At 34.9% G+C, this 60,948-nt stretch overlaps 9 protein-coding genes across 16 annotated transcripts in view; 7 read left to right on the plus strand and 2 right to left on the minus strand.

Moving 5' to 3' along the window:
* LOC104894209 (alpha-mannosidase I MNS5) overlaps positions 1 to 2,004 on the plus strand; it is a 5,975-nt gene extending 3,971 nt beyond the window's left edge. For 7 of the 8 annotated variants that reach the window (XM_010680389.3, XM_048644155.1, XM_048644159.2 and 4 more), the window contains 3 exons: positions 829 to 970; positions 1,069 to 1,219; positions 1,538 to 2,004. In XM_010680389.3, the coding sequence (XP_010678691.2) occupies positions 829 to 970; positions 1,069 to 1,219; positions 1,538 to 1,753 (509 nt within the window). In that variant the 3' untranslated portion in view covers positions 1,754 to 2,004. Of the gene's footprint in view, positions 1 to 828; positions 971 to 1,068; positions 1,220 to 1,421 lie in introns of all 8 variants that reach the window. The other variant, XM_048644154.2, reaches the window with a different exon arrangement.
* Positions 2,005 to 10,226: 8,222 nt separating this feature from the next.
* LOC125497986 (uncharacterized) lies at positions 10,227 to 13,306 on the plus strand. The gene is made up of 2 exons (XM_048645722.1): positions 10,227 to 11,753; positions 12,083 to 13,306. The coding sequence occupies exons 1-2, from the start codon at positions 10,613 to 10,615 to the stop codon at positions 12,094 to 12,096; spliced, it is 1,155 nt and encodes a 384-aa protein (XP_048501679.1). The 5' UTR covers positions 10,227 to 10,612; the 3' UTR covers positions 12,097 to 13,306.
* Positions 13,307 to 18,946: 5,640 nt separating this feature from the next.
* On the plus strand, positions 18,947 to 24,569 carry LOC104894210 (hypothetical protein). Its single transcript, XM_010680395.4, has 7 exons — positions 18,947 to 19,580; positions 20,346 to 20,412; positions 21,184 to 21,236; positions 21,351 to 21,841; positions 22,477 to 22,637; positions 23,077 to 23,283; positions 23,428 to 24,569. The coding sequence occupies exons 1-7, from the start codon at positions 19,465 to 19,467 to the stop codon at positions 24,013 to 24,015; spliced, it is 1,683 nt and encodes a 560-aa protein (XP_010678697.2). The 5' UTR covers positions 18,947 to 19,464; the 3' UTR covers positions 24,016 to 24,569.
* A 782-nt stretch (positions 24,570 to 25,351) lies between these two features.
* Positions 25,352 to 28,415, plus strand: LOC104894392 (UDP-glycosyltransferase 74B1). Its single transcript, XM_048644153.2, has 2 exons — positions 25,352 to 26,243; positions 27,521 to 28,415. The coding sequence occupies exons 1-2, from the start codon at positions 25,599 to 25,601 to the stop codon at positions 28,235 to 28,237; spliced, it is 1,362 nt and encodes a 453-aa protein (XP_048500110.1). The 5' UTR covers positions 25,352 to 25,598; the 3' UTR covers positions 28,238 to 28,415.
* LOC104894211 (hypothetical protein) lies at positions 28,235 to 30,596 on the minus strand. The gene is made up of 8 exons (XM_010680396.4): positions 30,355 to 30,596; positions 30,090 to 30,238; positions 29,866 to 29,973; positions 29,348 to 29,404; positions 29,121 to 29,186; positions 28,975 to 29,035; positions 28,768 to 28,814; positions 28,235 to 28,508 (listed from the first exon to the last, which is right to left on the minus strand). The coding sequence occupies exons 1-8, from the start codon at positions 30,491 to 30,493 to the stop codon at positions 28,470 to 28,472; spliced, it is 666 nt and encodes a 221-aa protein (XP_010678698.2). The 5' UTR covers positions 30,494 to 30,596; the 3' UTR covers positions 28,235 to 28,469.
* Positions 30,597 to 35,827: 5,231 nt separating this feature from the next.
* On the plus strand, positions 35,828 to 38,972 carry LOC104894212 (hypothetical protein). Its single transcript, XM_010680397.4, has 4 exons — positions 35,828 to 36,047; positions 36,153 to 36,221; positions 37,875 to 37,977; positions 38,646 to 38,972. The coding sequence occupies exons 1-4, from the start codon at positions 35,994 to 35,996 to the stop codon at positions 38,705 to 38,707; spliced, it is 288 nt and encodes a 95-aa protein (XP_010678699.2). The 5' UTR covers positions 35,828 to 35,993; the 3' UTR covers positions 38,708 to 38,972.
* Positions 38,973 to 49,812: 10,840 nt separating this feature from the next.
* LOC104894213 (LIM domain-containing protein WLIM1) lies at positions 49,813 to 52,645 on the plus strand. The gene is made up of 5 exons (XM_010680398.4): positions 49,813 to 50,193; positions 50,704 to 50,800; positions 50,888 to 50,925; positions 51,931 to 52,020; positions 52,147 to 52,645. Exons 1-5 carry the CDS (start codon positions 50,056 to 50,058, stop codon positions 52,465 to 52,467), a joined length of 684 nt encoding a protein of 227 aa, XP_010678700.2. The 5' UTR covers positions 49,813 to 50,055; the 3' UTR covers positions 52,468 to 52,645.
* Positions 52,646 to 53,676: 1,031 nt separating this feature from the next.
* LOC104894214 (uncharacterized) lies at positions 53,677 to 54,822 on the plus strand. Its single transcript, XM_010680399.4, has one exon. It carries the CDS (start codon positions 53,853 to 53,855, stop codon positions 54,654 to 54,656), a length of 804 nt encoding a protein of 267 aa, XP_010678701.2. The 5' UTR covers positions 53,677 to 53,852; the 3' UTR covers positions 54,657 to 54,822.
* A 222-nt stretch (positions 54,823 to 55,044) lies between these two features.
* Positions 55,045 to 60,522, minus strand: LOC104894216 (uncharacterized). Its single transcript, XM_010680400.4, has 8 exons — positions 60,285 to 60,522; positions 58,373 to 58,866; positions 57,438 to 57,603; positions 57,305 to 57,355; positions 57,007 to 57,189; positions 56,759 to 56,858; positions 55,881 to 56,563; positions 55,045 to 55,625 (listed from the first exon to the last, which is right to left on the minus strand). Exons 2-8 carry the CDS (start codon positions 58,834 to 58,836, stop codon positions 55,278 to 55,280), a joined length of 1,995 nt encoding a protein of 664 aa, XP_010678702.2. The 5' UTR covers positions 58,837 to 58,866; positions 60,285 to 60,522; the 3' UTR covers positions 55,045 to 55,277.
* Between the last annotated feature and the right edge of the window lie 426 nt (positions 60,523 to 60,948).

The raw sequence follows: 60,948 nt of genomic DNA on the forward strand, positions 1-60,948 counted from the left end.
AAAAACCATAACAATAATTTAAAAAATTTAATGTCAATTGGCTCATACATCGTCCAAAAATATTGTCTGTCGGAGGAATAAGAACCTCTTGGTGGTTTTTGTCCTACATTCTCATCTCAAGCCTCAAACCATCTAAGCTGCCTTCGAATTTGTTTCTTCTATCACCGACAGTCTAATTTTTCCTTTTTGTTTTTTTTTTTTGGTTTTTTTGGGGGGGTGTTGGTGTTGGTAGTGGAGGAGAGGTACCCACCTCCTCCTTATAATGTGAACTCCAGAGCCCAGACTTTGCCGATTGGTCCGTATTAGCCTTTGATTGGTTTGAGCCTTGAGGTATCTTTGATTTCATTGGACTTTGAGGTGCTTTGGAGTTTGGACAAAGATTACCTTTAACCTAAACCTAGGTTATTTTAGTCATGGAGTGATGGTTATGAGTACATATCTAAGTGTCAAGACGCATTAAGGCTGACATTGTCCCTAAATTGGATACTTGTGTTGCATGATTGTTATTCTGGATTCTAGGAGACTTTTGTTTGTGAGTTCATGTTACATATACATATGAACCACATTTCGAGCTGACTTGTTTGCTAGATAGTGCTATTTTTGTAATCACAAGCTCATTTGTGAGCATATTTTGTATAGATTTCTCTTCTCTATCTCTGTTGTATTAATTTTATCGGTTGAGGATTCTATACCCTCTTTGGAGTGTTTGAGTCTCCAACTGAGGTTTGTAAGAGTTAATGATAAAACGAGGAGTCAAAGTAACATAGATCTAAACAAATAGTGATATATATTTGTTTGATTCCATTCTCAATTTGCTCATGTTATCAGATCCATGGTACTTGGAAGTTGGTGAATCAATTACAGACTCCCTGAATTTGTACACCAAAGTTGATGGTGGTTTTGCAAGCGTACGAGATGTCTCGACTATGGTGTTGGAAGACCATCAGCACAGTTTCTTTCTTTCTGAAACGTATGCTTCCACTCTCTCGCATCTGTTCAACATCGAAGAGATTTTATTGATTCAAACAAAACAAATCCCTGATGAATTTTTTCCTCACTTGTATGCAGATGCAAATACCTGTATCTTCTTTACGATGACTCATTTTTAGTTGACCAGAACTACGTCTTCACAACTGAAGGTCACCCTCTTCCTGTGCTTTCTGCCTGGCAAGATAGACTTCCAGAAGTGTATACCTCTGCAAATTATACTTTCATCCAGGTACTTGGTGTTTCCTGTTGAAACTCGTTCTCTGTTTTGTCAATATTAAAATAGATATTCATGGAAGAAACTAAGAAAGTGGTAGGAGATAGATAAGCTAGCTAACATACAGTTTCATACGCTACAAAGCTGTTTAAGGATTATTCAATGCTTGAATTCTTTTTTCAACTTGGTTTCTCAAAAGTAAGTCATTGCTTTGCAGGCCATTGCTCTGCTTTCATTTCAAATTTTTATTTTTGGGTAGTCGTATTTAGTTCCTTTTGGCCATAAACAAGTTGAGTATACTGAAGTGGATGCACATACATTTATTATTGACAGAGACGTGCAAGTGCGATGTCGCTGCAAATATGTCCTGCAATGACTTCAAGCACTAGTAGAGAAGTCGACGAGAAACATGAAAGCGCGTGCCACATCTGTGATACTCGTAGGGATCATAGATGTTTGACTGACGAAGATTGTGGAGTTGATGCAACCACTTGTAGGAGGAGATCATGCAGCATTGCTGGCTTCTGTGGGCTGTGGTTATATCTATGATATTCCAGATTATACCGATTCATTTTTTCTTTCTCCAAGTCTTGTAGCCTAGTCTGGAACGAAGTTAATCCAGTATCAGTTCAGTCTAGAAGTTAGATGCAGTAAAGAGATGAATCTCAGTTGAAATTATGTAAATCGTTGTTGATATATTGCCAACCAAACAAACCTTAAAGGTTGGGTGACAATGATCAAACATATACCTTGTCAAAGCATATATGATTACTACTATACGCATATTTATCTATGTATCATCCATTCTTGCACCCGCTCATTCTCTCCATATCCTTCCCTTAGAACCGCTGGAGATTATAGGGAGTAGGGAACTAGGGACCCAAGGCTTAGAAGGATTTGTTTTCGTTGTCCTTTTAATAAGCCAAGCCCTTTCATTATTGGAAAGATGAAGAAAAGTGAAATGGCACCAGTCGGGTTGGGTCGAATTCAGGTCGATCTGTTTACATAAACGGGTCAGCGTTCTCAAAACTGAATCTGACCTGTGTAACTTGATTTTTGAAAATTTATTCCGAGGTCCAAGAATACGTGGGCAAGTTTTGTAGTGAGAATTATGTAAGAAAAAAAGTATAATTAATTTCGGAGCATTAAGCTCCAATAACTTTTATCAATAATTTACTGAGTGTATGAGTAATTTTGTATAGGCTATATACATCTTCTTCTATTTCTTTAGTACTTGAAGCTGCAACAATGGCTTCCATTTTCAATTATATGAATTTGGCTAATTTATGAGTTTCTCCTTTCCCTTTCTTTCACTTACTCACTCTCTCTCTCTCCGCGAGTTTGGCTTTACAAGACCAAGATGACTGGTTTTGTATTGATTTGGTTTTTTATTGATGAGAAATGAGAGATCACAACTGCGAGAAGAGTTGAATAAATATAATGGAGAGGGAAAGATACAAAGAGGTGAGGGTTGACCAACAACTGGGTAATAAACAAAACAATCATTTTTACGGACTTTCATTTCACGGGTTAGGTTGGGGTCGAATTCTCGGATTGAGTTAACCTTTGCCAGCCCGAGATATAATGTTGTGTTTAGATATTTTTCTCAAATCACTCGTGTTTGCACTCCTTTAGATATAGCCTCCAACTTGTACATTGTCATAAAACTTGCAATTTTGAAATGATATTACTAAATATATAGTCTTATTCTTATATAGGTATCCTGCATACCTCATATTGCCTTTTAAAATTGGGCTTTTGGGGATGTGGTCCTAACTCTTAAGAAAGAGCGGTCCAAAAGGAATTTATATATCTTAAGAAAAGAAATTATTCTTTTTCTTTTTTTTAAAAGTAAAAAGAGGGAGAGGACTAGGAGGCAAGAGTGAGCAACCTACGCATTACCAAACAACATACATCAGTTGATGCATGAATAATGCAAGTTTGAAGATAAAACATTCTATCTCTATGGGTTGAAACTTGAAACCATAGGTACGACCAAATATGTACGGAATATTAAATGGTTAAATCGCAAATGCTCCCATCTTTGTTGTTTTTAAGAGCTTGAACCATATTTAAAGATAAGTCCAATAAGAAAATGCTCGGAACATTCCCGCGCAGGCGCGCACACTGACAGGAATACATGATAATTGATATAGAGACTATTCATAAATTGGAAGATGGTGATATAGCCAAAATTGATTCAAATTTTCAGGTTTCGAGATATCATTAGTTTTTAGGCCCGGACTATGTCTCGGGTAAGGAAAAAAATTTCATTTATTAGTATAATACTTTATGATAATAATACCAAATACAACTTAGCCTGGTGGTTAAAACTTTAGTATATGTACTTGAAGTCTTGGGATCAAACCCTATACTATGCAATTTTTTTATTTTTTTATTGTACATGGATTACATGAACTAAAACTCTCTAGGAAGAGCGCCACGTCGCACATTTCCTTGTTTTCGCACGACTTTTAATATATTTACTAGTTATTAGGCCCGGGCTATGCCTCGGGTAAGAAAATTTTCATTTATTAATAGTGTACTTTGATATGATAGCACTAAATACTACTTGGTCTAGTGGTTAAAACTTTAGTACATGAATTTGAGGTCACGGGATCAAAACCTATACTATGCAATTTCACGTGGCACCGTTCCTGGTTTACGCACGCCTTTTAATATATTAGTATAGATATAGATATAGATATAGATTTCAAATAAAAGTTACCTATTATTATGGGTATATGATAGTAATTGGTTTTAAATTTTGATGTGACTTTTTTAATAATTTTTTTTTTTTAGTTAACCATTTAAAAAAGTGTCTAGTGAATGAGTTTTTTAATAGCTCAAAAGCTTATGAGCAAAAAATGAAACATTGTTTAACAAAAAACAAGCTTTTGGTTTTTTCTTTGATTTTGTATTAAACAAGTGAACAACCAACATTAACAATTGGTTTTACCAAATACATTTCTAAACAACTAATAGTGAAATAGCCAATATAAACCGTCAATATAAATAACTGATCAAACAAGTTAGGTAGAACAAACAGTAAATAAAAGACAACAACTGATTATCACGCTCCGTTCCTACTAATCAATCAACATATAGCTAAAAGAAAATATTGTAGTAAATTTTGGTAAGAATATATTTAGAAGTATTTGATTCGATTTTCATGATCATCATATCATTTTGCAAATATTGTGTTACAATATATACTTACAGGTGTAATTTTTCAATTTTGTATTTTTTCTCACATGCAAATTTTATATATTATCATTTGTTGGTTTACTCCTTTATGATTAAGGAATATAACCAAGCATACTTGGTTGAGGTGGTAGGGAACTCACCTTGTGACTTTGAGATCACAAGTTCAGACCCAGTATCTATTTGTGCTTGGGAATAGCAATTCCCTTATATCTCCCCTTACTCTCACGAGAGGTGCTGGTTTAGTAAGATCCTTCTTTTTACTAAAAGTTTCCAAGTGGGGGACAAAAAAAGGAATATACTATTAAGATCCTCAAATCATTGAACAACACATATTAATTTTTTTTAATAATATATACTTCCTTTGTTGCACAATACTTGCATCCATTTGACTTTTATACTTGTTAGCACATCTTTGATCATTAATATATAAAAACTCTGAAGATGATATTTGGAAAATACATATTGGATTAATCTAACAACGTCTTAGTTAATAGCATTTCTAAGTTAGTATGGCGTATAAGAGTTATAGTCGAAGTTAATATACATATTTAGTTTAATAGTATAAAAGTCAAATGTTTGTAAGTATTAAAAAATGGAGGAAATTTGGAATAGCAATTCGTCCTAAGAATACTCATTAGCATACCTTGTTTAAAAACTCAAAAGACACATATGGCCTTGTTGGATTACAAGGTGACACTAAAAAAAAGGGGGGTTGAATTAAGTGACAAAATCTACTTGATTTCCGCAGAAATAAAACTATAACACCGTGCCTCACACAGTGTTAAATAATTGCATATTCGTTTTTAATGTTTTTTCTCAAATGAAGTCGTATAGAAACTAAAAGCAAGGAAATAAAAGAATGAGACACGGGATTTTAAAATGGTTCAATCTCACCTCTGAAATCTACATCCACCCAACCTATTCTTTTATTAATAGAATCTCAAATTATCACTCTCTTGATACAATATGATTCCCCCACTACTAACTCTAGTAGTGTTCCTCAACACCTAACTCTAAGTGTTGCTACTCTCTATAATATTAGAATTGCATAAAGATTTAGTCTTCACAAGTGTGCTTCTTAGATAATCAAATTGAGAAATATTACAATGTTATAAAGTACTTTCAGCTTACTGGAACTCTATGTTATGCTATGTGCTATGGGGATACGTTTTCAGCTCTCACAAAAACTCACAAATTTCTTTCTAGTAAACATCTTTGGCACAACTGTTTGTTATCTTATAAAGATTTAATTTTGATAAAAGATTACCCTAAAAGATATGATAATCCTTATGAATAACCTTGTTCCTAAAGCTAAGGGATAAAATCTTTTTTTGAAATAAACCGAAAACATGTTTTGTAGAGAAAACCGATTTTTGATCTTTCAAAAACAAAGATTTCCTCTTTATCTTTTTCCAACCAAATTATAATCTTTTTCACTAAATCTTTCCAAAAATCTTTTTACCAAGAACTTCTCTTTTCAAAATGATTCTCAAAATTGTTTTTTTTTTAATAAAAACTCTCCTTTCCATTCTTCAAGTACAAAAACATGAAATTAACATAATTATTTAATTTCGTAACTCTAAGATAATAGTTCATCATCCTAATTTCACATTTTAGCCTTAGCACAAAATCACAACAAGTTGATTACATTTCATCAACATGACTAAAGAACATAACTAAAGCTATTACAACGAAACATGAAACATAAAGCAAACAAACATTACTATGAGCTTCACTAGTTCTTACATATCCTATTAAGAAAATCCAATCCAAATGAAAATTATCTTAGGCAATTTTTGGTGGGTTTGGGTAAAATTTCTTGTCGAAACATACCTAATATAATGAGAGAGAGAGTATGTTGATGTACCGAGCTCCGACGATCTTCAGGAATATACTGGTGCATCTAATCTTATTGAACCCTTTAATTCACAAGATGATAAATCCCAAGGTCCTTGAATAGAAAATTCTTCCTGGAATTCTCTTATGGAACTATCCTGCTGTGAGGGTACCTAGAGTTTTGCCTCATAGAGCTGAAACTCAAAATACGTTGAGTCGAAACTTGCCCCAAATCAAATTAGAGGCCTTCCAATATGCATTTTTTTTATGTGTAATGACAATTTTCAAACGAACTTGGGACGAATTAGCTTGATTGAATTCGTCCATGCTTCGGATTCGAATTCGACCCTACAATCCCGAAACTAGAAGATCGAGCCAAAAAAGACATAATTCCTATTCTGAAATGAGAATTGCCTCTCATATTACCCAACAGTTTGACTCCTAAAGCTGCTTAAACCGAGTAAATGTCAACTCCAAAAGCAACTGCACTATATCTGATTTCCTAGATCCCTCGTCATATGAAACCAAGATCCTTTTATTTCCCACCTAGTGATACTACAAACCACCCTAGCACAACCATAACCGAAATGTAAGGATCATTGGATCTGGATATGACTAAACTAAGACTAAACCATAAAACATAACCTAAACAAACTGAAGGATTGATCACCATAACCTTAAATTAAGAAAGTTCACTCGATGAACATGTGACAAATGAAGAGCGAAGAAAAAAAATCCACAAACCAAGAACTCACACACCAAACAAGGATCGGGGAAGGGGAAAGGAAGACACAACGCACCTAATAGGGAAGACTGGGGAAGGGGAAGGGAAGACTCAAAAGACCAAAGATAGGGACGAATAGGGAAGGGAAAACACGAAAAAACCGACACAAGGACGAAAGGGGAAGGGGATGGGGAGACGAGAACAAACTGAAACAGGGAAGAACGGGGAGGGGGAAGGGGAGACACACACAACCGACCAAACTGGGACAAACGGGGAAGGGGAGACACAAACAGGGGAGCGGGAAGAAGGTCAATAAGCAGGCCTGGAAGATATGAGGGAGGGAGAGGCGACAGAAAGACACGTAGGAGGGAGACACGGGGGAGGGGAGGGGGAGGGAGAGACACAAGAGGGAGGAGACGACGGACTGACCCAAAACGGGGGACGAGGAGGGGAACCTAAGAGCATGTACAATGGTTTGATTGGTCTTTGTTAGTCTTTAATTTTTTGCCATTCTCTCTCCTTCTTACACCTCAAATCCCACTAAACTCCCACCAACTCAACTTTTTTTTCTCACAATGATTTAGTTGGTCTTACTTGGTTTTTCTATTTCTTTCTCATACTTTTACTATACCCAACCATATACTCTCTCTCCTACCCATTGTTTATTTTTATATGAAATAGATGATTTAAATTAAATTACGTTAAATTAATTATGATAAATTAAATTACGTTAAAAGGTAATTAGCTAATTAGCTTACGTTAAAATGAATTATCGTTAACTTGAGATTATAATAACTATGTGCTATTTCAGGGATTTTGTGGGTGATTTGGGTTATTTTGGAAGTAATTATGATTATTTGAATTCACAATATTGACTTAGTTTAAGTAATATTAGGTAAGAGAGAGTAATTAGAAAATATAGATTGAAAAAAAGTGTAGTAAAATATATGAAATTTAGGTTCAATTTATAGACAAAATTATTTTATAGCCAATAATGTAATTTATTTTTTTTAATTATTAGCAGATTTTTTTAAACCTTACTAGTTTTTGTAACATTTTAAAATTAACATTACAAACATCAAAGCAAACAAATGGAAGAGTGCAGCACGTGGACCGCTACCATTTGTTAGCAGTAGCTTTTAGGCCCAGCTATTTGCACGCTGACTGAAGTTCTGCATTTCCTTCCGTCTCTCTTTCTCCTCTTCCTTCAATGTGTTGCTTTTCATTTAGGCCAAGCATCAATTTTTCGCCAATTTCTTTGCCACGCGGATGCTACTCATTCGTCTTGTGCACTCCATCCAAGATACATATGGTCTGGAAATCCAGACCAACCAACTCCAAGAGCTAAATCCATCCCCCAATAACAAAACTAAGTAAAACTAGTTTTACTATTTGCTAGACCAACCTAAAACAACCCATTGTAAATGCTCCAAGCTTAGAAACTACCTAAACTGATGACGTGCAGGCTCACTAGCGACCAAAGAGCGGCGCGACGCTGAGGCCGTCCACCAGCAAGCTTGTGCGGGGAGGCTGAACACAACAAGAATATCACCCTTTTCCGTCCGCCAAAATCGGACGCTAAAAACGCGGGATCGGACGCTAGGGTTAGGGAGAGTGTGGAGAGAGATAGTTGATTTGTCAGACCCATAAATTGATCATCAATACAACGCATTTCACAAAAAAAAAATCATCAATACGAACATTAAGATGTAGCAACTTTTCTAGCTTGTAACTCATCATAAATAATATAAAGTAACGACACTTTGTTAATGAAAACCTTGCAAATTTTGGTTAGTAGGTTTGCAAGTATGAGAAACGACTTTGGAATATAGTGACAAATTAATCAATTCTTCCCAAAGAAGTTGTATTATTGCATCATAATAGACAACAACATATCTTGACCTTTTCATACTGCATATACTGACATTTTCACACTACATTCTTTAATTTATTTATGAGTTTATGAACTTAATCCTCAATGTGTTTGACACTTAGATATATACTTTGTAGCCGACACTCACATCCATATCCAACTATTATAGGTTCAGGTCAAAGATAATCTTTATTTTACACAAGTGATTGCCCATAAACTTCTTTATACAAACAATTGTGGATTGACCATAGATTTCCTTATATAACAAATCACTCTAATTAAACTAATTAAAGTTACACTAGATAAGAAGCTAACTATATATTAAACACCTGAAATATGTTTCTAAAAATTCCAAATATGAAGCAATCATGCATATACATATTAGCATAGTTGAGGGAATCTTCATTTCATTCCGGTTATATAATTATTGTGTTCATCATTGCATGCATGAATAAAATTGTTCCTTCCACGAACCTACCTACGTGCAAATGCCCAAAATCTTCAAATTTGCATGCATGGCTAATGAGAATCATAACGAGCACAACCCTGTACATGGTCCCTCTTGCTACATATTGCATTATTAACTACTATTGTTAAATCCCAAAACATTACATATAATGTCAAAAAACCAATGAATTGAACTAACGAAGCATGTTATTGCCTCATTGGGGAATTTCATATTTTGGCATTTACCTTGAATTCAAGTTTATTTTGACTACGTATGCTGTGTAAAAGTACAGGACATAGTGATAATTGTCAGATCTTCTGATGACAATAAGCTTTTTAGTTTTTCCTGGAAGTACTAGACTACTAGCTATATATAATGGTCTCATATCAACCTTTTATTTTTTGGGTGTTAAAAGAAGGAAGCTTCCCAAACAGATAACGTTCATATTTACCTGTCTATTTATACTTTGTCAAGTCATCATCGCTGTCCATAAACACTTGCAGTATGATAGCTCAACCTCTCAAGTCTCATCGTTTTATATGCTGCTATATATCGTTATCACTTCATGCTCAAGTTTCGTCATTTGTTCCTCAATCACTTCTATATTTTACCGTTAATGCATATTGCATAGTGCATCCAATAATGTGGTAACAGTACACATATTGTTATAGGATACATCTAATTTAAATATACTTCATCTATGCCTTGATAGATTTTGTATTTCTTTATCCAAAGTCAAGTTTTGTGAACTTAATTAGATTATAAATTCCCATTAATAATATGTAATATTCCCTCTGTCTTTTTCAAAATGGACATTTGACCTTTCATATTTTCAATTCCTTACTAATAAAAACTATATGATGTCTAGTAGGGGACATATGGAATAATTAAAAATCTACTATCATATGTATTGAATATATACATGTATAAAGTTTTTTGTAAGGAACAATAATCCTCCATGTTCCAAAATATCTTTTTTGTCTTTTTACCCCTTGTCCTTTTTGGACCTGATCCCTATTGGATCTTAGCCGTTTTCTTGTTTTTTATTGCTGTTGTCTTTTTGTACAGCTCACTCCTTTTGTCCTAGGTTTCTAGCTAGTTCCTTGTATATATATAGAGATAGAAAGGTTAGTGAGCCGTAGGCTTTTGTAAAAACTTTGATATCAAAAGCTTCCTGGTTGTGAGCTTTGTGAATATACAAAACTGGAAACTGATTTCCAGATTAAAATCATTTTGAGTGTCTGATTCTTTTCATGGTATCAGAGCTTTGGTTATCACTTTTCCTTTAAAAGTTTCAGAGGCTCAACTTTCTTTTAAGAGATGGCTAAAGACAAAGGTGAGCAAACTGGTAATGAAAATACCAATGCAAACCCTTACAAAGATCCTTTATTCATAGCTGTGAATGATAATGGGTCTACACCATTAGGAAGCATCATCTTTGATGGAACAAACTTCATGAACTGGAGTAAGAGTATCAGGATAGCCTTAGGAGCTAAAAATAAGCTAGGCTTTCTTGGAGGAAAACACCCTAAACCCACTACTGGAGAAGAAGAAGTCCAAAAATGGGAAAGATGCGATTATATGGTTAGGTCATGGCTGCTGGCAACCATGAAACCAGATGTGGCAGGAAGCTTGGTGAATATGCAGTCAACCAAGCAACTTTGGGAAGAAATTCTTGAGAGATATGCTCAGACAAATGCTCCACAACTCTTTGCACTCAAGAAAGACTTGTGGGAGTTACAGCAAAACAACCTTAGTATAAGTGAGTATTACTGCAGGCTGAAGAGTATTTGGGACCAGATTGGAGATTTGGAAGGTATGCCAGACTGCACATGTGGTGCAATGTCAAAGTGTAGCTGTGATCTTGCAAAAAGGGTGATGGATTTACAAGCCACTGAGAAGTTGATAAAATTTGTGATGGGACTCAATACTGGATATGACCAGATGAAATCAAATCTCTTAAGCACTGACCCCTTGGTCACTGTGAACAAGGCCTACAATTTGGTGCTTCAAATAGAAAGGCAAAAACAAATTACAGGAGAAATGACAGCAGCTCTGGAAGCTAGTGCTTTAGCTGTGAACAGGCAAGTTCAAAGCAGAAATTTGGGGCTGTTAAAAAATTTCCAGAAGAAAGATTATTACAAACAGTTCAAAATAGAGAAGATGACAAGGTTTTGTGAGCATTGTGGTAAGAAGGGGCACAATAAAGAGGAATGCTTCCAGATTGTGCGTTACCCAGAGTGGTACAAGAAGGGACCTGAACAATTCAAGAGTGCTGCAAACATGGTGAAGGATACAAGAAATCCTATTCAAGACAACCCTCTGGATTATGCAGCTCAGGATCAAGAAGCAAGTGGAATGAAGCAAGACAACAAATTCATGAACACTCTTGTTCAAGAAGTCATCAAGGCTATTGCAGAGAAGCAAGGAGAAGCTAGCAGCAGTCAGGCAAATTTTGCAGGTAAGCTTAGCATTTCAAATAACGTTATGAACAAGATTAATACTCAATCTGGATGCTGGCTCATTGACTCTGGAGCTAGTGACCATATGACAGGTAATAGGGATTTGTTATCAAACAGAAAGGTTTTAAAAGGAAAAATAAAAGTGGGGCTTCCAGATGGAAGTGTGAAAAATGTGTGTGAGATAGGTGATGTTATGATAAATCATGATGTGACTCTAAAAAATGTTCTTTACATCCCTGATTTTCACCATAACTTGATGTCTGTTGCTAAGCTTTTACAAGAAAAAAGGTTTCAGATGATTTTTAACAAACATGGTTGCATATTACAGGACCTTTCCATTAGAAGAAATGTGTTTCTTGGAAAGCAGGAAAGTGACCTCTATAAGCTACAAAGTGACACTGAGGATATGAAGAAGAATGTTGAAGTTTTACTAAATTTTGCTAATGATGAAACAATGACAAACTGTAATAATGTAGCTAACTTGAATCTTCTTCATGCTAGACTAGGGCATGTTTCTTTGTCAAAGATGCAACATATAACTCTATGCAAGTGTAAGAATCTTAAAGAGTTTTTTTGTGACACTTGTTCTCTTGCTAAGCATCACAAATTGCCTTTCACTCTTAGTAAATCTATTGCTTCGCATGTGTTTGAATTGATACATGTGGATCTATGGGGTCCCTACAGGACAAAGTCCTTAACAGGTGCAAGTTATTTTCTTACTATTGTGGATGACCACAGTAGGGTTACTTGGACTCAATTGTTGTCTAACAAAGAGCAGGTGAAAGGCACCTTACTTAACTTCTTTGTTCATGTTGAAAATCACTTTGATACTAAAGTGAAGACACTTAGAAGTGACAATGGAACAGAGATATTTCAAGAAGAATGCAGACAGATGTTTCATGAAAGAGGCATCACACATCAAAGAAGTGTGGCAGGAGTCCCTCAACAAAATGCCAGAGTAGAGAGAAAGCACAGGTTCTTACTTGAAACAGCTAGGGCTTTGAAATTGCATGCAGGAATGCCCAATTACTTGTGGGGAGAATGCATTCTTGCAGCCACACATTTAATAAATCTCCTACCTAGCTCTGTTATCAACTGGGATACACCCTACAAAAGGTTGACTAAGAAGGAACCAAACTATGAGCATCTCAAAATGGTTGGTTGCCTATGCTATGCTAGTCCTCATAAGAGGCCAAGTGATAAATTTGCCCCAAGGGCAATTAGATGTATTATGTTGGGATACCCATATTGTCAAAAGGGGTACAAAGTCATGGATTTGGCAACTAAACAGATTTTTGTAAGCAGAGATGTTGTTTTTAAAGAAAACATTTTCCCTTTCTTATTAAATCAAACAGCACCTGGTTCTTTTAGCCTAGATACTGCAGCAACAACTGATGATAACACTAATTTTTGTTATGATGAGCCAACTAACACCCTTCATCCAGTAGATGATGAGGGAACAACTGAGCATGTTTTTACAGATGCTGAACAGGTGGAGCATGAACTGCTTGATACAGCTCCTCAGATCACTTCAGACAACCATGAGGAGGTCCCTCTTACTAGGAAATCTACAAGACACACAGAGGTTCCTTTCAAATATCAAGATTATGTTTATGACATCCCAGGGAAGAACACTATTGTTCCTAGTAAGACTTCCTCCTGTAGCATTGTTGAACAAATCAGGCAGACAAAGGACTTTGATGAAGGCTATTTGAGCTACTTGAACAATGTGCTCAGAGTGAGGGAACCACTTCATTACACAGAGGCAGCAAGAGATGAAGGGTGGGTTCAGGCTATGCAAGAAGAGCTTCATGCTCTTGATACTAACAATACATGGGAGCTCACTTTCTTACCTGAAGGCAAGAAGGCAATTGATAGCAAATGGGTTTATAAGATTAAGTTCAAGCCCAATGGTGATATTGATAGATTAAAAGCAAGACTTGTAGCCAGGGGAGATAAGCAGATAGAAGGCAAAGACTACAAACACACATTTTCTCCTGTTGCAAAGTTCACATCTGTGAGAACTTTAATTGGTCTTGCCACCATCCAAGGATGGACCTTACATCATCTAGATATCAACAATGCATTCTTGCATGGATATCTAGATGAAGAAGTTTACATGAAGCCACCAAAAGGCTATGTTCAAGCTACAGAAGGGCAGGTTTGCAAGCTTAAAAAAAGTCTATATGGATTAAAGCAAGCTTCAAGGCAGTGGAACCTTGAGCTCACAAAATTCTTACTTCAACATGGCTACACTCAGTCTAAAAGTGACTATTCCTTGTTTTCTAAAGCTGTCAAAGGGCAGTTGATTTTTATACTGGTGTATGTTGATGATCTCTTGATCACAGGCAATGCTAAGGATGAGATTCAGGTCATCAAAGAAGCCCTGGATGATGCTTTCACCATCAAAGATCTAGGGGTCATGAAGTATTTTCTTGGGATTGAAGTGGCCAGAAATGCCAAGGGGCTCATGTTGCATCAAAGGAAGTTCATTTTAGATATCCTAAAGAGTACAGGAACTGCTACCTGCAAACCTGTGAAATGTCCTTTTCCCAAGGGCATCAAGTTGTCCACTGATGAAGGAGACATCCTAGAAGATCCAGAATTCTACAGAAGCATAATAGGGAAACTTCTCTACTTAAATCTAACCAGGCCAGACATCTCATATTCAGTTCAACAACTTAGTCAATTTATGACTGTTCCTCGCAAACCACATCTACAGGCTGCTATTCATGTCATTAAATACCTCTCAGGAACCATCAATCAAGGGTTGTTCTACTCTGCTGATTCTGACCTCAAATTGACTGGCTTTTGTGACTCTGATTGGGGTAACTGTGCTTTTAGTGCTCGATCTTTAACAGGATATTGTGTGTTTCTAGGCAATTCTCTCATATCCTGGAAAACAAAAAAACAAAAGACAGTTTCTAAGTCTTCTACTGAGGCTGAGTATAGATGTATGTCTCAAACCACTAGTGAATTGGTATGGATAGCAGGGCTCCTCACTGATCTTGGTTTTAATGTCCCTCAACCTATTGATCTATTTTGTGACAACAAATCTGCCATCTATCTTGCTCACAATCCTATCTTCCATGAAAGGACTAAGCATCTCAAGGTCGATTGCCACTATGTCAGGGAACATCTCTCTGCTGGGTTCATCAATGTTTTACATGTGAAGTCCTTCCTTCAGTTGGCAGATATCATGACTAAATGTCTAAGTGAGCAACAGCACAAGCATCTTAGTTTCAAGTTGGGACTGATTACCACCAGTCCAACTTGAGGGGGGTATATTGAATATATACATGTATAAAGTTTTTTGTAAGGAACAATAATCCTCCATGTTCCAAAATATCTTTTTTGTCTTTTTACCCCTTGTCCTTTTTGGACCTGATCCCTATTGGATCTTAGCCGTTTTCTTGTTTTTTATTGCTGTTGTCTTTTTGTACAGCTCACTCCTTTTGTCCTAGGTTTCTAGCTAGTTCCTTGTATATATATAGAGATAGAAAGGTTAGTGAGCCGTAGGCTTTTGTAAAAACTTTGATATCAAAAGCTTCCTGGTTGTGAGCTTTGTGAATATACAAAACTGGAAACTGATTTCCAGATTAAAATCATTTTGAGTGTCTGATTCTTTTCAATATGACCTAGAGCTGATCATTTTGGCCCGCCCTGACCCTATTTTGAGCCGGGTTTTGGGCAGAATTTTTCAGCCCGCGGTCAGTCCTACCCAGAATTTTGTTGGCTTGCCGTTTTTTAGTCTATTTTTTGACCGGTCCAATTTTGGCTGAAAAGCCCGCTAATTTTTGCCCGAAATAGCTGGTTTTGGGCACAAAAATTTAACCCGGCCCGACTAATGAGCAATTTTTTTTTACTACGGCCCGGCCCTGCCCAACCCATGATCACCTCTAATATGACCCATGCTATATCCATATCATGCCATACATGTGTTACCTTCCTATTCGAAGATATAAGAATCTTGTGTTATCATACACACACATAAATATATATATATATATATATATATATATATATTTCCTCGTAAAAAAAACTAAGGAGATGTAAACATTAAAGCTCGAACGCACAGTGTGACGTACAATAAGGTAGCACATTTACCACAATAACCATTCCAATAACACAACTAATGTTATCAAAGAAACAAATTTAAAAAAGTCATTTTCTTTTTTAAATTTTCATTACTCATTTTTTCTTTTGAAATTAGTTAAATTTCTTAGATTAAAATTATACCTCAACTTTCTTTATTTGCTTATCCATAAAGCTTCGTAGTTAAGAAAGATTTCGTGTAAATCTTTTTTTTTATAAATTCATATGAATCACGAAGGCGGTACAAAATACAAAGAAGGAGAGGGGGGATTCGAACCTGTGACCTATCGTTCACAACACCTCAATCTTAACCACTAGGCCAAGACATCCTTGGTGTTCCGTGTAATTATGTTGATGTTAAGGCTCCGTTTGGTAGGGTGTAAAACGTTTTTCCCGAAAACTGTTTTCCTCTATTTTCAGTTTTACATTGTTTGGTTGGTAAAAGAGTGTAAAACTATTTTTCCTTGGGGTAAAAATTACTCTCCCAATGATGGAAAACCATTTTCCTTTCAAAAATGAAGGGAAAACTGTTTTCTTTATCTCTCTTGTACACTTTTCTCACTACCTCCTTATTTCCCCTTTCATTTTCCTTTCTTTTCATCATTTTCCTTACATGAAACCAAACAACGGAAAACTAATTTTGGAATTGTGCTTTTCATTGTAAATTGTTTTCCATGAAAATCATTTTACACTGAAAATATTTTACGCTGTACCAAACGGAGCCTAAGTGTTTCAATGATGTAGTTAAACTATATATTGTATGGGAGGGTTGGTTGTGGCCTTGTGGGGCTTATGGGGCATGTGGGGAGTGATCTTGTGTGAAGGCAGTGCAAAGAAAATTCTTCTTATCACGAGGTTTTTGAAAAGAGTCTAAAAAAAATGGATAAATTCTATCAAAAATCTACTATCATATAATCCCCTGTTATTATTTACTCTTTGGGTGGAGGGATAAAAAAACTTAGAATGATTGATTTAATAAAATTCCACTTTCCTTTCTTCCTAAAAGCAGGGGAATTTGGAAGGAAAGAGAAAATTTATACCAAGCATGAGAAATTAAGGTTTTTGTCCTTTCTCTTCCATTCTTTTCTTTTCTCTTCCCTTCCTTTCTCTTCCCTTTCTTTCCTTTACTAAAAATGAACCAAACACACTGTAAAGGATGTGAAAGAAGTATGCAATTCTGTCAATAAATTGATTATATAATACATCACATCAGTTGTTATTGTAAAAATCTTATATGGATTTGGTTCATACTAAATCAGTGTAAACCTAATGCTAATTCATGTGATTTATGAAAAAAAAGGTCACTATATAAAAATAAATAAATATAAAATATGCGTAAATATAGATTGTGAAGTTTGACTATGTGAAAAAAAATTATTACTATGTCACAAAGTGAAAACTTTATCATGATAAACTAATGTGAGAAAAAGTGACTATATTAAAAAAAAAAAAAAACAGTCACTATGGTAAATAGTAACTATATAGTATAACTATATAAGGTTAGTATATGAAAAAAAAGGAGCACTATGTTAAATTAGTGGCTTTGATCCACACTAATATTATTGTGGATCAGGAACACGCAAGACTAACTCGTTGTTATTTTATCTTTAATTTATGATTGTTTTTATCCCATCATTTTATTACTTGTATTATAATTTTGTACTTATCAAGTTATCATCATTATAATTACATACTTGAATCTAACATATTTTTACTTTATTGCAATTTATATTTAAACGCATTAACTTGATAAGAAATTGACCATTTTTAATACTCTTTCCGTCGTAAATTAATCGATACACTTTTTATTTGTCCCATATTAATTTATACAGTTTATGAAATGACAAATTCTCACAAATTTTATATTATTTCTCTTTTTATGATGTGTCCACACAATATTGGAAAAACACACTCCTACACTCATCTTTTAAAAAGTCGAGGTCTTATAATATACTAAGTACAATTTAAAAAAAATTCCACTATCAATAATAATAGATTAATATACGATGGAGGGAGTACTGACTATTATATAAAAATGAGTCAATATTAACCCTATTTAAATAATCTCATTGCCACCTAATAATTTCCTTCTGGTAAGGAAAATTATCTTGTAAGAAGGGAAGAAATTGGAGATCATTCTTATAAGGGGTGAGAATCGAATCCCTATTACAAAAGTGGAAGGAGAGCCTCACAATTAAAGATGGAAAAACAGGTCATGTTCATATCGTATCAGCACTGTTCATGTCATATATAAACTGGTTAAAACTTTCAGCTCTAACCTTACCCATTCAATAATTGTGCATTGAGATTTGTCAACACTAACTCGCTTTTTTGTGCCTGGTTCGTGTCGTTTTGTTGTATTAAGTTACTAACCCAACCTATTTAGTAAGACTTGTCAGGTTGATCCAATTAACTAAACATTTTTTAAGTTAAGATGAAGGGGCTCACTTAAAAGGGATAAAGGTAATCCTCAAATGAGTCAGATAAGATTTGATCTATACACCTCAAGAATATGAGATAACAAGCGATGTCACTATTCTAACACCTCATTCCTCAACCTCCACAAGTCATCATAACTATTAGGTCAACCTCTATCGAAACCTAATACAATATACAACCCATTTGGTAGTTGTTAATAAATTGTGTTAATGAGAATAAATTTTAAGTGTAATTTTATTAGGGAAGCATCCTTAAAATCTCCATGGTGAGACATTTTTTTCTCCACGTGCAAGCAATCTCACATCTAAACTTGTGTTTCTGTCTCTAATAGGAAGTAATTTTCATTACCACTCAAGGTGGTAATTGTATGGGAATGAAAATTCAAGAAGGAAAGTTGACACTTTAAGATAAATTAGCATTACCACGGGAATGGACAATGATATTTTTCACAAATTTACACACAAATTCATTTCCATTACCACCGTTTACAATCAACTACCAAACAGGCCGTCATAGAGCAACTAGTTTTTAGTATACACAAACATGACGTCCTACAATTGTAAGCTGACATGGACATCCAAATGGGCAATTACCCGTGACACGTCAACCTCAACGACCGCGTTTATATGACTCCTTCGTCTTCCCCTACCATACGCGCTTTCTATGGACCCCACTTTCTTCTCCCTCACAACAATTTCCACCCATGAATTCTCCTCACTTCACTCTCACAAAATCTTCTAACATTAAACCCAGAAAAAGGAAAAAAAGTATAAAATAACGTAACTTTTTTTTTTTCAATTAAATACTACTATATAGTTAAAAAAAATTCCTTTATTTTAAGTTTTTAACCCCTTTGTTTTGAATTTAATTTTTGTTTTTTTCCTTTTGCTGTATGTTTGTATGTACCTTCCAAAAGAAAAACCATTGTACCAAAACAAGAGAAATCTTGAAGAAGAAGCGAAGTTTTTTCCGTCAAGATTCTGGGTTTTGTTTTTAAGGAGGATATGGAGAGATGGAGATGTTGTGTGAGTAAGAACAACAAGAAGAACAAAAACGACAGTAATAGTTGCAGTTTTGGAGTCTTCTTCTTCAGTTTTCATTACATATATTGTCGCAAAGTTGCGTGGTGTTTCAGTTTCATATTGTTTTGGGTTTGTTCTCTATGTGTTTGATGAAATGTCTCAGAAAAGAACACAAGATGATTCTTCTATTTCTTTTAGTAAACCCAACAACTTAGAGGGTAATCATAGCCCTGATGATAAGCGTCGCAAAAGTATTCCTTCTTTTAGAAGGTGAATTTCCTTTTTCCTTTTTTTGGGTTCTTTTTATTTATTTATTTATGTTTTTTTTTTTTTTGTGATTTTGTGTTTGTTTGGTGTGTTTTTGGATGGAATTAGGAGGTGGGTTTGACTTAATTATGGAAAATATTGATGCCCATATGAGGAAAACATGAACTTAATGCTTTTTTTGTTTCATCTTTTATGGGTTTTTCTTGTGCACTTTGGGTGCTAATGAGATAATAAGGTAATGGGCATGGCTTGATTTTAGTAAAATTTACATTTTGGAATGAATTTAGAGAATTTTGTTGATGACTTGTTCTTTCTTTTTGTTAATTTTGTATGATATAATTCCTTGCTTCTTATTTTTGGTTTCCATAAGTTAATTCTTGTATGATAGAATTACAGAAGTAGTGGACATTATTAGTAGAGCTCATTGCATAGCAAAAGTGGACCTGTCTTTTCAAGGAGGAAACTTTAATCTGTTAGTTAGTCTTTTAGCATAAAAAAGGAGAATTTTTCCTGGTATAGGTAAGACTTCATAATTGAATAGTTGATTGGACATTATCATGGTAGTCATACTCGGCAAATTTATCTGGTGCACATATGCAATAGTTTCCCTCAGTGAGAGGTTTTCGGAATCTTTTAACAGAGTAGTTCTTGTATGTTTGCTCAAACGTTTTCTGTGGTATCTTTATCAATTCTCGTGATTTCGATGTGATAGTTGAGGTAATGGTATTGATTTTTTTCAATAACTCCGTCTTTTAACTTACTTTACAGTGTGGTTCTGGAGGTGATGAGACAAAATAGCTTCCAGAATGCATTGGAGCCTATGCTTCGTCGAGTTGTAAGTGCACTGAAAGTACTGTATATATCTGTAGATTGTGGTACATATGCGCGAATGTTCTAGCTTTGTCTCCAAATATAAGCATATTGGTTTTTGTTTGCCTTTTGTTATTAATCGAACTCTAGCCAATTCATTCACAAGCTAAAACGCAACAAGACATTGCTTGATTCTGTAACCGTATTTTTCATTATGTAGGGGACTATGTGTTTATTTCGGTTGTGTGATAATGGTATCACACTACACCTTAATGATTGCTATTCTAAGTTCTAACTGTTCAAGCTGGATTGCTGCGAAGGTGATTGTTCACTTTTTATCCTATAATTGCAAAATTCTGGAATCTTACTATCAAATATAACAATTAGCTCTCAGCATTTGGGGGAAGCCAGTTTAACAGCAAAGTTAGTGGTTTTGACAATTGCTAGATTCATAAAGCCTCAAAGCTCTCACTAATATAATACCAGAGACTTCCCTTAGTTATGTAGAGCCTGACTTTTTATTGCTATCAAAACCTTTTTGATGAATTTATGAAGAAGCAATATTGTTACATACTCACCGTAGACTTGAGGGACTTATGTTAAGATTTCCATGGAGTTGGGTTGTGAAAGAAAACTGTTACAGTTTTCTCATTTGACCATTATGTGATAATTGATTTGCTGCATGAGAGGATTTTTGTTTAGAAGACTTTAGGCCACCAGGGTCTCATTCCTGCCAAACTTGTCTTTGATTTTATTGAAAATTATGGCTACTTATGAACTTTTTCTCTTCTCATAGGTTAAAGAAGAGGTAGAATCAGCAATAAAGAAGCATATAATGACTTTGAAGCGGTGAGAAACTCGTATCTCCTTGTGACATTATTGGCCAAAAGATGGCTATATTAGTGAAGCTGACTAACAGCCAGAGATGGCTGTCTTAACAAATTTCTATTGTATTTCCTTTAGGAGTTCTATGGAAGATGTGTTTCCTTGTGAATCAAGAAACCTGCAACTGAAATTCTTGAGCACTCTCTCTCTTCCAGTGTTTACTGGAACTCGAATTGAAGGGGAAGATGGTTCTGCGATTAAAGTGGCTCTAACAGATGCTGCTACTAAAGAAGTTGTCCTGGATGCTCCTGAGTCTTCTGCAAGATTAGAAATAGTAGTTCTTGAAGGAGACTTTGATGGTGATGAGGGCGAAAATTGGGCAATAGAAGAATTTAAAAATAACATTGTGAGGGAAAGGGAAGGGAAAAAACCTCTTCTTACAGGAGATGTACATCTATTTCTTAAAGAGGGTGCTGGTTCTGTTGGTGAAATTTCATTTACAGATAACTCAAGCTGGACAAGGAGCCGTAGATTCAGACTTGGGGCAAGAGTTGTTGGAAACTCTGATGGAGCTAGAATTAGAGAAGCAAAGACAGAATCCTTTATTGTCAGGGACCATCGTGGAGAGTGTGAGTACCTTGATATCTTTACTTTATTTATTTAATACAGGATAATTCAATCAATTGCAATCTCGGTATATATGTTTTGCTATGGAACCTAAAGGATGTTCACAAGAAAAAGTGATAAAAATGCATAAAGCACGGTCATTAGCTACAATACAGCTATATATTAACCTACATATATCTGTCTTCTTCGGTTGTAGCTGGGAGTTTCTTCTATTGGTATTTAGTTGCAAATAATGCTTTGAATACAAACATATCTTTTATCTCTTTGATCGCTGCATTCCTAGGTACATTTATGCTTTTTTTCTTTTCCTTTTTCTGTCTTTTTACACAACCAAATTCATCCAGTGCGGTCTGTGGACTTTGGACCCTATATTTGGTGCCATTGACATCGAGAGATGTCCTTTGCGTACAGACTGGTATAGATTTTTTTTTATATAACAACTGGTGTTTTCTCAACAGTTAAATATGAACCTCTGTAATGAATCAATGTATAGTCATATTACATGTTCATTTAGGTGATGCTTGATGATACTTTACCACTAAATAAAAGTTGATGGTAGATGTGAGTTTCTGAGGACCAGAGCAGGCTTTCGATTATTACTATGCTGTTTTGTTAAAGCTTGTGGACTTCATTGCAGTGTACAAGAAACACCATCCCCCATCTCTATCCGATGAAGTTTGGCGATTGGAAAAAATTGGAAAAGATGGAGCATTCCACAAACGATTGAGCATAGAACGGGTGAGGACAGTGAAAGACTTTCTGATTTTGCTCCATCTGGATCCTGCACGGCTCAGGAATGTAAGATTCTTGGACCTGTATATATTAGACATTTTCCCCCCTTGTTAGCCCATTATATTAACTTTCCTCTATGAAAATTTGGTGTTTATGCCATAGTTATCCATATCTTGTGCTTCATGATCTTATTTATTTAACATCATGTAGCAAACAGTACCTGTTATCTTCTTTTCACATGAGTTCTAGGTTTGAAACATTTGGAGATAGTCTTTCTGGATGTATACTGGCAGCCTGTATGGAAATTTATTGCTTGTTAACTATATTACTGAGATCATTAGCTTGTCAGATCATGGTTTCTTGTGTGATGTCTCCTCCCTCTCTTGTGCTTAAATGTGATTGAAACAATTCATGCTAGTATAACAATTTTCTTCGCGCATTTTGGTAAGGTAGCATGATCATCTGACATGTGTCATCATTTGCTCTTCTTGGGGATATTTTACAGATTCTGGGCTCTGGTATGTCTGCCAAGATGTGGGAAGTGACCATAGAACATGCTCGAACATGTGTACTTGACCAAAAAGTATACCTGTATTATTCACCAGTGTCTCAGCATAGCAATGGTGTGGTCTTCAATGTCGTGGGACAAATAACGGGCCTTTACTCGGAGACTCAGTACATTCCTGTTGATAAGATGTCTGAAAGTGACAAGGCATACTCTCTTTACCCTTCATATAGGCTATTTTTCCCCGAGTGTGGCTAAACAGCAAATAGCTTTTTAGTGTATCTTTTTCCCTAGTCATACTAGGTATGTGATTGTTATTTCTGACATTGTTCTGATTTATATCCTTCTCAGCTTGATGCACAAAGAATGGCTACTGAAGCTTTTCAGCACTGGGATGGAGTGATCTCTTTTGAAGATATGAACTCCCTCATTAGCATGTCCTCACAGACAGCAGACTCAGGCTCTCTAAGTACAGAGACTTCAGATGCAAGCAAAGTTTTGACTTCTCAAAGGACAAACAGATTAGATTACGCACAACCAAGCACAACATCTCCCGATAGTTTCTCTCCTCTCTATTCATTGGGATGCTTGAGCAATCCGGATGAGTTTCCTTTACAGGCTATAGACGCCTTAGACCTCAGATATGACCATTCCCTGTTTTCCCCCTCTAACTCGATGACACATGTTTTCCATGAAGACGACCATCTAGCATTCATGGACATTGACTATTCCTCTTTCCAATCTTCAAACTTGAATTTGGGATCTCAAGCTGATTTACAGACTGCATACAATGGCTTCTTAAGACCACATTCTTCATCAAATGCTGTCAGAGGACCAGGTCAGAGAAGATGGAGGGTCCTTTCGAGTATTCTGAGATGGTTTCAGGTAAGGAGGCTGGTGAGGAGACCTTCCTGCCCACCGATTCAAAGATATTATTAGCTTATATTAGTTGGAGATTTGCAAATATTAGAGCTAGAAGTTATGTTGCCTTCAACCAGGACTTTGTGTGCTTCTATGATGTCGTGGCAAGAGGTACGAGGTCTTGTTGGTTGTATATATCACCTGTATATTTAGGCAACTCTTGAAGGCTACTTTTGGTATAGGAATACCAAGTCATCGAGTAATGGTGTATCCTATGTGTCGCTTGATGATTGGCTGGGCTGGGACTGTGAACGAAATGGCGGTCTTGGTTCTTTTTTCCAACTTTAGGGGGATTGGTTATGTAAATATTGAAGCCCTGTTCTGAGAAAGTAGGTGTTAAGATTAGGTGCTACGAATGTTACAAATGATTGAAGCCAAAATCTTTTCAGCTTATACTTTGTATAGAAGCATTTCTGTGAACAATAGAGCCCGCTAAACTTTACGTTTAAGTTCGAGGCTCACAATCTGATGAGAAGATAATAATTGTTGCATTACTAGTGATCTAATGAGTTAGTTCAGTTTTTGCATGTAGTATTTCTATAACATTTCTTTATGAATTTGTTGTTTTGGCACTTTTGATTTGGTTGTAGTCTTTAATTTGGTGCATCTTTTTGGTTTATGGACTGTACTATTTTCCTTGTATGATTCCCACTTCCAACTGCTCCAACTTCACACACTTGATTTTTGTATTGCCATATTAGGCATCCAAGTTGCCTATATTTTTCACATGAATTTGAAAATTTGTTATTTGATGTCGATGTGTTATTGGCTACTAATTTAAAATGTGGTTGACTTTTTTTTTCTTTGTAAGTGGTTTATAATTGGGCTCCTAACCCGTTTATAAATTATAATAGGGTTTAAGTATGTGACAAAAGATTTTCAACTCGTTTTATCAACCAAAACTAAGCTAATCATCTTATCATTTATGCTATGCAACTTTGCAGCCCAATTAAGTAAATATTGGCCAATAGCCCAATATAAATCCAACCTTCAAATAATAGTAAAAGTTGCATACCATATACACTTTAAGACTGCTTCTGTTTCTTAATAGATGCAACATATTGACTTTTTACACTATTTAAATACTAACTTTGACTTTATTTGATTACTAATGTGTCAAGATAAATGTTATTATTTTAATTTTTGTTAGGTTAATCTCAATGTATAATTTCAAAAAAAAAATCCTATATTTAAAATACAATTATAAAGTTGTACATGGACATGTGTGCTAAGTCGATATGGTTTACTTATTAACAATCAGAGAAAGTATCATCAAATGGCTCAACCGCTCAAGGTATTCATACAATGTTTGAGAAGAAAAGTTATTCATATTGTATGTCATTTTGTCTTTACATGAGGATAGTTATCAGATAAGGATGTGTAGCATAGAAGAAAAGATCGATTAAAGGGAAAGTGCACAAATTCAATGATCAAGGAGGAGAAAACAAACCATGTTGTGTTCCACTGAGCCATTGAACTTTTTTTCATCTATACTCAATTTCCACCTGCCTAAATTAAGCCTATAAAATCTAAATTCTTGAGTAAAAACCAAACATACAAAAAGGGGAGGAAATAACAAGAGAGAAGATAAAAGAATAGAAATGGAAGGTGAAAGTTCAAAGCATGTTATGGTTCTAACATACCCAGCACAAGGTCACATAAACCCCCTCATCCAATTCACCAAACTCTTAGCCTCCAAAGGTGTAAAAGCCACCTTAGCCACCACTCATTACACGGCCACCGCCATCCGAGCCACTGGCAATGGCATAACCATTGAGTCCATATCTGATGGGTTCGACGAAGGTGGGTTCAAGCAAGCTCCTAGTCTACAGGCTTATTTAAACTCCTTTAAAGACATAGGTTCAAAGTCACTAACTGAACTGATACTGAAGTTCAGAAACTGTGGGAATCCAGTTGACTGTTTAGTGTATGATTCTTTACTTCCTTGGGCACTTGATGTGGCTAATGAAATGGGTGTTTGTAAAGCTGCTTTTATGACTAATTCTGCTTCTGTTTGCTCCTTGTATTGGTACCTTCATCATAGTCTTCTTTCTCTGCCTCTTACACCTGATAGATTTCCTCTGGTTTTGCCGGGACTTCCTGAGCTTCGATTGTATGATCTGCCTAGTTTTATCGCGTACCCTTTCGAGTTTTCTGAGTATCTTGGTGCGATCATGGACCAGTTCTCTACTCTGGAGGAAAATGATTGGGTTTTTATAAATACATTTGCACAACTTGAAAGTCAGGTATGCACTATGCAGTATGCTTCAAATGCTTGTATTCATGTATTCTGGTCTATTTTTTAGGGATCATTTGATCCTACTGTCAGTCAGTCAGAGACAGCAATTGGTAGATGGTGGACTCGTGACACGGGCCAAAACACAGCCTAAAAAACATAAAACGTGTAAAACTAATGTACATCAATTGTTCTTGAATGAACATGTAAAACTAATGTACATCAACTGTTCCTGAATGAACATGTAAAACTAATGTACATCAATTATTCTCTAATAAACATCGATCTCGACGATTCTCCTTTGTTAACAATTATCTTTATATTTCTTAGTTTGTTTATTGTAGATATTTTTTTGTTCATGTTGTTTTCTTTGTCTGTTTATTAGGTTGAGTGGTTGTTGTCATATATTTCCTCCTATGCTCATTTTTTTTCTTGTTGTTCATTGCTAATTTAGATATTCATTGAATCTCGTGTGTTGTTTTTTTGCTTAGTTTATTCATTTAGGATGTTGTCTTGTTTATTGTCTTGAATGGTGCGTACCATTTAGATGGTAGACTCGTGTCTACCATCTAATTTGCGCAGAGAGGGACGCCAAGTTTCTGACCGATACCAATTTATTGTTGTTCCTAACATTTTTCTAATCATATATTGAGTCACCAAATTACATATCACTTCTTCTTTCAAGAGATGTTATATATTACTACTATATCACTAATGTAGTATATTAAAACCAAAATATTATTATCACACGGTTCTTCGCTGAACAATAGTTGAATATACATCAGAAAATGCTGTAAAGAAAGATGTTTCTATCAGTTAGAAACTAGGAGACACTCCTTAAAAAAATGTCATGATTTTATATATAATGAGGCAAATTGCATCAACAAGACAACAAGTGCTTAGATACTGGTAGGGTTGTTCCAGCTTAACCAGAGGTTTTCGATCCGAAAACAGGAATGTTAGCTAGTTACTGTACAGCAGCACTTTAGTGGGAAATTTTATCCTCAATTGGGACTTCTTGGCTTGAATCCGGATTACTTGGAATTTAGTAGTCTTTGGATTACTGGATGGATTTTGAAAAAATGAGGAATTTTATGGCTAGAGGTAGTGAAGTATGAATACTGGCAGACGTATAGTATAATTTAAGATATGGTTAGATACTTATTACTTAGAAACCCAATGTAGGGGAATCTAATGTAGGAAGCACTACTTGATCAAAATTATGTGTACTACATACAGCTAATGTGCTCTCCGGTTATTATTGTGTTTTTCTGAATTCTTTTCCAGATAGAAAAGGCAATGTCAGGGAAATGGCCATTGGTAATGGTTGGACCGATGTTACCATCTGCGTACTTGAACCAACCAACGGAGGACAGAGACTATGGAGGAAGTCTTTGGAATCAAGCTACAGAAAACTGCTTAAGATGGCTAGACACGAAGCCCTCTAACTCAGTGATTTACATCTCCTTTGGAAGCATGGCAGAACTACCAGGAAAACAGGTAGAAGAATTAGTCTGTGGTTTAAGAAACTTGGAGATCCCTTTTCTTTGGGTTGTCAAGGATATGGCTAAGTTACCTCCCGAGTTTATTTCATCACTCAATGATGGTATAGGGATAGTCATGCCCTGGTGTAACCAGCTAGAGGTGCTAGCCCACCAAGCCACAGGCTGCTTTATCACGCACTGTGGGTGGAACTCGATTTTAGAGGGGATAAGTCTTGGGGTGCCAATGGTGGGGATCCCACAATGGAGTGACCAGCCACTGAATGCAAAGATGATGGAGGACATTTGGAAGGTGGGCGTGAGAGCGAAGAAAGGTAGTGAAGGGATTGTGAGTCGGGAGGAAATAGAAAGGTGTGTACGAGAAGTGATGGTTGGGTTGAGTAGCGAAGAAATGAAGATGAATTCAAATAGCTGGAGAAAGGAAGCTGTAAGTGTAGTTAGCAAAGGTGGTAGCTCTGAGATGAATATAAGCAAGTTCTTAGAGACACTGCAGAGAAAATAAAGCAGAATAGCTGTATCTTATTATATACATAAAGTAGTATTTTGTGTATCACACATCTGTTGTACAACATGAATCTCAACATTACATTGTAATCTATAAGATAGAACCTTGTTTATGTATAAATGAGCTCCTTTGCAAAAGATAAAAGTATGAAATATAAAGTGAGCTGTTTCTGACTTCAAAGATCTCCAGTGGTGACTATTGTTTAGATGTTGCGACGCTCTTGGAGCCTTTACATTTTACAAGAGTTGCTGTCATTACAAGTTTCATCCTGTAGGGAAAAGAAATCAGTCTAGCGTAGTGTAAAATATAATTAAATCTTTCAGCTTTAGCAGAAAACATGAAGTTAGTGTAGGAGAGACTGTCAAAACTTGAAACATGCGAAGGCACAATATTCGTTATTTTTGTAGAATGTTTATGGTGTTCAAGGCTCTGATTATATGAAGGGTAAACTTTTACAATGCAAATATGTTTTTGCATGGAAGAGAATTTTTTAGAGTACAACGCGTTTATCTAACTGCTAAATGTACCTTCTTCAGTCTTCTTAATTCAAGGATCTCTTCCATAGGTGGTCTCCCTGATACAATAAAGTTATTTACTCCATTATCATGCAAAGTTATAAGAAGCGAAGTCACATAAAAAATAGATTTAACAGGAGTTCTAAAATGGCATCTGCAGCTGCAAAATTGATTCTCTGAGTTTTGAGATTAGTACTGCATTTGCTATACTTTATCTACCTGTTATCTGAAGACGATATTTTGCCCATACACCATAAACTGCTTCTGCTATAGTTGCAACCTGCGCAAGAAAGAGATGTTCCCAATTTAACATTACACAATGTATACAAGGACTGATATCGAGACAGGTGATGCAGAGGACTTACAGGCTCGTATTTTGTAACAGCGTAAACCCATCCAAGACCAACAGCTTCATACAGTTTCCTAAAAGCCTACAGTTAATTTGGTCAATCCAAACTCAGATTAGCCAACTCAAGAACATGAACGCAGTTATGCAGATGCAAGAACTCGAAAAAGATAGTAGAGGTCAGTAGGTCACATCAGAAAATACTAATTAGACAATAGGAGTACATAGAAAGACAGAAAAAAATACCTCAACATTTGTTACTACTGTTCCATCAGCAAGAATCGCATGAATTTTCCCCATAACCTACAGAAAACAGCAAAATCTCTATGAACAGCTATTGGACAAATGCTCGAATTCCACTAGTACAGTACAAGGGGATATCAATTGCAATTTGTTGCTCCCATTGTGCTCCAAACTAGTTGCTTTTTCGGTATGTAGAGAGTCACAAAGGGCAGTATGTAGACCGAATTTGATCCGAAGTCTTGGTCTCTTGGATATCTACCCATAAGCACATAAGACTTTACCAACTAAACTAGTGGACATCCATGTACAATACGCGCGTTAATACAAAACAGACGATAACTACTCCTTTATTCATTTACAATAGATATATCAAATTCATGATCACAAATTGAAGTGTTGTGAATAAATAAGTTCCTTTCTTAAAATGCAAATGTTCCTATTTAAGCATGGTCATTAAAATTACAAGGAAATGAAGATAAATTCGAAAGAATGTTGAAGAACATGAGAAAGAAGAGAATTACAGTTGTGTAATCAAGGCCTTGATTTTCTTCAGGTGAGTAATTTTCCGAGCTTATATCAATAAATTTGATAGTCCCATACTCCTTATTCTTCTCTCGCAACATATTCACCTGATTATTATTTTCGTTTTTCACAAAAAAACATATCATTTAGCAATTTACCAAATTATATAAATTCCAAAAAAAAATTGAAACTTCAAAAAAGATTAAAGCTTTTAAATTTATACCTCCCTCATACAAAGTGGGCAATCTCCATCATACAACATTTTAATTTTCCAATTATGATCATAATCTTGATTCTTTTCTTCTTCATCTTTCTTGGGTGTTATTGGATCCAATGTTGCTCCTTGAAATGCACGAATTGAATGTCTAAAATCTTGAAATTTTAACCCAACACAAAAATTTCTGTAAGTTTATTAATCGCCCATGAAATAAATTGCATGCATTCATTAAAAATATGCACCCTAAAGAACAAAGAATTATACTTTATACCATGTTTAGTTTCATGAAAAGGGATTGAACGTTGGAAAAGAGTTAGGGACTTGGAAGTGCCAAAAACAGATGTTGCTGACAGAAAAACTGGGTTTGTTCCTGCTCTTCTACCTATGGAAATTGCACTTCTCAACGCCATTTTTTTAATTTTTTTGGTGGGGAAAAACTAAGGAAACTGAATTTTGTTTAGAAATGTTTGTTACTTAGTTATGGTGTTTTTGTTTTGTTTGTTTATTTTGATTTTTTCTGAACAATTTTTCTGCTGTCTATGGTTGTGAAATCGTGGCAACAATTGATCCACGTAAAGGATTTGTGCTAGAAGTAGAAGCCCATTATATTATTGGCTTTGAAACATAGCCCAATGGCAATGAATAGTATTGTCCAAGTAGTATTCTTCTCTTGGTTGGTGTATTGATTTGGTGAATTTAGATAACTAATTTAGTGAGTGATGATTGATGACTCCCTTTTTCTTGTGTGTTATGAATTATTGTATGATTTTCTTTAAATAGGTAGGAAGAAATCCTCTAAACTGCTCTTATAATAAGGCCCCCATCCAGAGGTTTATTACAATAACTCTTATGCTTTAAGAATCATACCACATATACTTAAGATTTGTATCAATTTGTCTGTATACAAATACACTAAATGATTCAACGATTAACGAACTTAAAAAATGTTGTTCAATAACCCTCCAAGAACCATTTGATGTATGATATTCATCAGGGATATGTTTTTCTTTACTGTTAGAGAAAGACTAAACGTAATGATTTAAACGAGATTTGATTTCAAGTCTTAAGTACCAATTCATAAGACTTTACCGAACTAAACTAGAGGATATCCATATACATAAAAGATGTGCAATATAGTAAATTTTGTTGCAAACTTTAAAATTACACACTGTGTTATTCAAAAATATAACGACATTCTTATTTGGAAGTTGAGCAACATATAATAACCTAGTGGTGTTAGCTTCACACCCGATCTCAAAGATCCCACAATTGAGTCTCATCTCTCACCATTTGCAAGAGAGATCCCCAAATTATCTCCCACTTACCAGGAACTTCAACTTAGAGCAGGCAAAATTGATACGAGTGTGGGTTGCTAATGTACGTCCAGGTTAACAAAGATCGAAAGTTATGTGAATTAAACTATGAAAAATCGTAACTTTAGGAAAAGTAACAAAGATAGGCTCTATAGTTCCCTCGAGAACTAGATGATCTCTCACTAACCACAATTACACAAACCTCAATTTATGTGTTTTTGGTACGACCACCAACATTCAATGCAACGAGCATTCGAATTCTTTTAATCAAAACTCTCTCTCTCTCTCCTTTATTGATTAGGCGTGCACGTGTATTTATCAGATGAGCAAACAATCCTTGCTCTCTAAGCTATATCATGGCCGAAATTATCGAGCAAAACAAAAGGAAAGTTTCCTCCTAGAATCTAGTACAACTTAAGGAAAGTTTCCCCTTAAAACAAGCCTAAAATATAGCACAACTTAAGGAAACTTTTGATTTTGAAAAGCCTTGAAAAACTTTCCATAAATCTTACAAAAAAAACCACACGCCTAAGACTTTCTTATTACAACTCAATTTTCGAAACTCAGTGCAACTAACATAACTAAAAACACTTAACCAACATAACAATAAAAGACATATTTTTGGTTACATGTAAAATCTTCACTATAAGAGTAAATTAAAATCATTCAACAATCTAGAAAGCAAATGAAGATAGTTGATGAAGTACTCTTTGCACGTATCATGCATCATATTCCCTTTCTTGAAAAAAACTTGACCTAAAGTTTTGTCAAAGCAAGAAACAAGGTCTTTTGCACCCAATGTAGCACATATACCATTTCCTAGCAGCACTTTATACGTTTCATAACCTAACTTGTGGACGACTTCAATGGCCCTTCATCCATCGGTTCATCATGTTTGTGATTAATATGGAGTTTTTGTTCAGCCAACGAGAGACAAACATAATCCCCAACATCCAAGCTAGGAGCATGTCGTGAATGCAGTAAGTTGTTGCGCCTTTCCCTTTTTGTTGTAGGCACTTCTAGTACTTCATTCCTACACGAACTTAAGCAAGTATAAGCACCCTTAGGAGCAGCATCTAGTACTTCATTCCCCAAGAATCTCTTTACTGGTAATAGGAACATGTTTAGGTGGTAGTGGTTTCAAGCCAATTCTTTTCCCATTCATGAGAACCGAACATATGTTATCCTTTCCATGGTGAATCACACTCCTATCCCACTGTCATGGATGCCCAATAAGTAAATAACAAGCGGTCATTGGCATTACATCACACCATAATTTATCCATGTATCCTCCAATTCAAAAAGACACAAGTGCTTGTTTATTAACCCATACACCACTAGCAGCATCCAACCAACTCAACTCATATGGTTTAGGGTGTAGTTGAGTAGGCAAGTATGCCTCATTCACTATAGAAACAACACACACATTATTACATGAACCACTATCAACAATAATCGAAAATGTCTTACTATTGACAAGGCAATGTGTTTGAAACAAATTTTCCCTTTTGCTCTTGCTTGTGTGAAGTTTTTGGTGTAGCCATTAAAGTCTTGCATATGATCAAATTGTGGTGCTCTTGCTCCAGTTCAAACATTGGAGTGGATTGCCAAAAGGTTTCCATTACCATGCTCTTTGGAGAATCCACCTCTTTGTCATGTTCAAGTGATGCAAGAAGGACTTGGTGATCTTCTAGAGTAACCAAGAGTTTGTTAGGATGACACTCACATTGAAGGTGACCAAAACCCCGACACTTGAAATACATCATCTCCTTCATGGTTTGCTATCCTTGTGTCAAAGTTGAAACCTTTTTTGTGTATTAATCCCGTAGCTAGATGAAGATGCACCCTCGAAGTTAGATTTAGGTGTTGCATCCCCCACCTTTGCTGCTTCGACTTTTGGCGCCATCACAACACTCTCTCTAGCCTTTGGCTCTTGTTGTCTCTCCACTTTCTTGGCTAGAAAACATAAATCATCAAACGTTTCATATGGATGGAGCTCCACAAAATCAATAATTTTCTTCTTAAGGCCGAAAAGAAACTTAATTGGCAGATTTTTGTTCATCTTTGCAATCACATGCCAACCATAACCTTTCAAACTCGAAGATGCATGCTTCCACACTTAGTTGATTTGCTGCAAGGAGTTCAACTTTATGAAGAGTCCTTGCTTTTAAGTTCTAGGTATGAACCTCTTTTTCATCTCGGCACGCAAATCTGTCCAAGTTGCTAACTCCTCCTTCCCTTCTCTCCTACACATACTTTGGTAGCTATTAAACCAATCACTTGCATACTCCGTGAACCTCCAGATAGCATGATCAAAACGTTTGTAGTCACCCATGTTTTTGTGATCAAAGAGACGAGTCATGCGCCTCTCCCATGTGAGAACAAACTTAGACCCTTAAGGCCACTAAACTCGGCGAAAATCACCAATCTGATCAACTCACTTCTATTGTTTCGTTCTCCTTTCTCCAAATTAAGTTTCTAAAGTTCTTCATGGAGTTGTAATATGTGCTGGAATAATTCTCACACCTAGCCTCATTTTTCTCTAGCCTTTGAAGCAAAGTATCCAACTTTTCTATATCCGAACCCATCACAATCTGCCAGGAATTTTCGTTGGAAATTTCTGTTTATTATGACTTTTTTATGTCTCCAAATCACATCAACTTTTAACAGGACCTAGTTCTATATGTGTTTAAGACTCGACGAAAATTTCATGCAAAAATTTGAAGCCAACAGTTCGCAGTTATTTTTATCCAAAACCGTTCCAGATTCACCCGGGTTTAGATCACTTCGAAAAATCAGTCTCGAATATATAGCAAATCAACTTCAAATCTTATGAAATTTTAGAACAATAAACTAGACAAACATTAATCCACTTTAGAATCAAGAATCACCCAACAATTTGATCAACGAGTTGTTCAAAGTTACCTAATAAATCTATCTTTTACGAGCGATTTTCTTCTTCTCCAAGAACGTCAAGTACCAAGGGAACTTAGATTCCTTTTGCTCTGATACCACTTGATATGAATGCTGGTTGTTAATGTACGTCCAAGTTAATAAAGATCGAAAGTTATGTGAATTAAACTATGAAAAATCGTGACTTTAGGCAAAGTAACAAAGATAGGCTATATTGTTCCCTTGAGAACTAGAGGATCTCTCACTAACCTCAATTAGGAGATGCGCAAAAACCTCAATTAATGTGTTTTTGGTACGACCACCAACATAAATGCAACGAGCATTCAAATTCTTTTAATCAAAACTCTATTTCCTTTATTGATTAGGCGTGCACATGTATTTATAAGATGAGCGAACAATCCTTATTCCTTGCCCTCCAAGCGAAATCATGGCCGAAATTCTCAAGCAAAACATGAGGAAAGTTTCCTCGTAGAATCTAGCACAACTTAAGAAAAGTTTCCCCTTAAAAATAGTCTAGAATCTAGCACAACTTAAGGAAACATTTGATTTAGGAAAATCTTGAAAAACTTTCCATAAATCTTAACAAAACCATACGCCTAAGACTTCCTTATTGCAACTCAAGTTTCGGACCCCAATGCAACTAACATAACTAAAAACAACTCAAGTACTTCAACTAACATAACAATAAAAGACAAATTCTTGGTTACATGTAAAACCTTCAACTTTAAGAGTAAAGTAAAAACATGCAACAACCTAACAAGCAAATAAAGATAGTTGATAAAGTACTCTTTGCACGTATCATGCATCAAAAATAGACCTGTACTTGGTGACCCAACCCGAGCTCAGTCTGAAAACAAATGTTTTCGAATATGACATGTACTCGAATCGGCCCGAATGACCCTAAAATTATGAGCCAAGCCCAAACCGACACGTAAATAATATTGCAATATTTTTCACAAACATCAATTTATGTGATTTATTTGTGTGCTAGAAAAGAAAGCGGACCTTACCCGAATTTGCCCGATCCAAATCAACTCGAAACGATTGGAACCAACTTGATGTTCCCCCGATTCAGCAATTTTGTGCTCAAACAGGCCCAAAATTTCATAGACCCGAGATGGCCCCGCATCAAAATGTAAATCGCAAACAAAGTTGACACATAATAACCTAATCCATGTGACCTGTTTACCACCCCTACTCCAACTTATGTAAAAAAAACATAGTGACTCCCGACTCTGTCCCATAATATAGTTATTGTTTCTTTTTTACACGGTCTCCAAGACATAACTTTGACCTTTAATTTCTTCAATTCCGTATTAATAAAATATATAAAATATTGATATTATGAAAGTACGCATTGAAATGAATTTAACAAGATCACATATGAGTAGGTTTTTTTGTATATAATAATGTGAATATTTGGTCAAAAATTTTGAAATTGACCCCAAAAAAATGAAGTAGACATTATATAATGGAACGAAAGTGTATTATTATTTGAAAGTTTAGGTGTACCTCTCATGAACATTCCCAAAAAAACGAAAGGAAAAATAACTTAAGACTTGAGAGAGAATTGGAGACCTACACTTCTACAAATCACTCGTGTCTTGTGCTTCTTACACTTCGTCCCTAATCAGTTTCAATTCCTTCATCTCCCTCTTCAGAAGCTTCAAATTGAAGTTCATCAATGGCGTCATTTCTCAAAACCTCTATTCTCTCTCATCTGCAATCTCATCCTCAGGTAATCCTTAATCGATCCTTTTTATATTTCTTCATCTATGCTATCATCTTTGATTGCTACTCTCCGATGCAAATAAGTCTTCGTTATTATTTTGATTGACAACAGAGGAGAGAGAATTTGTTTGCGCAGCCAAGCCGAGGTTTTCATGTCGATCTTGGAGAGCGTGAGAAAGCTGTTAGTCTCCTTCTCTCTCTTTCGTAGACTTTGATTTTGCTTCAATTCAGTTTGATATTGTTGCGATATGTTGATAATCATCGAATGAATATCATTTAATTAGGTTTTAGAGATCGATTATGTGGAATAAGCGATATATTTGGAAAATCAAAGAGGTTGAAATATTGAAATTTATGTACCTTACTTCTGTAGCTGAATTTATTAGTTTGAAGTGATCTGCGCTAAAACATGGTTCGATTTACCGACAATTATGAGGAATTTGTATGCTTCGGCTCCATAGTTGCTGCTATGTGGCGTGGAATGGAATAATCTCTTTTTTTCGCTTCAATTGATGTTATTGAATTTAATTTAACATGATTGTATATTTTATATCATAGTTTACATTCATTTCGAAATCCTAGGAGAAATTAGAAAAGGACGTTGCTTTTGCCTTTCTTCTCTGAATAGTGCAATGTATTATGTATCATGTGTCGTTATAGTTCGGAGTTCCTCAGAGGAGTGAACGCGTCCATTGTTCTGTATCTTGATTTCATATCATATACATAGTGTACAATTTCCTCTATGAAATTTTGTTAAAACCTTGTGGTTAACTCTGAAGAAGGACCAATAACCACTACTTTCTACCATGTCGTTACAATTCAAGTCCTGGTTGACTCCTGAGCATCCGGTTGGTTTCTGATATGGTAGCTATGAACACCCGACCCAGTGCTAGTCTGTCTTGCAGCAGAAGGGCCATTATTTCTTACTTTGTCGAGGCTGCTTTGTTTCAGAAGATCGAGTCCAGAACATCCACCTTCCCTTTATAGATAAATAATTTGGTCAAATATTGCTGACGAGAGTCTTGACTTTCCAGTAAAATGATTTGTATTCTACTTCTCATTTTTCCTGTTCTGAAGTTTTGTTAATCTAATTGTTTCTTTTGCTTTTCATAACACTTAGACAATTTCATTGACATAATATTATAGAATGCCTTATATTTTGGATCAAAAATCATCTGCCTAAAATTACTTAGTTTAATTTTGTAGAGTATCTTCCTTCTCTTGTTCATGATCCTTGTGTTTGAATCTTGATTGCTTCATGACTTTGTAGTTTAGCAAGAGTAGCAGGATTACTTCCGAAGCTCGAAGTAATTTGATCAATGTTCTAAATTTTCTCAGTCAGTATGGTTGATTCTATCAGTTTAGTACGTCAATTTTATGTTCGCTTGTTATGATTTCTTTGCATATGACATGCCCCTTCCAGAACTGTTACAACCTAGAGTACGGTCACTACGCTTCCAGTTCAACAAATATAGCTTCATGGAGAAAATGTTGAGAACATTTTTTTATAGATTGTTTAATACACTATGATTTTTGTCTTGTTCTGGGCATCCTCCCTTTAATTTGCATATATATTGAGAAAGCCGTACTATGGTGAATTTACATTTACTTATGCAATTTTATGTTTTTCTCAGTCTTTGTGCTTGTCGTTTCCTGAGTAGTGAATTAACTCTGAACCAGTTTACAAGTAGACTTCAAGTTATACACTTTGTTCTCTTTTCTAGAACTTCGTTCAATGGCTAGAGGGATTGAGTCTTTCTGATAATTTGCTTAAGATCTTGAGAGGATTTGATGTTCTATTGCATTCTGATAAGGTTATCTATTTTCATCGCAGCTGTTGGCCAAGGACCCAGCGTTGAATCGGTTCAAGTCAAATAAACAGGGTGTAAAGCGAATGAAAAGAGTAGGAGATGTTCTGACGATTGTTGTTGCGGCTGGTATGCTTCTTTTTTCATGAGTACTATGAGATGTGTAATCTCCTACTCTCCTTGGTTTTCTCGTGTTTTTGTTGGTTAATGTTATATTTGTCATTTTGTGACAGATAATTTTAGGTAAGCAACAATGAATGTGTGTGCTAAATAACCGACTATAATATTTGTTTTTTTTCTGCTGCAAGACTATTTTGCTTCTGTTCCTGGCACCATATATTAGTTCCCTCCTTAGGTTGTAATCTGTTGTAACCCATTGTTCTTAATCCAATAATGTTAAAATCGTGGATAACTGTAAGTTTTAAGCGAATTTACAATGGCTGGGTAGAGCTTACATCGTGGATAATTGCACTGCTTTTGCTCTAATCAGAAAAGAATTAATGGGAGAGGGAGATGCACTAAATGACCAATTTAAATTACAGCATCTAACAGTATGTGCTGCTTTTAGTTTGTTTAGGAACTCAGTACTTATTAGGCTTTCCCATCCCAAGGCCTTTTGTGTTTCACTGTTTATCCTGGCAACCTATATGCTATAAGGTGACCTGCATCTTATCAACTGGAAGGTGTTCTTAGATACCTGTCAACCTTTTCCTAATCTTCTTTATGTCACTTGATTTCCCTGGTTTGCCTAATCTTATACTCTAGTTAAATGATTCCTTCTGTTGTCTTGCTTGCAGGCTGTTGCTACGGGGTCTATGTCCGGGCCAATATGAGTAAGGAAGCTAAGCAAGTAAGCTGAAGTGCATAACTTTGCATGAACTTTTGTTACATTGTGTGAGTTTTGGCTGGTTCCGTCTCGTAAGTACTTTGTACTGAATAAGCATCCCAACTATGTCATCTTCAAGTGTTTGTAGCATACAAAATTTTCTGGCGCTTTGGTTCATTCACTTTTGTAGTTCAGGTTTTGCTTCTATTTCCATTCTCGATCATAAATAAAACTTTGATATGAAGAATTTGGTTGAATGACCAGCTCTTATTTGCGAAATATACTCTCCTTTCTTTAATATGTTGTCAATATATTTGGAGAATGACTGGGGTTTCTATTTTTGTTGCAAATGAGTGGAGCTTGGAATATAACACTGAACCGAGGTTCCTTGAATTGGTTGTAGATGTGTAGCATGCTGTTTTATAAGATAACTTCATGGTACTTGATCGCTAGGCAAAACATTCTTTTTTTGTGGCAAAATAATGATTTTCATTCATCAGCTAGTTAGAGAAAGGTTCATAGTAGTCGTCACTGTTTTGCATACTAGTGCTATCTATTACAGACCCAGTAGTAATTAGATAAGAGAGTTTATTAATTCCAAAAACTTTAAGCAATCCTTTGGGGGTAATTCAAAATACATAAGTTCACGAGGCATTCCTGATTCTTCCTTGCCCATTTCGCCACTCTGTCTCCTGTTCTGTTGCCTTCTCTTGCTCAAATTGTAGCTTCTGGTAGTTGGTCTGGGAGCTCCCTGCATGAATGTGCCGAAGAAGTAGAGTGAGTTTTTGTGCAGAAACCTTTGGGGGTAATTCAAAATACATAAGCTCCTGCTTCAAATTTAGTCTGACTTTTGCTTGCTTACAATAACTAGCAAGGATAACTTGTTTCCAGTTTTGCTGGAGCTCCAGATTATTAGGGCTTCTTTCAAAGCCATCATTTCTGCTTCTTTTGCATCATGTTACTGTATCCACAATCTCATTGCCACCTGCTCCCGTTACTTCTCAACTGATTCCAGAAGCTTCTCTCTCCTCTCAACTAGATTGATCAGTTGCAACTATTTTCCTCCTCTTCTGGAAACTATGTAACCAACTTGCCCTTTGTAACTAGATATGTAAGGCCCGTAAAAAAAAAAGATATATAAGTAGCTTAGTTCCTGATAATTAGTTGGTTGTAATAATGCTAATATCAGTAATAACATTTCTCTCTCCAAATCTTTCTCTGTTTACTTGTAGAAACTTATGGTATCAGATTAGGTTTGTGACTTCCTGCACATTTCCGCACAATTCTTTCTTGAAAAACCAAGCTCTCAGTAGCTTGATTATGATTAATTGCAGTTTTTTGGAGGTCTGATTTGAGTTCTTGAGCTAAATTTTGTTGATGTTTGAATACATTTTGTGGTTGAATTGAGCAAATTGTAATTGCAAATTTTCCTTTGAATTCGTTCAATTGTTGATTGATTGGTGTTCTTTGCATTGTGATTTTTGATGCGATGATTTCACTTTTGTCGTTCGATTGAAGAAAACAGAAAACCTAAAATTCTGCAATTTGTTTTCTTGTTTTGCTTCGGATCATTTCATTTTTTTTTATTCGTGCATTTCTGGAACTTCAATCCGTGCAATCTGTAGTTTCTATCTCATTTCTTTGATTCTTTGATTCTGGAACTTCAATCAAGATCCTTTAAACTCTTGACAAATTCTCGATAAATTCTTTGTTAGATTCTCCAATTCCTCCAAATTGTCTGAACCAGTGAACCTTTCAATATCCACTCCTTTTTTTAACCTAAAACACAAGACCCATTCTGTGTTTACTTCATTCATCCTTCTGAGAATCCTTAACCACTTGTTTCAGAAAAATTTGATGGTGATTGTTTTGTTGAGTGGAAGCGCGATATGATTATTGCGTTATTTGCCAAAAATAAATTGGCGTTTGTTGTTGCCTCTTTGCCAAAACCATCCTGTACTGATCCTGACAGCAAGGCCTGGGATAGGTATCGTATAATCATATGATCGTTTCTTACATCTTGCATTCTCTTGATAATGCAATTGCTCAAAGTGTCATCTTCTTTACTACAGCCCGAGAAATTTGGAAAGATTCGGAGGAGCATTATGATCAAAGTTCTGGTCCCCATCTTTATACATTGCAACAGTCTTTGTGCGATCTTTCTCAAGGTTTTGATGCCTCTATTGCCGAGTATTTTACTCAAATTAAAGCTTCGTGGGATCAGATTAATGGTGTTAATACTGTCCCTGTTTGTACTTGCGATGGTTGCACCTGCAATCTTACCAAACAATTTCTCATGTCCCAGCAGGATGAAAGACTAGTTCAGTTGCTCATGAAATCAGATAACAAGTATGCTAGTGTCAGAACCAATAATATCGATTGCTGATCCAAAAGGAAAAAAAATATGCAGCTAGCACGCTTAGTACAAAATACAAATACTACTTCTATGGTTTTTGTTACTGACAACTAGAGCTGATCAAAAGCCTGGCCGGAAAAATGTCTGGGCTTGAGCAGTTTTTTGTGCCTGGTTTGATTTTTTTTTTTAGGGAGGGGGGGTGGGGGGGTTGGGCAACTTCAAACTTTGGCCCGAAAAGCTGTTATTTTTGGCCTGAAAAAGCGGCTTTGGACACGAAAATCCACCCGAATTTTGGCCTGGCTCGGCCCTCATTTGATCATCCCTACTGACAACAAAAGAGCTGAATGTTATGGTAACAAGCACTTTACTTCCAGTATGCCATCTTCTTATAACAACACTAAGAATGTTGTAGGATCCAAGAGGAGTTTATATAAGTAGCTTAGTTCCTGATAATTAGTTGGCTGAGTAATTGCTAATATCAGTAATAACGTTTCTTTCTCTAAATCTTTCTCTGTTTACTTCTAGGAAGAGACTAAATTTTGTGACATGCTTCATAGCTTGTCTCCCTTTTACCTTCTTATCGATTGCTAGATGGCTCTGTCATTTGACCTCACTTATGTTGCAATTGCGTTGATAGTTCTTACTGAGGGTCCTAACTCCTTAACATAAACAAAGCTAGTGGGATGTCAAGATTTCATCTATTTTTGGCTTATTCATGCGTTAAAAAAACATACAAGTATTTTACTCTAGCCTACAATTTTTTTCGGACCCCCTTTCAGGAACCCGTGGTAAGATGAAATTTCTTTGGGCTGTCTTGCACAGGACTACTCACCCCGAAGCCCAACAAGCTCCAAAACCCCCCCTCTTCCCAACTTGAAATTTTTGCTTTTACCAAGATTTGAACCTTGAGAAGCCATATCATTAGATCGAAGGTTCCTTGATTTTACTCTAGCCTACATATCCTGCACAGTAGTTGCTTAATGCTTAATTGCTTATCCTATATAATTAGGAGTTTAGGAGATGCGAAGTACAATTACAGATATAATCTTGCTTTCGGCTCTAGAAAGGTGACTATGGTAGGTAGTTTTAGAATTTTTAGTGTCACCTTTGGCGTCTAAAAGTGGACACTAGTCCAATTAGGCTACTAGGAAAAGAAGGAATTTAAAATCCCATCAAAAGTTTTGGAAATATTTCAGCCAAAAGAGTTAATGCTTCGCTGAATTCCCACTTTGTGGGGTCAATTAGATGATTCTTTTAAACAAAAAGTTTTTCATTGCAATTAATTATCTTTTTATTCCAAGAATTTTTATGTATAGAGTTTTTAAAAATATAAAGTAAACTAAATTGTTTTATGTATAGTAGTAGTATTACATTAGCTCTGTACAAGATATTACTCTTTCTGATTTTTTAAAATTTACTTACTTCATTTTGGGAAATAATTTAAAAAAAGTACAAAAATTTAGGAAAATTGAAAAGGTGTAAAGATTCTGAAAAATGAGAAAGCGAAACTAAATAGTAGATTAAAATATTAAAAAGTACATAAAATATGTTATTAAAAATAGAAAAAACAATGGTGTCTATATTGAAAAAACAAACAAATAATTGTGTAGATTTTGAAAAACAGAGAGATTATATAGTTTATTACTAGTATTAAAAAACATAGGCAATCGACATATATTATGAGCTATTCGATGAGCCTGACTAAGATGCTGACAATCAACTTTTTAAACAATGCACCAACTCGATATCTTCACTACTTGACGAAGCCCAATACAATTTTACTAACTGCTGAAGTACAACAAATGAAGATAAAATACTCAATCAATACAATGTTACATATCAAATCAGGTTGCAATTTTTTAATTTTATCAATATAGATTTGGTAGATTCTGAAGATTCAATTGATACCTTTACTAACATCAATAATGTGTTTCAATTGAATGAATTGTTCAAGTTGTTGTCCAAGTTTCTCTTCTAATAGCTAGTATTTTGACTCAAATGATGTCTCATATCAGTTCCTCCTTTTCTTTTTATTCGTTACACTTCTCATTTCACGAACTTCTAGGCAATTTTTGGAGAAGAGAGAGGTAGAGAGTAAAAAGAAAAGGGACCCATGTGGGAGGAGAGAGATAGAGAGAGTTTATTGTCCAAAAAAGAAGTGTAGCAAGTAATGTGAAACTTCCCATAATGGAAAGTGTAGCGAGTAAAAAGAAACGGAGGAAGTATAATAAATAAACATATTATATTTTAAAATTTTCATAATTTATTTTGCCACTTTTTCGTATTTTTTGTCCATTAATAAATTGAAAAGTTTACGTCATGACGTGATAAGTCAACAAATCTGAAAGGTTTAAGTTTGAAAATAATAACTTCAAAAAGAATTGTGGTAAGAGAATACAACATCAATATTCTCTTGTTAGTTACGTAATAAGAGTGTCAGAGATGTATATACTTGTTTAAGTTTTTTTAGTCAAGTATATTTATTATAGGACTTTATCATACTTCCTCCGTTTTTTTTAGATGTTACACTTTCTATTTTAGGAAGTTTTAAATTAGATGTTACACTTTTATTTTGGGTAATAACTTCTCTCTATCACTTTCCTATCACATGTTCACATGGGACCCTTTTATTTTTCATTCTCTCTATGTCTCTCCTCTCCAAAAATTACATAGGAGTCTGTGATTTGAAAAGTGTAACATCTAATAAAAAACAGAGGAAGTATTTTATTTCAAACATTAAACAATAAAGTCATAGTGTATTGATGGTTAAGCGTTTAAGATCTTTTTTTTCATTTCAAAGTTCATGTGTTCGAGACCCTGCAATTACACAATTTTTTTTACTGAGGAGTATACATGGACATAAGGCATTTGCATTAGAAGTTTAAGTAAAGTGCCATGTGGCATATAGATTTACTTAGGCACAATTTTTAATATATTTGTATAGATAACAATAGGTCATTTTTTTACTCAAGTAATATATTTAATCTCTTAATATTCTTTAATTACATCTGCTAGTGTCTAAAAATAAGCTATCTTGCAAGTAAAATTATTATCATTTAATTGGTTACTTTATCTTATATTATCTGAATTAAGATTTTACTACTGTGAGTAAATAAAAAAACTAAAATGGACTCGGTGCACACTAATTGGTCCACACACGTCAGATTTGGTAATTGATATTAACTTCATATAGTGAGTTTTATAGAGATATAGTGAACTTATATACAACGTAGTGAATTTTATTAACGGAAAACATATAGTGTAGGTATTATTTTTAATGTTTTAATATGTTGGAAGATGTAAGATTGTGTAGTATATATCTTGACACATGCTTTAACATACGAATTATGAAGACTCTGCATGATATAGTGAGTGCCCGAATGATATAGTGAGTGTCTGAATGATATAATAAATTGTTCAAAAATGATGTAGTTTATGCATGATATAATATGTTTCTGAATGATATAGTGGGTTTTTGAAGGATATAGTGGATTGTTTGGATAATGATATAGTTTTTGCATGATATAATATGTTTATGAATAATAATTAAACTTTTGTATGATATATTGGGTTTTCACATGATACAATGGTTTATGTATGATATAATGATTTTTGTATGATATAGTGAATTGTTCTGAATTAATACGTGCTCTTGACGTAGTGTACACTAATATTTATGTGAAACGAGTCCACACACGTCATATTGATAAGTAAATAACCTTCATTCTTGTTTTATGCATTCCTTATTTTCTCTATTTCCGTAGACAGGTTAACCATTAGGTGTTTTGTTCAATTTCAAAAGATCAAATCATTTTTTCACCCTGAGCCCCTGACCATGCTAATTTGGTAGGAGCCCATGACTTTGCCACTACTCCATTTTGAAAAAGAAAAAAAAGACAGTAGATTATGAGTTTATGACAAATTCCAAATGTTGAAATAATACTAGGGACAAACTGGCAACGTAATCTTTTGTCACTACTTAATTTGACCCCATTTGTGCCTACTTTTTTTTATAAATTGTTTACCATAGTTGTAATGATCTCTTTTGGTCAATTTCTTTTTTCATAGTACATCTATTAGTTAATCAATCTTCAGCTTATAAAAGAGAATAGGATATAACATAATTATAAAACAAATATAATTTATAATAGTTGCGTTATTATTAAAAGCTGGAAATTGAAAATCTAATTATAAATTATTATTATTAGACAATAAAAAGTGACGATGGTTTCATGACAACTCAATATAATATTGTCTATATCATAAAAATTATATGTAGATTAATTCCAAATAGAAGGAAGGTTTTTATTTTGATTAAATAATCATCAGAAAATTAATGTAATATATGTCAATGTACTATCTTTTCTTATAATATATTAATATTGTAGTACATAATTTTGAAAAAGTCAAAATTTATCAACTTTAATCATATATATTTCACTAATATCTAGAGCAATTCAATTGCTTTTTCAAATTAATCAACTACGAACGATTTTATAATATAGCAATAAAGGTATTATTAATAAAAATGTATCTTTTAAAATTGTGAAAAAACAGTACTCCATCGTTTCAAAATATATATAAGGTATTCACGCTTTAGGATAATTTGCTTTTACCACAAATATCTCTCATAATGTGATAAATAAAAATTATAAAAATTATATCGTTGGATTCGTCATGAAAAACTATAATAACATTAATTTTTAAATTTTTTTATCCGCGTAAATTGAGAGTAACTAACGGTCAAAGTTCGACCTCGAAAATCGTATGTGTCTTATATTTTGAAATGGAGGGAGTATTATTATTATTATTATTATTATTGTTGTTGTTATTATTATTATTATTATCATTATTATTATTATTATTATTGATAAGGAAATTAAGTCAGCCCAAGGGCTAACCCCTACAAGGCTACTAGCCTGTGGGAAAGACCAACACATTGGCTGGTAAGGCATCCGTAGCATGCAGAGGAAATACCTCCAAGGGGGAGCGCTCTATCTACTTGAGCTAACTCCTATCATTGGAGGGAGTATTATTATAAACCCTTCGTCTCAATATATACTTCCTATTTCTATTTTGAATGTCCTAAAATATAATTTTTATTTATATATTTAGTTTCATTTTTTTTCGTAATTTGCCTAAAAAAACCGTGTCCTTTTCATTTATCCGTTTCATGAAATTAATTTTTTTGCTTCGTTAATTCAACCCAAGTGTTACAATCAATGTTCTTTCATCAATTATTCTTCTTTCTCTCTTCTAAAGTCTCTTTTCCCATACAACATTTATTTTGTTTAAAAAAATCTTAACTATCCTTTTTAGATTTTACTAACTTTAATTTTTCGCGAAAAATAGAATCATAAACTATATTTTACAATGGAGGGAGTAGGAAAAAAAATACAATTCTATTATCTATTCTTCTCAATTGTTCATAGTAATGGATAGAAATTAATAAACTTCTATCGTGGGGTTAGTTGAGCAATAATATTCCCATATCCGATATGGGCCAATATTTTCCATATTGAATACTTAATATGATTAGATGTAGTCCCAGATATGATATAGCTAACTGATATAGCTAACTGATATGATATAAGATTTCAACTAACAAGCTCCCAAAAAACAAAATATGAAAAACAAAAAAAAATGTAATTTTTTAATCTTATATCATATCAGTTAGCTATTAAATTATATATGGACTACATCTAATCATATCGCATATCCGTATATGGGAAAGTTTGCCCATATCGAATATGGGCAAATACTTTCTCGGGGTTAGGGGCATGAACGCAAATTTAAAATAAGAAATGACAAAAAGAGGGAGCGTCGGAATATTAAAAGTTAGTGAAAATGTGAAAGAGATGATGGGGGCGGGGTCAAACTACTGTCTGAGTTGTATGAATTGCATGCTATTTTCTTCAAACTTTGATGTGTATTCATCGTACATATACGCCCAAATATTTCAAAATTCTATGAGTTATTACTGACAGGTGACAGGTAATAACTATACTTTTTGGTACCAACAAACCATTCCACAATTTCAGAGGGAATCGATGTGGGCAACTGGACATCATGAAATAACTATATTACTCATTTATGATATGAATGTTGGACAAGTCTTCAATACTATAGTATAGTCTATAATTCTATATGCCCATTTAATATTTATGAGATGAAAGTGTCACTTATCATCATGGACAAGGGGATGCTATTATGCCACAAATCTTCAATAGGAACCAAAGTTCATGACTTTGGAATAATATCAAGCCTTCATATTCGATGTTTCTTAAGTTCTTTTGAAAACTTTAAATGTTACAAATTTTCATTACAACAAGTAGATTTGTTCTTGTATAAAAACGAAAAGAGTTTTGGAAATGTTATAATAGTATTTATTGGGAATGTGCGTCTCATATGATCCAACAATATATAAAATTTCAGTTGTATAGTTTGTCCATAATGAAGTAATTTGTCTTTCACAAAAAACTTAGTAAAATAATAATATGTGTTTCGCTCCTGTATATAGACGTAATTGTTGTAACTAACACGCAAGGAGACAGTATACAGAGAAACAGTTAGAACGATCTTACTTGAATATGAGAAACGAAAAAAGGAGAATGATGTAACGGGAGAGATCCATTGTCCTTAAAGGTGATTTCGCCATAGCACGGGTGCAAAGTTCCTCCTAACGACCACCCTCCAGGATTGACACAACGCCGTCCGATTGTGTGCACTCACAAGTAGACGGATGAAGTAGTGACTGAACTTAGCCCGAAATTTTGGAGAACATTTTTTAGTAGAGGGGAAGACTGAATCATTTTGTGTATTTCTCCAACTAGAGAATGAGGGTTTATATAGAGTAGAGAAGCAAAGAAAAACGACAATGAATTATTCTAGGAGAAGTTTAAGGAGTAATGAAGATTTATATAGAGTAGAGAAGCAAAGAAAAACGACAATGAATTATTCTGGGAGAAGTTTAAGGAATAACAGTTGCGACATAAACGACAAGAATTGATTTGCCGATACAAGCATGATTGCGAGAATCTTGCGAAGGAAATCTTGAAAAACAGTCCCAAAAAAATAAAGCATATCACAAAATGGACCACAAACCAACAACCCATTACTCAACTAAGCTTAAAGGAACATAAAGGTATATAAACAAGGTAGGACCTTTATATTCTTTTCATGTGGGACTTGAGTATTTCATGAACAAAAGCAAACAAAAAAGTACTCCAAAAATATGACTAACTTTGAGACTTTAATTCCAACCGTAACTACTATTTTTTTGGGTTCATTTCCCTTGTTCTTGATCGGTCTCGTTATAGCAATATTTGTTATGTTGGAGTATTAACTCATTAAAGAAGAGATTAGAAGAACTAGAACTTTGAGAGAATCCTAATCTTTATCTACCAATGGCAGTATTAAGACTTAAATTTGTCAAATTATCAATTATGAAACACAAAATCATGATTGAAATCTATATCCAACATTGGTCTACTCATTATTCTCGGAAGTCGGAGGTATGTTATGATTAGCGGCTGTGCAATGAAGAATTATATAAACAATCTTTGCACTAATCAATAATTATCACTATGATCAGTCAATTAATGGAAAAATATAATACACGCTTCTTATATCACATGTCCTCGAAGACACATTAAAACCTTGATATAAATCTGTGGGTTAACACTAATTTCTAATACCACTTTCTTTTTCTTAACCAATCAATCCCCTAAAATTTTGAGTTAACAATTATAGTAATATTATAAGAATCATAGATGTGACATGAAGAGATTCATATTTCTAAAAAAATAGAATTGACATAAAATTATTACAAAAGGTGATATAAAATATAGGATTATGCTATATGCAACACTTAGGATTGTATATAAGATATAAATATATTGCTTAAAGTGAAAATTAGTTATAAATTTATGACAAAAGTTTACATTATCAATATAATAAATGATCAGTTAATGTTTTTTTTTTTCATTTTTAGCTTCTTATATGCAACCCTTAGGGCTGTATTTAGTGTTTCCTTAAAATATACTCCGTCTGTCCCAAAATATAGTTCCCATTTTTATTTTGGGTGTCACAAAATATAGTTCTCATTTTCATATTTAGTTTTTTCCATAATTTGTCTAGAAAAACCGTGTCCCATCATTTATTTGCTTCTTGAATTTTGTTTTTTCCTTTATTTTTTCAACCAAAATGGTAAAATTAATGCTCTTTCACCAATTATTCTTCATTCTCTCTCCTAAAATCATCTTTTTTCATACAACATTTATTTAAATAAACAAAAAACTTTACTATCCCTCTTATATTCTACTTGCATAAATTACCGTAAAATAAAGGAAATGAAAACTATATTTTGGAACGAAGGAAGTAATAAACTACGGTATCATCCCAAAAAATAAAGGAGTTTGTCTTGTAAGAGACCGCCTACTTTTAAATTAAAATTAGGCAATAATGTAAGTCCGATATTAAAGAAAATTAGCCCAATAGTGACTAGATTAATTTCTTTCGGTGACTAATTTAATCCATTTAGTGACTAGATTTATTTTTATATTAAATTTAGACGGTCTCTTTTGATAATTTTTGAAAATAAATTGTTCTATACAAACGAAAAATAAAAGTGTTCAGATTATCTCAATAACAATAAAAAATAAAAGTTGGCTAACTACTTATAGAGATGGAAAAGTTTTAACCTATGAAATTGATTGTACAAAAGGCAATAAATTAGGGACCATCCTCTAAAATGACCAAAAGAGCCCCAGTAGACATGGGGGCATTAATTTTGTGGAGTTGTTTCAAATAATTTGTTTAGTGTTTTTCAAAAGCCCTGAGCTGTAACTCATACTACTATATGCAGACTTATAACACCCAAAGACCAAAGTCATATTACAGTAAAGCATAGGAAGAAAAAGTCCTCCAACAAAAGAATAGAGAGATTGAGAAGAAAAGCATCACAAAGATAAAAAGAAACTTTTGGGTTTTTTTGGTCTTGAATTTTGTAAGATAAATTTAGAAGATGGCAACATTTGGAGGAACAACTCAGAAGTGCAAAGCTTGTGAAAAAACTGTATATTTGGTTGATCAACTTACAGCTGATGGTAAAGTCTTTCACAAAGCTTGTTTCAGATGTCATCATTGCAAAAGCACTCTAAAGGTTGATCTTCATTTCTAATTTCTTCATTTTTCATCAAGATTGAAACTTTACATTCATTTTATATGTTTTGCAGCTTAATTTTTCACCATTATTATTAGTTTCATGAAATGGGTTGTTAAGGATCTTAAGGAAATAATATTTGTATTTCTTTGATTGTTAATTTGGATGATCATATTTTTTTCTTGTTTTCTTTGGATTGAAAATTTTCATCTTTTCTTTTGGAGATTTTGGGATTAGAATATGAGATGTTTTAAGTTAGTTAGATTTTCCTTGAATCTGAACTTGGCAAGTTTGAAGTACATAAGATGATTATGAATCTAAAGCTTTTTTTTTGTATCTTATTAGATTGAATATGCTTATGTTTCAAAGGATTGTGGATCAATAAGATTATAGTGATTAAAGAAACTTATGATTTTGCTATTTCAGAAAAGAAAAAAAATTTCTGAAATCATAATGATATTTGCAATATCAGATTCATCATCCTTTTCTAAATTATCTTGTCTTTTGCAGCTTCACAATTATAGTTCATTTGAAGGGGTGTTATATTGCAAGCCTCACTTTGCTCAGCTTTTTAAGATGACAGGCAGTTTGGACAAAAGTTTTGAAGGTGGATTTTTTTTTCTTTCTCTATAAGTTTCATTTATCATAATGGTTACTGTCTAATGATGTTTTTTGCTATTTTTTTTCCCTTCAGCTGCTCCTAGGACTGTCAGAGATAGATCTTATGAGCAGGTAAGTTCATGCTTAATATGATGTTGCTAACCTCTTGACCATATATTCCCTCCGTTTCATTTTAATGGTTACATTTTGACATTTTACACTGTTCACAAATTGTACTCTGACGCTCGTTTATGATTTACACATGAATAAAAACATAGTCATGTGCAGTGCCGTTCCTGACATTTTATGGGCCCTAGGCAAAATAAAAAAATGGACCCCTATCTAAAATAATTCTAATTTTTTTGGGAAGCATTTGATATTTTCCATGAGAAATAATGGTGAAATCAATTGGAATATGGGAAGAATTGAATGAGATTTGGAGAAAAGCACTAGATGGAAATGAAAGGCCATGGAAATAGGAGGAAATAAGTTATCACGTAGCTTAAGTATCATTTTTTTTTTTGGCGGCACTTAAGTATCAGTTATCACGTAGCTTATAGGTTAGATTATTTTTTGGTTTGGTCCCCTTTGGCTGATGGGCCCTAGGCCATTGCACTTGTTGCCTACCCTCAAATCCGGCCCTGGTCATGTGGGATCTTGTTCGATTCGTCTTAGTACATATTTTATTAATTTGTACTTTCTATAATTTTCACAAATACAAAACTAAAGTTATATGTCCTCAAAGTTTTGCATTGACATGCATGAGAAGTGTAAGGGTGTAGATTAAAATAAAACGGTGGGAGTACAAGCGGAGTTGTTTCATCCTTAAACCAATTTGCAATAGGTGCAGTAACTTACGCGAGTTATATGTTAGTTGTCCCTCAATTCCTTCTTCAGTGTTGGATAAAAGGATAAGAAATGAATCTGACAAGATTTTATAGGATCATCTTATATATGGTGAGAATTCAGGGCCAAAACTGGGTCCTATATGCCATTCAAAAGAGCAAAAAGGAAATATATATGAAAATGGTAAAAGGGGACAAAAATAATAGCATTGGTAGCATTTTTGGAGAGTTTTTTTTTTGATAATTACATTTTTGGAGAGTTTATTTAATCAATCATTGATAATATGAGCAGGGCCAAACCAACAGCAAAGTGTCTAGCATGTTTGGTGGTACTCAAGAGAAGTGTGTCTCCTGCAAGAAAACTGTTTACCCAATAGAAAAGGTAAAGTTCGGTGTACAATTAAACTCCTTCTACACTCTATAGTTCTACTTCATTACATCTCCAAGGCTTGCTGAACATTGCTGAATCTTTTATTCATGTTTTTGGTAAATTCGTTTCGGCTTTCAGGTGGCTGTTGATGGTGATTCATATCACAAGGCGTGTTTCAGGTGCAGTCACGGAGGATGTGTTATAAGCCCGTCAAATTATGTAGCTCACGAACACCGCCTTTACTGTCGTCACCACCATTCCCAGCTGTTTAAACAGAAGGGTAATTTCAGTCAATTGGCAACTCAACCTCACACTAATGGAGCTTCGAATGGAGTTACAAATGGTGTCACAAACGGAGTTACTAATGGTGTCGCGAGTGGAGTTACAAATGGTGTCGCGAATGGAGTTACTAATGGTGTTACAAATGGGGCGACTCAGAACACAGTAGCATCGGCCTGATAAGCCTCTTATGCTTGTCTTTGTAATGTTATCTTTATTTCAAAGATGCTACTATTGTAATTCCAGAGTGAATACAACTTGCTGAGTATACTGCTAAGAGAGAACTTTCTTGTGCGTGATTTATACAAGTTTCAATCATATTTATATATATACTAGTGGTGTACTTCTTTCCTTTGAATCTTCTCCTCGTCAATTATTTGTATGATTGTATCAATAATCTTCCTCTTGGGTGTAATTTGCAGCACTGAAACTTGCAGATTGTGAGGTTGTTCATGAACTGTTTGTTTGTGGCTGATTGAACTTATTAGAGATATAGTAGGAACTAGGAAGTGTATAAAAGTGCAATTACATTAAATTGTAGTACTCTCATTCCAAAATGATAGAGCTTGCAAACATTATTAAAAGAGACCTAGTCACAAAATGGATTAAATTAGTCACCGAAAAAAATTAACCTAGTCACAATTGGGCCAATTCTCTTTTTAATATTGTGCTTATCATTACCTAATTTTAATTTAAAAGTAGGCGACCTCCTATAAAACAAACTTTAGAGCACGGTTGTTTTGAGGTCAATTATGAGGAATATAGCTAAAGTAATGTGTCCCTCAGTGGTTAAACTTTCTTAGTTGACTTTGAGAGTATCATCAAGGGTATTGTAATAAATTAAACTTACTAATTAGAACAGAAAATATTTTAGAAAAAAAAAAGAACAGATTAGAAAATGTAAAACGTTTTTAGAAGAAGTATTACTCTACGGCATACTGAAGGAACTGGAGTATCTATAATTATATATTAAGGGTCTGTTCTCCCCAGCTTATTTTCAGTTCAGTTCAGTTCAGCTCTGGACAATACTTTTACTCTCACATATCACTAGTCATTTCAGTTCAGTTCAGTTCAAATCAGTTCAGTTCAGATCAGTTCAGTTCAACTGTTTTATGCCGAAAAGAACATGCCTTAAGAATAATTACACGATCACATGTTGAGAATTGTTAGGGTAATATTTAGATTAACATAATATTTGGGAAAGTATTGTATGAGTAAAGGAGTATTTCCTTATTTCCTATTCTTATCCCAAGTTAAGATAATATTTGGATAAGTATTATATTGCATAAAGAAGTGTTCCTTATTTCCTATTCGGCTGTCTTACCCTAGATTAAGAATAATATTTGGAGAAGTATTATATCAAGAAAAGGAGTGTTTTCTTATTCTTATTTCCTATTCCTATCTCATGTTAAGATAATTATTTGGAAAAGTATTATATTGAGTAAAGGAATGTTTCCTTATTTCCTTTTCCTACCTTAATTAGGATTTATTGATGTATTATAAATATTCCGTCGTTCATAATTCATTAGTTAGGTTAAGATTTGGAGAGAGAGAGGCGCAAAAACATGGGAGAAAGAAAAGTGTTGAACAAATACTACCCACCAGATTTCGATCCAGCCAAAATCCCTAGGCGAAGGCAGCCCAAGAATCAGCAAATCGAAGTTACTATGATGCTGCCAATGAGTATTCGGTGCAATACTTGCAGAAATTACATCTATGAAGGAACCAAATTCAATTCTAGGAAAGAAACCGTTATTGACGAGACATACTTGGGCATCAAAATATTCAGATTCTATTTCAAATGCACAAATTGTTCTGCTGAGCTGATAATAAAGACAGACCCACAGAACACAGGCTATGTAGTTGAAGCAGGTGCAACACGGAATTTTGAACAAGTTGATAAAGAGACGACGAAACGAGTTGCAGAAGATTTGGGAGATGCAATGAAATCTCTGGAGAATAGAACCTTAGACTGTAAGCAAGAAATGGATATTATGGCAGGCCTTCATGAACTCAAGTCCATGAAGTCAAGGCATGCGACAGTTAGTGTAGATGCAATGCTAGAGGCGTTGCAGCGCACGGGGAAAGATCAGGAGTTGAAGCTTGACGAAGAGGATGAGGCACTGATTAAAACAACATTTAATAACCGCAAAGAGTATGTGCGAAGGATTAATGATGAAGATTGGGATGATGACATAGCAAATGACACAGTGAAGAAACCTAAACTGTCTGAAGATGTAAGTAAACCAACAGATGTGTTGACAAAGAACAATTCGACTGAAGACTCGAAACCAACTTTGCAGCCTCCAGCAGTAAAATTTACGGTGAAAAGAAAACAGCTGAAAAACCAGAAGACAAATAACCTGTAAAGAAGGAAGATACTATACTTTGCTACCTATGCATAAATTTACTAGCTCAATTTTTCATCTCGTGAATTTAATAGCAGCAATTTTGTAACTTTACTCTGTGTAGAACAAACATGTTCTATGAAGTATTTAACTAAGCTGAAATTAGCAAAATATAATTTTCTTATTATTTTTTGCATTACTTCTATTCTGGTTGAGAAATTAAACTGAAAAAAATCTACTAATTTGCTTGTGCATCAGCTGCTCTCCACCGCCCCCTCCTCCCCCCCCCCCCCCCCCCCCCCACCCACCACCACCCCCTCCCAAAAAAAACGACAGAGGAAAAACAAATCACTAAAATTCATGATATATAAGAATAGAAGAAAGAAAGTATAAGAACAAATCTCCAATCTGATAAAAAGAACATAGCACATAAAGGCGCCATTGATTACAAGTAGATTATGTTTTTTTTCTTGGTGCAAATTATAAGTAGATTATAAACATGAGTCCGAGTCACTAGCCAGTGCAACATCATCAATCGGTTTTAGACAAACTCTACATAAAGTAAGGAACGTAATGTTTCCTCGTTCAAAATGATATAAACAAAGTATTACAGCAATATAATTTTCTTTTTTCCTGATTGAGTTAGAATCCAGCCCATCCAGCTGGTTGAGAAGCTGTGTTTTTGCTGGCTAACTTATTTGAATCCGCAAAACGTTGAGAAGTGTTACCTTCACCAGGTCTAGAGATCCGAGAGCTGGCAGAAGGAGCTGCAGTGAAGCTGTCATCACCAAATCCCCATTTATCTTGAGTTGTTCCACCTGAAGCATCTTGCTTGCTCGAGTGACCATTCTTGGTCCTAACAGATTTAGATCTATCAGCAATAGATGTTGGTGAACTGGCAAAGGCTTGCCATGGCTTCGTTTCCGAGCTTTTGGAACTCTTGTCGGACAAACCTTGGAGTTCCCTCACCGTGACTTCATTTTTTACTCTCTGATGAGATCCAATTAAATTAAGTTAAAACCAAACAATGAATTTCCTGGAGTCTAATATGCACAAGGCAAGACAAATAATAAGTAAACTGAAAACTAGTTATATGGTAGAGCTCCACAGAGAAAAGATGTGTGATCATCAAATATGTTTCGTAGCAAGATGTATGTCATGCCTTCCGAGCTTCACATTTAAGCAATGTTCTCCTTCAGGTTTTCCTTTTATATTTGCTTTTTCAGGGGGGCGAGGGGTTAATACCTGAGAAGGGGTGGCTTCATTACTGGACGATGGTTGGTTCCTTGTAGACTCCTTTATTGGGGGAGGAGTTCTGGCAGCCAATGCCTGCTTCAGCTCCTGTAATTCCTGTCTCTGTGATCGACATATTGCAGTGAGCTTCTCATATTTTGCAGTAATCTCTGCCTTTTCAGCATTAACTTGCTTCAATTGCTCCTGTAGCTTAACTTTCTCAGCCTCGAAGGAATTATCCTTCCCCGATTTCACGTCACTGCCAGTGGGACTGAGTTTTGATGTGTCAAACTCAGCAACAAAGGTGTTGAAAGCCTCATTTTCAAAAGTTGTGGCGCTACTAGGTTTCATTGCGCTTTCAAAAGCTGTGGCGCTACTAGGTTTCATTGCATTAGCCTGACTGTTAGCCCTCCCGGAAGGGCCAGCTTTACCAGGCAGATTATGTTTCTCAGATCGGCTTCTATCCTCTTTCCAGGTCGACGATTCATCATCAAATTTTGGTGCACCTCTGTCCTCTGGGACAAGGGTGTCCTTAGCATGATCAGTTGACCAAAACGCACCAAGTGGTGCCCCTCCAAACCCACCCGTAGAAGTATTTGACGTCGACGAATGAGTTGTTTCACTTGATGATGGCACAGGTGGTGGACTTCTCCGAGGCACTGAATTTGAAGCCCTAGACATGATCTTGGACATTCCTAGTAAAAAAAAAGGGTTCCAACAGATTTAGAAACTGCAATGGATTTTGTTCAGGAACTCTAATCTAATATGAATTGGCGTAAAACCCAGTAATCTCACTGGAAACAAGCGTAAAGCTATTAGAATATATACACATCTGGTTAATACTAAATTACCAATCCTTGAACACATCTCAAAAACTGACTGCTCAATACCTTCAGTGATGTCAGAAGCTGTTTCACGCATAAGAGGCGGCCGATCAGGTAACGACTTCTGTGATCCAACAGCGAATTGCTCATTGACACGAAACCATACCTATCATGAATGCCACAATCAGAAAACTCTGAACACCACCAACTCAAAAATAATGCTAACAATTAAAAAGTACCTATATCATCATACTGATGATCTACAACTAACCTAAGTTCATGGAGATGAATGTCCAATCAAGCAAAGTGCTTGCCTGTGTGATGTCTGGTCTAGAGTCTGGGGAAGCGTTGAGCATGTCTCGGATTAAATCAGTAATAGGCGCACTGAATTTTGGTAAATCTGGGATGCGGTAGTTTCCATTCAGAACCTGTAGCTTTGACTCGCCATCAAATGCAGATTTGAGATAGCAAATACGGTAGAGCAAACACCCAAGAGCCTAAAAAAAGAAGGAAATTAAACTCAGATGCTTGCAAAATTCATAACTCAACTTGTACAAGAGTGCGATGAATACATCTTTATGCTTATAGACAAACATGTGAAGATTAACTTACCCAAATGTCCACCTTCTCACTTATAAGGTCTCTTCGGAACAAATCCCACATCTTCCAAACACAAAAACATGGAAAGGTCATATTAAATATTTCAATTAGAATTTAATGGATGAAGGCATGAAAGTTCTTTAACCTCAGGTGCTCTATAAGCAGGTGTCGTGTGCTTCCTGATGTTGTCTTCTTCAACACCCATTTCTTCAGGTTTCTCAAAACGCTTGTGATTGGTAGAGGTGCTTCCAAAGTCACACAATTTCCATAACCCATCTGAGCCCAGCAAAAGATTCTCTGCTTTCAAGTCACTGAATAGTATAATGAAGGGGATCAAGCAGTTAGCAGAGGGCATTAAAGTGAAAAGAATATGACATATTAATCACTGAATCCAGCCAACTGCCATTCTCCTCTTCTGACACTAATTTGTAGTCTCTAAAAAAGAAAGTATGGACACGTAACTTACCCTGGGTGTGGACAGGACTAAGAAACGATACATTATCCAAAATCCCAAAAAGAAGTAAACTGACATGTTCTATGGCCAACATGTGACCAGTGCTGAGCACATGATATTCATTAACATCTAAAGGGAAATAATAACAGCATCACATCTTGCTCTCAAGACTCACTAAGTTTACAATGTGAATTAAGCATAAACAGTGTGATACTTTTCTCTGGGGTGGAGGTGGAGGAAGGGGAGAGGATATTCTGTAAGAGCCACAAATGGCCCTGTGACGCAAAAGGGTTACAAAGTCGGGTCTTAGGTAACACCCCGAACGTCTGACCAGCCAAGCTACCCAGCAGCCAGAAATGGAATATACATAGTGAACTTATGCTATCTTTGGCGGATGCCGGCACATCAGATGAGCATTTCCAGTTTTCCACTCAAGTAGGGGTTTAATCCTCAAAGAACTGCACAGTTTTTTGCGCTTCTCATTATTAGAAACCTCGCTTTTCCAAATAAGAAGAGAATTGGAGATTGCAATTTAAGACTATTACACATGGATCATATAATAACCTAAAATCTTCCATTCAAAACATAACCAATTATATACACAAATGAAGAAGCATGCTTATTACCGATGGGCTATTGGTGGAGAATGGCAGTGCATTGCAAAAACTGCATTACAGACATCCCTAAAAATTGTCAAGATTTGCTTCTCATCAAAGTAACCGGCTCCTCTACTCTCCAAAACATTTACCAAAGATTTCTCGCAGCATTCCATCACAAGAAGTGCTTCTTTTGTTCTACCCAGGTCCAAAATAGTATGAGAATAAAGAGTAACTACATTAGGATGTCCTTTGAGCGATTTCATCACTTGAATCTCTTTCATGACCAGGTCCAGTGATTCCTGGTCATTGCATATGATATGCTTCAAAGCATACTGCTTTGATGCATTCAATGCATCTCTAGCCAAGTAGACACAAGAAAAACCTCCCTCGGCAATGACATTCTTGATATGAACTTTAATGTCACCAATATCAATATTGCGGCCCTCGAGTCCTGTTGGTTCCTTCTGTGCAAAGGGCTTGAACTTCCACATGGTTGATGCTCAATACAGGTGTAAAGCACACTGCAGGCATTTACAAAATACTGTGAGATTAACCGAGCAACAGTGCTGTAAGATTCTATAGTTCAGGGGTACAAAACACATTACATATGCATACATTGCACAAGCAACATCAAGATAAAAGGTAACAGCATACAAGAGCTGCTGTCCAACCAAATCAAGACAGTATATATCAAACAGATCAATGCCAACAATGAAAAGTGATGAAGACATATGAGACGTGAAAGGAAAACCATACTAAAATTATGTTTGCCTCAATCATCGTGGGAGCCCAAGTCCAAGATTGTTTATGGATAAGTCATTGCCCGATGGCAGGTTGAGATATTTTCCTGATATTTTCCTGATATTGTTCTTTCCAAAGTTATAGAAGGACACAGGTAAACGTAATATTTACATAATTTGCTGATATTATTTAGGTTTAGTTTTAGGATATAACATCCATTCTCCACAATTACTTAGTACTAAAATAAATATAGCATTCATTTTTTTGTTTGTACTTGGTCATCAGTGTCATCTTTCTAGAGAGCGGATTAGGGGAGATACTCAAAAATCACAGATAGCGTATTAAATGCAACGACACCACATCTCTCCCCCACCTCGTCATGGTTGATCCTCCCAAGAATAAGCTAGGATTTGGCAAACAACTTTCATTCCTAGTACCCGAATCCCCTCATTGTGGCAACTAGTTTATACCTCTCGGGTACTCTAGAATAACGTACATTTATTTCATTATAACAGCAACTGCAGTTATACCCTACATTTTAAACTACTTGGCTAAAAAGCATTTATTTAGTTCTTAAGAATAAAACTACTATATCTCTCAATATTTTGGTAATTACGTTAGCCAGATGACATTCACAGGTTGTTTGCTACAAGATAATAAGTGCCGGCAATGAAAATGAAATTTGTGTGTAATTTTGCCATGAAAACCTTATACCAAATTCCATAGTAATACAATACCATTTTCATTCGGACACAATATACAAATCTAATACGGTACTAGTGGTAATTGAAGTTAAGAATACGAAAACACATTCATTACCATGAAGTTTTTCCTGAGAAATTTACAGCTTATTCAATCATTTATTACCGCCTACCAAACACGCAATTGAGATACTAAATCAGATTCGGAATTTCGCAAGTGAGTTCAATGCACAGAGAAATTAACATAGATTTACAAAAGATCTGACTTAAAATTCATCTATCACTCTAGAATAACGTACATTTGAACTTTCTGACTAAGATTCACATCTTACCAGCTACTTGATCAAATACTTTACAGATTGAAATTTCGAACAAACAAATAGTACGCATTATCAAATCAACAATTCTGATCAAATCATACAATTATAATGTGGAATCGATGAGCTTTAAATAAACTAACAATTATATAAAATGAAAAGACAGAGATCAAATCTGACCTTTAAGCAGTAAATCGAAGTTTGTAAACTGTGAATTTTGGGCAGATTTTTGCAGGACAGCAGTAGAATTGTTCGGTAATTAGTAGCTGTGTTAATGGTGGATTGCTGCAATGCAAAGCATTATAGGAGGGAGGAGAGAGAAAGAGTGATCAGAAGGAAGAAGAAAAGGTGGAGGGAGAAAGATAGATGCAAGTTTTAGATCCGTATTAAGCAAAGAGTTTAGGTTATCTCCGCGTTTTCACTAATCATTTGAACTTTCTTTTTTGTTTTCTTCCCTTTGCCCTTAGTAACGTACGTGGCCATGCCCATGGGCCATTAATTTAGAAAAACAAACAAAAAGATGACTCGTTTTGGTTCCGTAAGAGATCGTCTACTTTAAATTTAAAATTAGGTACAATTCATGTTAAATATTAAAAGGAGAACGTATCACTTTTTTAATATAAGTGATAGGTTCAATCCATTTTTAGTAATCACGTTTAATCTATTTGATAACTAGCTTAATTCATTTAGTGACGGATTTAATCCATTCGGTAAGATTGTTGGGTTATTTTTTAAAAAAATTATTTGTTATATTTTGAGATTCAAAGGAAGGAGAAGAAAGGGATGATTATAATAGTGCGAGATGTCTACAAATAATGTTGGGTTAGAGTTGGATGAAATGGAC

This window comes from Beta vulgaris, chromosome 5 (assembly GCF_026745355.1).
Source record: "Beta vulgaris subsp. vulgaris cultivar EL10 chromosome 5, EL10.2, whole genome shotgun sequence".
NCBI classification, from domain to species: Eukaryota; Viridiplantae; Streptophyta; class Magnoliopsida; order Caryophyllales; family Amaranthaceae; genus Beta; species Beta vulgaris.

What these genes read in the sequence shown, in the direction of transcription:
- LOC104894214 (XM_010680399.4), top strand. Translation starts at nt 53,853, where the DNA reads ATGGGAGAAAGAAAAGTGTTGAACAAATACTACCCACCAGATTTCGAT.
- LOC104894216 (XM_010680400.4), bottom strand. Translation starts at nt 58,836, where the DNA reads ATGTGGAAGTTCAAGCCCTTTGCACAGAAGGAACCAACAGGACTCGAG. An exon ending in GTGAGAAGGTGGACATTTGG is followed by an intron (nt 57,190 to 57,304) that starts GTAAGTTAATCT and finishes TTCTTTTTTTAG; the next exon opens with GCTCTTGGGTGTTTGCTCTA. An exon ending in AGCTTCTGACATCACTGAAG is followed by an intron (nt 56,564 to 56,758) that starts GTATTGAGCAGT and finishes TTTTTTTACTAG; the next exon opens with GAATGTCCAAGATCATGTCT.
- LOC104894392 (XM_048644153.2), top strand. Translation starts at nt 25,599, where the DNA reads ATGGAAGGTGAAAGTTCAAAGCATGTTATGGTTCTAACATACCCAGCA. An exon ending in TTGCACAACTTGAAAGTCAG is followed by an intron (nt 26,244 to 27,520) that starts GTATGCACTATG and finishes ATTCTTTTCCAG; the next exon opens with ATAGAAAAGGCAATGTCAGG.
- LOC104894211 (XM_010680396.4), bottom strand. Translation starts at nt 30,493, where the DNA reads ATGGCGTTGAGAAGTGCAATTTCCATAGGTAGAAGAGCAGGAACAAAC. An exon ending in AAGGCCTTGATTACACAACT is followed by an intron (nt 29,405 to 29,865) that starts GTAATTCTCTTC and finishes TGTTTTCTGTAG; the next exon opens with GTTATGGGGAAAATTCATGC. An exon ending in ATATCGTCTTCAGATAACAG is followed by an intron (nt 28,815 to 28,974) that starts GTAGATAAAGTA and finishes TTATTGTATCAG; the next exon opens with GGAGACCACCTATGGAAGAG.
- LOC104894212 (XM_010680397.4), top strand. Translation starts at nt 35,994, where the DNA reads ATGGCGTCATTTCTCAAAACCTCTATTCTCTCTCATCTGCAATCTCAT. An exon ending in ATCTGCAATCTCATCCTCAG is followed by an intron (nt 36,048 to 36,152) that starts GTAATCCTTAAT and finishes GATTGACAACAG; the next exon opens with AGGAGAGAGAATTTGTTTGC. An exon ending in GACGATTGTTGTTGCGGCTG is followed by an intron (nt 37,978 to 38,645) that starts GTATGCTTCTTT and finishes TCTTGCTTGCAG; the next exon opens with GCTGTTGCTACGGGGTCTAT.
- LOC104894210 (XM_010680395.4), top strand. Translation starts at nt 19,465, where the DNA reads ATGTCTCAGAAAAGAACACAAGATGATTCTTCTATTTCTTTTAGTAAA. An exon ending in AGTATTCCTTCTTTTAGAAG is followed by an intron (nt 19,581 to 20,345) that starts GTGAATTTCCTT and finishes CTTACTTTACAG; the next exon opens with TGTGGTTCTGGAGGTGATGA. An exon ending in ATCCTGCACGGCTCAGGAAT is followed by an intron (nt 22,638 to 23,076) that starts GTAAGATTCTTG and finishes GATATTTTACAG; the next exon opens with ATTCTGGGCTCTGGTATGTC.
- LOC125497986 (XM_048645722.1), top strand. Translation starts at nt 10,613, where the DNA reads ATGGCTAAAGACAAAGGTGAGCAAACTGGTAATGAAAATACCAATGCA.
- LOC104894213 (XM_010680398.4), top strand. Translation starts at nt 50,056, where the DNA reads ATGGCAACATTTGGAGGAACAACTCAGAAGTGCAAAGCTTGTGAAAAA. An exon ending in TTTGGACAAAAGTTTTGAAG is followed by an intron (nt 50,801 to 50,887) that starts GTGGATTTTTTT and finishes TTTTCCCTTCAG; the next exon opens with CTGCTCCTAGGACTGTCAGA. An exon ending in GAGATAGATCTTATGAGCAG is followed by an intron (nt 50,926 to 51,930) that starts GTAAGTTCATGC and finishes TAATATGAGCAG; the next exon opens with GGCCAAACCAACAGCAAAGT.